This window comes from Rosa rugosa, chromosome 7 (genome assembly GCF_958449725.1).
Source record: "Rosa rugosa chromosome 7, drRosRugo1.1, whole genome shotgun sequence".
Taxonomy (NCBI): Eukaryota; Viridiplantae; Streptophyta; class Magnoliopsida; order Rosales; family Rosaceae; genus Rosa; species Rosa rugosa.
The window spans coordinates 38,720,693-38,791,983 of NC_084826.1; the positions used below are offsets into that span (position 1 = coordinate 38,720,693).

Sequence of the window (71,291 nt, forward strand, 5' to 3'; positions counted from 1 at the left end):
AATTTCTTGTCAATAAGATTTTTCCGCAAGGTGATTTAAGTGGAGGAAATGACTTTGGACATTGTTTTAATGTCGAGACCACCTAATGGGCCTTATGATTTGAGTTTGGGCCAGAGTTCTTCGTTTTGAGCCTAGAAGGTTACTAAAGTTCATTGAAGCAAAAGATCGTCGAAGCAAATTTGAAAGGAAGGCAAATTGAGTGAAGTGAAGATTTGAATTTTTAGTTTCAATGAAATTGAGTTTTGGGCCTAGGACGAAGTCGAGAATTAATTTAGGAAGTTTCCGACGAAAAACGAATAAAAGAAAAGTTACGAGCCCAAAACCGAAAGCAGTAAGCTAGGAGAGTTTCGTAATTTGTCGCAAGGGCGAAATGGGTATTTCACAGACATAAGTATAAATAGAAAGCTGGCAAGGGAAACCCTAGATTCCCATTCTCTCCCTCTCTCCTCTCTCGGTCGCATCTCTCTCTTTCTTCCCCGACCTCACTCTCTCTGCCAGCGCCGGAAACTCCATTTCCGGGTACCCGCTCTTGTCACCACAACCACCAATCGATCCAGCATCCAAATCTGACCCAAGCCTGAACCTTATCGTCGACATGCATCGCCGCCAGCCTCCGCGCGCGACAACCCAAGGCTGCGACGCCACTGTTGCTCGACCTTCATCGATTTCCAACCATCACCTCGCCACAACGACGCCACCTCCTGACTCAGCAAGCAACGAGGAGCAAAACCAAGAAGTTTCGCCACCCACCCAAGCCGGAAAACGACGTACGAGTTTCGCCGGAACACGGGGCCTTGCATGTCGTCGTTTTTCAATTTCCAGCCATGCCTGGGCTACCCGACCACCATGGATGTAGTAAGCGCCTAAATGTCTAGAATAGCCCCTTACCTAGACCTCTGATTTCGACCGGAGCCACCCAGCACCGCTGTGAGAGCCACCGGCTTACCTTTTTCGTCTGGTAAGCTATATTTCGTCCTCTCCCTTTGGATAATGCCATTAGTCCTTGTGAATCGAAAAGCCTAATTCACTGCTCTCGGATTTGGAATGTGAGGTTTGTGGAATCTGGAAAATTGAAGCTTTGGAGAAGAAATGAGCTACTGGGTCAGTTTCGAATCGAATTAAGGTAAGAATCTCGACCTGTGTTTGGATGGAATATTGGGTGAGGGTTGTTCATTGATCGTGTATTGTCTGCTAGGAATTCAGATGGTTAATGGATGTGGATTTCTGCGTTTTTGGAGTTTTGGAAGAGAGGAGCTGCTGGGCCAGTTAAGTTGATGTTGAGGAATTGTAAGAAACTCGAGACCATGTCTTGTTTGTGGATTGGTTGAGAATGGATTATTGATCTTGTTTTGTCTATTAGGGATCTGAAAGGTTGTTGGTGGTGGAACTGCAACTACGACGAAACTGGTTTCTGTTTTGGAAAAGAAGAATGGTAAGGGGACTGTGCATTCTGGGATCTATATGGTTGTGTGTTGTTTGTATTGATAGAAGTTATGGCATTACTAAGTAAACAAAATGAGATATGGTTGGCATGAATCGGCTTATTGAATAGAGGAGAATTGTCTTGAGAATTAAAAGGATGAATTTGTTATCAACGTCGAAATGTAAAATAAGAATGGAATCGGTAGTTTGGTCAAATGCATGAGAAAAGTGGTGAATAAGAATGGACCGGTTTTGGATAAGTGAATTAATATGTGGGATGTTCAATTTAAGGTCCGTGAATGAAATATTCCAAACCTATCATATCCCGAATTTATCGTATAATGAAATTATTCGGGAATGGTGGTTGCTATTTAATTGCTTAAGGTTTAAAGGCTAAATAAAATGAGGTCAAACCGGTTGACCGAAATTTTAATATGGGAAGAAGTGTGATCACCATATCTCGGATAAGCTTACAACGTTAAGTGGATTATTTGGGAATGGTAATTGTTGTTTGTTTTCTTAAAGTAGAAATGCTAAACAAATCTTGGTCAAAATGCTAAGTATAATCACCATATCCTAAATTATTCAAATGCTATATCATTTGGATTATTTGGGAATGGATAGTAGATTTTATGTTAAAGGATAATTCGATGGACCTAAAGAGAATTAAATGAATGCTTTGGTTGCTCGGTTAATTGGTTATAGTGACGTCAAGTTACTCATTGGTTTAATTTTATTATAAAGGACCCGAGCGTGTGCACTTGGATTTGGATAAAGGATCGAAAGTCGGGAATGAACCCAAATGTAGACGAGCACTCTAATTCCAGGTAGGGTGAGCTGTCCCTTCCTTGTTAGAGGCTTTTCTATATGTGGAATACGAGCACTCCAATTCCAGGTAGGGTGAGCTGTCCCTTCCTTGTTAGAGGCTTTTCTATATGTGGAATGCTCTAGTATATTAATATGTTGCCTGCAAGTACGTTTTTGGTTGTTCATTGGTCGATGCCTCATGATATCCGTGTTTCCATAACTGAAAATTGCTTATTGTGAAAACCGAGGCTAGACTTGCATGTTGAGATACTATACCCTTTGTATGTTTGTACTTGTGACCTGAAAGTGAATGGGACCTAGACGCGTAGATTCCTAGGGATCCCACGATGTCGATAACCGTGAACCTCCGGAGGGGGCCGTGCTCCTATGTTTGTCGAGGAAGAGTGAGTACAGACAGTGAACCAATCATAGGAGACTCAGGGCCAGGAAATGGACACTTTCGCTACTTGTAGTTACAAGGACTACAGAGTAGTTGGCCGGTTCTCGAAGGATGACGAACCAGGTCGGTCACCGATTTGTTTGAGTTTAGCAGGCAGGTAAGTATCTCGGAGCTCCAAATTGTGTGAAGCATACTGCATATGCTTTATAAAAGAAATAAATGTTTGTGGTTGCCTCTTTTTAAAGTATTTTTGATAAACGTGCACAATATTATGTAGTATTTTCGATTATTATTACTATCTTTCAAACCTAGCATGGTTGGGTCGGCCCCTACTGGGCATGCGAGGACGAAAGCTCACCCCTACAACAGTGTGCAGGTTTCGAGCATGCGGTCGGGGAGTGTACAGAGGAGGCACATGGCCCGGCTTGGCGCATTCTTCTTTAATTTTATCAAAAGAAGGTTTTGATCCTTTATCGGATTTTGAAGTAGCTTGTTTATTTACTTTTTATTTATTTCCTACTCGTTTACCAAAACTTTGAGAGGCCCGTAACCCTGGGGCGCGTCTCTCGCACTTGTAGTTACTTAGTGATTGGTTTTTCCAAATTGGGCTCCGATTGTAAGCCGAAAACTCATAGCCCATTTCAATTTCCGCTTTTGAAAATATGTTGTTCGGTTGCTAGAATGATTTGTCCAAGAAAGTGTTTTGTAAACCAACAATCTAAACCCAAAGGCCTTGCGATTTCGGGTTGATGAGTTATCGGGATGTTATTCGTGACATGTCGGTTTCTCATTGACTCGGGGTCGCGGCGCTGTGGGACCCCCCTCTCGGGTCACCACACCACCAAAGACCAAGAATGAAAAGAAACCTGCTTCTCCATTGTGTCTCACCGATTCACCATGTTCCTCTAGCCCTTCGGGTAAGGGCAAGGGGAAAGGGATTGAGTAAGCTGTAAGTTGGTCTTTAGCTTGCACACTAAACTCTGCTATGTTTTTGCACTAAATATTTGATCATTCTGGCGCACCACAATTGCGTGCATTGGCAAAGGGAGGTTCAAGTCAAAAGTATTTTTTGTAAGCCTAGTTGTTTGTTTAGTTTTTTGGCAAGCTCTTGAATAATTGAGCAAGATTTGTAACAGTGAATGGTACCAGGTGTTCTTATGGACCGTTCTGGCCGTTCTATCAATGGAATTTATTTGAACTAAAAATAAAAAAAAAACTTAAAAAGCTAATTACACCTCCTTAATTTTACCACCATACCCTTGAACAATTAAATATGTATCTTCAAAAGTTTTTTTTTTTCTATTTTTTTATATCTCTATCAATTCAACCACGAAAAATTTTGTGAGTAACCTGCCTACATTTTTGGTGTACCTTCAGTGACGGAAGTAGAAAATTATTCTTGGAGGGGCCGAACAAGTAGACAATTACAAAGATTTTTCTGTTAATCCAGATCATAGTAGTTTTGTTTGTTTTGCAATATGGATGGTTGTAGAAAAGACTTTTGGTTCTCAAATAAAAAATATGTATCAATTAAATCTATTAAAAGGAGTTCACCTTAGATCTTAATTAGTAATAACTACACCAAAATATTCAATACATTTTTTTTTTTGATCGGGTAGTTAGCTGTTAGCAACTCACACACCCATGCAGTGGTATCCCATCGCCAGGACACCTGCACCGACATTGCGGTGAAAGCCAGGCAAAGCCAGACTAATCCACTGCACCGCAGACGCACGAACCCAAAGGGTCTCTCAAATCTGCTGGCCACGAGATGGAGCTGAGATTCGAACGCTAGACCTGGGGGTTCCAGACATTTAATACATTTAGTTTAAGGAAATTCCAAATCAGATTATTTGAATTTACTTTTGTATTAAATGATGGGGCCATGTATAGAAATTAATTATTTTTACTTAGTTGTTTTAGGTAAATTATAAAGTTATATAGGTGATAGAAGGAAATTCTGAAAGAAAAAAAAATTGAATGTTATATTAAAGGAAGAGGTAAGAAGAGTAATTGATTTTTATTTTCTCTCTCTCTCTCTTATCATTATTTGCCTTTTTATTTGAGTTTATAAAGTCTATTAATAATTAAAAAAAACGAAAAATTCAAATATCAAATTTAGAGTTGCAATTAATTTTTTTTTTTCTTTTTCTTCAGTAAATGTTTTATTTTTAGTTACAAGGGAAAAATCCAAACCATCGATGTGTGTGTTATCTTCCGCATGATAGATTGAGGCAGTGAGCGAAGCACCACCGACAGTTAGGCGCGTGGCACACACGGTACGATCGACGTCTTCCCGCTGAATGTGGCCGGGTTTGCGTTAGGCACTTAGGCATTCAAATTGGCACCGACATTCACATGAAACTGATTTCACCATCTCTCTCCGGCCTCAGCTATCAGCAGTCTAGTCTCAGACGACCTGGAGCTCGAGCCTCGAGGTCGATCTCCCTCTTAGCTAGCTCAATTAAGCAAAGCTCAGATTCAGATCTGGGGGACCACCACCGCCACCACCACCGCATTCTAATTGTTATAAAGAGTAATGAAGCGACGCTGTCAAAGAAAGACCCACTAATCCAATTGGTTAATCTCTCTCTTTCATGGGTCAATGTTCATTTATATGGGTATGGCTGGATGCTAGCTAGTATCGGTGACCGGTTGTGCTTGTCGATTGGAACATGCATGCTTCGATCGGAACTGAGAGATATGGGGTCTGAGAAAACAGAGAGATCCATGGAAGAAGATGAAGTCATGAAACAGAGAACGATAAAAATTTCTTTACTGTAAATTATGTTTGCCACATCAATTGCACCCAAACTAAAAATATGCATGCCACGTCGTCAATGCCTGCTAACCCATTATCGTATGTTTCAAGTTAACAATCCGGTCCCGTCCCCCCCACCTACTCTCAACAACAAAAACATAAAACATGTCTTAGGCACCATCATTTCGTACTAATCAAAGGGTACATTAGGTATTTAGTACAATTATACATAGACTAACATAAACGTTATCTCCCAACCATGCTACAACAAGTGGCCCCGTCACCAACCCCCACACAAACTTCACACTTTCACTCACCAACTCCCCAAATTTTTTCTTCTTTTTTCCCCCAGTAGAGTAACTTTTTCCTAATTTTTTTTTTTTTTACTCTTCGGAAAATCACTTCAAATAGAGAAAACAATATATGTAGGCAGTTTGAGGCGCGTGGTGATGTGCCAATGATTCTGTGCAGTCAGCCTATGATTCTGTGCGTTGGCATGGAACATTTTCGCTACGACATCGCCGTCTTTTGAGTAGGTGTTGTTTGATATCTAACCCTTTGAAATGGTGGCCACTAATGCCAAAACCATTTTATGTACGTTTTTCACAAATGATATCTAACCCTTTTCTATTTTTTTCTTCTAATATTGGGTGGAAGAATTTCAAGAGGGATATTATTGAACTTATTTGGTTCGAACTACCACCGGTATTAATTGTAAATTTATTTTTTCTTTTTAAGCAATAAATATTATATTTAATGACTGAAATACAAACATACACGGATATGGACCATGTACCTAAAAAAAAATAAAAAATTAAACTTAACTAAATAATCGTATGAAGAGCCCGTTTTATATCTCTTCTAAACCAAACTAAAATAAAATAATAGAGGAAAAGAAAATCAACCTCAAATCTCAAATTTCAAAGTCTCAAGCCCAAAATCAACTCCCCGCCACATATCTGGGTAACAATGAGGAAGACATGGACTACAATTGGATCTGAAATATGTTTTTTAAAGTCCTCACTACGTTGTGTGATTGTAGAAGGAAAGAAGAAGACTAAACCTTCACAATAGTTGAAAGTATTGCGAAAACTAATCAAAAGGGAATAGCCAAGTTATTAAAAAAATGGCAGTCAAATCTCAAAAGAAAATTGGCACAATAACACCAGACTCGCAAAATATACATTTTGTTCTTTTTATCAAACAGAGGTGTAAATTAATCCATTAAATAGGTAGAGAGAGGCAAACATTACACAGTCAACCCACCCGCAATGGGCTCCTCAAAATTAAGTTACTAAGTAGAGATATTAGCAAAACTAACTAGAAGCACCCAGCCGCGCTTAGCGCCATTATTATGCAAAAGAGGACCAACAACCGCTTGAAACCACTCGCAGCCTAAGATCAAACCCATTTATGAGGCCAAATACATGAGAGAATTGAGTTTTCTTTCCAGAATTATCTATTCAACAAAATAAGTTGAGAAGTCATGCCTTTGATTGTGTTGAATTAGTGTAGGAGAAGTTCCATTGTTTGAGATTTTAGTAATTTCTGTCATTCGGAAAAAAGAAAAAGAAAAGATTTTCAAGGAAAGCAACGGATATAGAAATCTTTAGAAAAGAAAAAAAAGAAAAAAAACCGGTAGAAAAGAATAAAAAGACCCTAAACCCCATCTCCAGTTTCCACTCCTCACCTACTCCGAAATATGTATAGGTGTGGGACCCCCAGGGCATTCACCTACCGCAGCTCCAATATCCCATCGCACGAGGACCCAAAAACAAGCGCGTGAAATAAAAAAAAAGACCCCGGATTCAGCGATCTACGATTTTTATTTTTTTGAGAATAAGCGATCTACGATTCCAGTAAAAAAAGCTAGTAAAAAAAAAATGTCAGATCTAGCAGATGTCACGAGCACGTAAGTGTGGAGTGATTTAGCTATAAATAAGGGGAAAGGGTGAGGCATTCGAACTCGCTCCGCTCTCTTCTCTCATCTCCGAAACCGACTGGATATAGAGAAGTAGAAGAGAACCGATAACCAAAGAACCAGTCAAGTCCTCCCCCTCTCTACCTCCGAAAGGTACGAGCTTTCTTTCTCTCTTTCTCTCTTTTCCTTATTATGCTGCTGCGCGCTCTCTCTCTCTCTCTCTCTCTCTTCCTCTCTCGCCATTTCCCAATGCCAACGTGATCTTCTGCCTCCGTGCTTCTCCCCCCTTTCGCTCTTTCGTTTCCATTTCTCCAAGGTTTTCATCATTTTTCACTGAGATCTGTACTGGTCAGTCTACCAATTTTGAGATTCTCGCTTCGTCTCATGTATTTTTACTTGTTTGCCTCAACGAAAAATGGCCCGGCATTAGGTTTTTGTTTGCGCTGCATTTTCTGTTGCAGATCTGATTTTGGCATTAGTAGATCTGCTATTTGGCCTTTGGTTTTTGCACTAGATCTGAGTTCACTAGCTTCGGTGGAGTGTTCAAGTGACCTCCATTTCTCTCGGCTCAATTCCCTCCTTTAAACATTAGATCTACAACTTCTCTTTGAACCTCTTGTATTCTCTGTTACGAATTATGATGAAATTCAGTGCCCTAAGAATTAGATCTATTAGTGCCAAGTTTTTTCATTTGAGGTTGTATGTTTTCTGATTGGATTTTGTTAACATGTGGATATCCTAGTATTAAGTCATTGTTTTGCATGATGAATATGTCTAATCTGATTTCGTTACGATATCATAACTCTATTGCGATTTCAGATTATGATAGGATTGAATACAAATCACCGATTTGTTGAAACTTGTGCAGACTCCTCAAGTTCTAAATTTTGATTGAATGCATATTCATTTGATTATTCAAAAGCAACTTTAATTAAAATTTGAATTATAATATTTCTTGTTTTTAACTGCTTTGCATATTCATCATGACAATTTCCAGAGAGATCTATCAAAGATGCATAGTGGTTGATTAAGGAAGCTAATGTGTTTCATGTTGATCTGATTCTACAGAGAAATGGCGTCTCACATTGTTGGATACCCTCGTATGGGCCCCAAGAGAGAGCTCAAGTTTGCCTTGGAATCTTTCTGGGATCGCAAGAGCAGTGCCGAAGATTTGCAAAAGGTGTCTGCTGATCTCAGGTCTTCCATCTGGAAGCAGATGGCTGATGCTGGGATCATGCACATTCCCAGCAACACTTTCTCTTACTACGACCAGGTGCTTGACACCACTGCAATGCTTGGGGCAGTTCCACCAAGATATGGTTGGAATGGTGGTGAGATTGGATTTGACACATATTTCTCCATGGCCAGAGGAAATGCCTCAGTTCCTGCTATGGAAATGACCAAGTGGTTCGATACCAACTAGTACGTGATCTTATCCTTTTCTACACTTTTGCTTTTTTTTTTCTTCCAAATGTTATGAATTGGAATGATCAATGCTAACTCGGCCTAATGTATTGATACAGCCATTTCATTGTCCCTGAGTTGGGTCCTGACGTCAAATTCTCATATGCTTCTCACAAGGCTGTTGAGGAATACAAGGAGGCTAAAGCGGTGTGTGTTCAAGATTATTTTTTATTCATTGTTCTGCATGTGGTCAAGCGAAATTATATATTGGTTAATGTCTGATGGGCAATCTTGGGTTTTGCTTCGTAATATATGCCATGTGTGTGGTGAATATCTGAAAGGCAATCCTACTTATCAATACGCATTTCAATTATTCATCTTTCCAGAGCTGTTTGTAATTTTTCAATCTTTTGCAGCTTGGAGTGGATACAATCCCAGTCCTTGTTGGTCCAGTGACCTACTTGTTGCTGTCCAAACCAGCAAAGGGTGTTGAAAAGACATTTTCGCTTCTCTCTCTTCTAGGAAAAATCATTCCTATTTACAAGTAATAATTCCCATTGTCCTTGTATCTCAGATTCATTGGCTTTGCGTTTTTTCTGTGCAACTTATCTTGTATGTAGTGATCTAACTTTAATGACTCTTTAGGGAAGTTATATCTGAGCTTAAGGCAGCTGGAGCTTCATGGATTCAGTTTGATGAGCCCACACTTGTTATGGATCTTGATTCTCACAAGTTGCAAGCATTCACTGATGCTTACTCTCAGCTAGAATCAACTCTGTCCGGCTTGAATGTTCTTATTGAGACCTACTTTGCAGATGTACCTGCAGAGGCATACAAGACTCTCACTTCCTTGAAGGGTGTCACTGCCTATGGTTTTGATTTAGTTCGTGGTTCTAAGACCCTTGAGTTAATTAAGAGTGACTTCCCTAAAGGAAAGTGCCTCTTTGCTGGATTGGTTGATGGAAGGAACATTTGGGCTAATGATCTCTCTGCTTCCCTAAGTACATTGCAGGCTCTTGAAGGCATTGTTGGCAAAGGTATTCATGTTTTCTGCAGTTTTTGGTAAATGATGACAAGAAATTGCATTTCATTAATCATTTATCTGTTCTGTGCAGACCACCTTGTCGTCTCTACCTCCTGCTCTTGTCTTCACACTGCTGTTGATCTTATTAATGAGACTAAGCTGGACAATGAAATCAAATCGTGGCTCGCCTTTGCTGCACAGAAAATTCTTGAAGTTAATGCTTTGGCAAAGGCATTGGTTGGTCACAAGGATGAGGTATAGCCTTTTATTCTTTCACTACAACTGATCCAGATTTGTTTTGTAAGGCACAAATCATGTCTTGGTTTTATACTTGATTAAAATTGGTAGTACTGTATAAAAAAAGCGCTTGGGGGCACTACTGTGTGTGATGTCCATAAAGATAGAAAAAAGTTAAAAAGTGTAGTATGATTTGAAGAATTTTGATTCAATGGTATACCTCCTTGGATGCAACTGCCTTATGTTATATTTATAGTAGATTGCAACTTTTGCTTTTATGATTCAGTGGTTCTTTTAATTTGCTTACTCACCTTTTGTGCTGCATCATCAGTCATTTTTCTCAAGCAACGCTGCAGCTCTGGCTTCAAGGAAATCGTCCCCAAGGGTGACCAATGAGGCTGTTCAAAAGGCTGTGAGTGCTTATTGCCTTTCTTGTGCCTTTTTTGTTGTGCTAAGTTTGTTCTGTATTTGCAGTTGATTTTTATTTTATAAAATTTTTGTTACTTATTATTATTATTATTTTCTGGGTATTTTCAGGCTGCTGCTTTGAAGGGTTCTGACCACCGTCGTGCTACTAATGTAAGTGCCAGACTTGATGCTCAGCAGAAGAAGCTTAATCTTCCAGTTCTCCCAACCACCACCATTGGATCATTCCCTCAGACCATCGAACTGAGAAGGGTTCGCCGTGAATACAAGGCCAAAAAGTAAGTAAAGCTGAATGTTCTATTGTTTTCTTATACAAAATGTGAAATTGTTAAAACAATTGCTGATGTATGCTGTTTTTTCTTGTTCTTTAGGATCTCTGAGGAGGAGTATGTCAAGGCCATTAAGGAGGAAATTAGCAAAGTTGTCAAGCTTCAGGAAGAGCTTGACATTGATGTCCTTGTTCATGGGGAGCCTGAGGTGAGCTTTCATTTATTAAATTCTGTCAGGAAGGATGAAGAGAAACCTGTTCTACTATTGGATGGTGAATTTTGGCTTTTCATTCTGTATGTGAGACTGCAATTCATTATTGTTTATTCTCATGGCAGAGGAACGACATGGTTGAGTACTTTGGGGAGCAATTATCAGGGTTTGCCTTTACTGTCAATGGGTGGGTGCAATCTTATGGATCTCGATGTGTGAAGCCACCAATCATCTATGGTGATGTGAGCCGCCCAAAGCCAATGACTGTGTTCTGGTCATCTGCTGCTCAGAGCATGACTGCCCGCCCAATGAAGGGAATGCTTACAGGCCCTGTTACCATTCTCAACTGGTCCTTTGTTAGAGTTGACCAGCCCAGGTCTGAGACTACCTACCAGATTGCTTTGGCCATCAAGGATGAAGTGGAGGATCTCGAGAAAGCTGGTATCAATGTTATTCAAATTGATGAGGCTGCGTTGAGAGAAGGGTTGCCTCTCAGGAAGTCTGAGCAAGCTCACTACTTGGATTGGGCCGTGCATTCATTTAGGATCACCAACGTTGGTGTCAAGGACACTACTCAGGTCTTTTTCCCAGTTGACATGTATTTTTTTTTTTTCTAGTATATATATGCCTTGTTGTCTTAACTGCTTGTCTCTAAACAAACCACAGATTCACACTCACATGTGCTATTCCAACTTCAACGACATCATCCACTCAATCATCGACATGGATGCTGATGTGATCACCATTGAGAATTCTCGTTCTGATGAGAAGCTCCTGTCGGTCTTCCGCGAGGGAGTGAAGTATGGTGCTGGTATTGGTCCTGGTGTTTATGACATCCACTCTCCAAGAATACCATCAACTGAGGAGATTGCTGACCGGATTAACAAGATGCTTGCAGTCCTTGAGACAAATATCTTGTGGGTCAACCCAGACTGTGGGCTTAAGACTCGCAAGTACGCTGAGGTGAAGCCAGCACTCAGTGCTATGGTTGCTGCTGCCAAGCAACTCCGCACTCAGCTTGCCAGTGCTAAATGAATGCTTTGATGAACGGCGGCTTCAAAAGAATTCAAGGATTCTATGCATCTTACCTGGATTTTACCGGTCATGTTTGATTGTTTAATAACTGTGTGATGAAATATCTTAGTAGGCTTTGTCCTTTTACGGGCAATTTTTTGTTTTTGTTTTCTTCCTTGTTATATTTTGTATTTTTGAGGCTCTGCCTCCTATCAATTTCAAAAGGCATCAAGCTTGGTTTATTTCTTGAATGATAAATGAAGAAATATCAATAGCAATTTGTTACCCCTGGTTTTGTCAAAAATCCCTTTTATTGTGCGGGCACTTGCAACACTAAGGTGACCTCTGAGTACCCTTTTTTGGGTTTTGGTCCGAGTCTTTTATTGAAAAAAGTCAAAAACTAATGGTTAAAATTACTAGTGGCGAGCTGATCAGCTGTCTCAGTTTTCGGTGGGCCAATTCAGTCCCATCCATAGTGTTTCGTAAGGGGAGCTGATATTCACTCCCTTTTCGTTAAAAAATACCGATCAAGGTGATCAGTAATTGATTAGTAATTTCTAAGAGCAACTCAACAGTTTCTCTATAATTTTTGTATTATAGGAAAACAAAAGTCAAAGTTTTAACATATTTTTCTTCTTCAACTCCAACAGATTCTCTATTTTACAGCAATCTCTAAAATCTTCATATTTCTTCTTAAAATTTTAAAGATTGCTGTAAATTTAGGGAATTTTTTTTTCTCTTTCCTCACTATCCCTGAAATGGGAATAGTTATAAGGAATCTGTTGGAGCAAAAGAAGCTTATTTTTCCCGAAAATAGAGAAAAATCAAAATATAGGGAAGTTGTTGGAGTTGCTCTAACACAAAAGGTTGTGTGAATATCATCTCCTTTGTAAAATGTCATTCCGAAGTTCTTGTTTCTTTCAAGTTATTTTATTTCTTATTTTCTAGTAAGCTCTTCATATTCATCGAAGCAGCAGTGAACCATTACCAAACCCTCCTGGCTTTTTCCATATGTGCAGCATGGACGCATCTATCACTTACATATCCTCCTGGTCATCACTATCAGGATTGCCTAAAACTCATCTTGAATCAACTAGATTAGGCTTGAGGAAACCTAATCCAACCGACTACAAAGATCTTCCGTTACTTTCTTTTTTGTTTCAAACAAGAAAAATAAATCTGGGCATGCATCTTCAAAGGACACTGAAAGGTTTGGAAATTTAATCCCCACATATTCTAGCTTAACACTAACATTGCTCGTGAATCTGGTGATGGGCCCTTTCTTTCAGTAACCCACCCTAACACAGATTTCAACTTGGTAGCCGATTGGGTAATGTGGTGTTGGTGACGAAAAATTCCGTAGAGGAGTTTGACTCACCAATGAATGCGGACTAGAGCGGGAGCTGACCGGGAATGATCTAGAAGCTTCCTTCGAGCGTTGACCTGGAGTTTGACCGTCGGCTCGAGGAGAAAAGGGGGGGGGGGTACTTGCAGAAAACCCTCCGATGCCTAAGTCAGTACGTTTCTTAGTAGTGGAGTAGAGAGAATTGGAATTCGATGGTTTACCTTGACGTTGGGCGTTCCTTATATAGGCGACGATTTACTTAGAGAGCAAGCCAACATTATTCCGGGTTTTATGGCTTGCATTTACTTACATACTTATGTCGATGATTATTGCTGTAATGATTACGTAACTGCAATTGCCCTTAAAGCCGCAATAAACTCCCTACTTATCGCTGCAATTATCGTCGTACTTATAGCCGCAATGAAGACCGCATTTATAACCGTATTCATGACTGGATATTCGTCATAACTGCATGTCGGAAATATTTGACTACTCCCACATGTGGTATTGAGGCACAACCCTTCTTCTCCTACCACCTACAGGGGAAACCACGTTTAGCCTCCACGACATTCTCCTCCTTGACAGGTGTTTAGATCTCTGCTTTCTCTCCTTGGGACGTTGCTCAGGCACGACCAATTATTTCTTGGTATACTTGTTCGACTTCGAGACTACCCCTAACAAATCTGACTACCCCTAATCTCCTTGTTAGGCCATCTCTAAATTTTTAGACCTTTGGAAGGTACTATTCATTGAAATAGTGAGGTTTATAATTTTTACAACTCCAATCGTTTGAGGTCTAAATTATAGACTTTAATATATTTTATTTAAGTTTGAATCAATTGATCAATTAATCATCTAAAGGTAGGCTAGCAGCTTGTCATCCATGGTCTAAACGTTGGTCTATATTTAGACCAACTTATAGACTTTAGCTTTCCATTTGTGTTTTTTGTAATAGACCCAATCCATGATTGGAGATGGATTTTGGACATCCATGATCTGTAATTTAGACTATACACCTTCGATTGGAGATTATCTTAGAGAACTCCTTTAGAGGCCCATATGCCCTATCTCCGGCCCATAAGCTGGCCCATCCATGGAATCTAAATTCAAGCTAACAACTTTTAGACTCAGTCTAAACACTCTTCTCATAATCCCGCCTCTTGATTGCTTTCCTTCAATTAGGGTTGGGCACGGGTTGGTCCGGGCCTAAATTTTTCTGAACCACAGACCAAGTCCGATAAATCGGTCTCAGTTTGGGTTGTCATTTTTTATGTTTCAAACTGACTGTAACTCGAACCAACTACATTCGGTCTGATTTTTTGAGCTTTCGGTCCTAAAATATAGTTCTAGACCTTATGTAGCATTTCCAGTTTTCTAGCTCTTGCCTTCTGGAAATTCAACTTTTCTAGGATCTGCTTTTTGGAAAGTACAATACAAGTCAAATGCATACAAATACATATTACAATCAAATAAGTCTTGAACTTCAACTTCAAGATAAATTGTACCGGGTTACCGGTTCTAGACCTTATGAAGCTTCTAGTTTTCCAGCTCCTGCCTTCTGGAAATTCAACTTTTCTAGCATCTGCTTTTCAGAAAATACAGTACAAATAGTCAAATACTTACAAATACATATTACACTCAAATAAGTCTTGAACTTCAACTTCAAGACAAATCGTACCAAATTACCAGATGTTGCAACATTTGAAGAATACAACATTACAACTGAATTCATAATGAAAATGACATTATTACAATGCAACTAAACTCACAATGCTCACTCACAACTAAATTGAGAAGGCAAATTGCAAATTTCCAATCTCACAAGTCACAACTTAACTCATAATGCAAATTACCAGAAGTAATAAGTTCAAAAATATAACAAACTGTGCAATCGACAAACTGAGAAACAAATTACTGGATTATTGCCAAAATAAGACTTGCATTCCAATGTTCAATGCACTAATACAGGTACTGCCTACTCCATCATGCAACATTGCAACAGCAGCATCAAAAACACATTGCTCCAACAGCCTGCAAAATTGCAACATATAACACAACACATTGCAACATCAGAATTATGACACTCCTGCATCAAAATTCAAGTTGTGCAAAAAAAAATTAAAAAACGCACACTAAGTCACAAAAACACAGAATTGTGATTATAGAGGCTTAGTAATTCATACAATTTAAATGAATAAATTGTAAAACCAGTAATGAAACATTCAATGACTTTTTTTTAACTTTTTCATAGAAGTCCATAACTTCATCAGTTGGAAAGTACTTAAGTTGTGCTATGCTCTCTGAATTGATCCCATTTTGCATGCATATGAGGGCTTCAATAGTTCTTAGAGTCACTGAACTTCTATAGGATCAATTACCCTACCTCCAATACTGAAACAAGATTCAGAAGCCACAGTATTCACTTGGATTGCAAGTACGTCTTTGGCCACAACTTAAAGATTTGGGTACTTCATTCTGTTGTAACATTTTAATATTTTGTTTATTATTGAAATTAAATTTGGGTGAAGTTATTGTGTGTTTAAATTCTGAATTTATTTTGAATTTTATTTTGTAACTCATGGTGTTTTATTTTGATTTATTTTGGGTTTTAATTTTTGTAACCTATGGCATTTGGTTACTACCCTATTAATTGTAGTAATTGTAGGGAGTGTCCTAAGAGCCTATAAATAGCACCATTTGTTGCATGCTAAAACACATCAAACTTTTACTCAACTATTCACCCATCAACCTTCTTTCCAAAATCCCCCAAAAGAGTCTTCTTTGAATTTTTTGGCCAGAGAAAGGTGTTCTTTTGGTGGAGCTTTGGGTTCCTCCAATTTGTGCAGATTGGTGTGAGCCATACAACTTGTTGTTGGGCTGTTGTATCCTGGAGGGGACAAGTCAAGAGATTTCTGGTGCACCGGCATTGTTCCGCAGAGGGCTTGAATCTCCTTAAAGAGAGCGAGATACCCGCGCCTTAGCCTATTGTCAACGAGTTTCTCATATAGAAATTATAATTTTATTGTAACCTCACCAACAATTTTAAGGAGAATCAACAAGATGGAGCGTACTCAAGAGAAACCGTTCGACAATATGGGAGATCTCAATTTGAGAAAGATGAGTATAACTATTATTTTTTATCTCTTGACTTATTTCTCATATAATGCTTATGATTATAATGAACTACTCATTGTTATTCAAAGAAATATTGAGAAGTTTTGTAGATTAACTTGGAGAGAGTTCGAAAAATTCATGCGTCACAAACAAAAGGAGATTTCCTTGGAGACATTGATCACTCGCATCCGCGTTGAGGAGGAAGCAAGAGGTCAAGATGTTCTTATGCAAGATACAAACAATGACACCTCCAAGGTAAATTTAGTATCTACCAATAATAATATGCTCAATGGTCATTTTCATAAAAATTCTCATATGCAGCCAAAGAAGAAAAATATGAAAAAAATTGGTAAACCTTACCAACAGAATAAAGGCAAACCAAGCTATGTGAATAAGAACCAATATCCTTCTTCAAAAAATAAGCAACAATATACTTGTTGTTATGTTTGTGGCAAAAGTGGGCATATTGCTCGAAATTGCAATTATCAAAAACGTGACGCTGTTCCTCAAGCTCACGTCACTAAAGAACCATATGTGGCAATGATAACTGATGTAAATATGGTTCAAAGTGTTGAAGGATGGTGGGCAGATTGTGGTGCTAATAGGCACATCTGCTATGATAAAGATTGGTTCAAGAAATACACTCCTTTTAAGGAGCCCAAAACAGTTATGCTTGAAGATTCACATACTACTCATGTGCTTGGAGCTGGTGAGGTAGAACTCAAATTTACTTCTGGTAGGGTGCTAACTTTGAAAGATGTGTTGCATACACCCTCCATGAGGAAAAATTTGATGTCTAGTTATCTTCTTAATAAGGCTGGTTTTAAACAAACTATGGAATCTGACCAATATGTGATCACCAAAAAAGGTGTATTTGTGGGAAAAGGTTATGCTTGTGATGGCATGTTCAAATTGAATGTTGAGAAGAATATTAAAGCATCTACTTCAGTTTATATGCTCTCTTCTTTGAATTTTTGGCATGCACGTTTATGTCATATAAATAGTAGATATGTGGGAATCATGAGTAGCTTGGGTTTAATTCCTTCAGTGCAAAAAGATTTTGAAAAATGTGAGACTTGCAGTAAAGCAAAAATTACTAGAAGGCCTCACAAAAATGTTGAAAGGCATACTGAGCTATTGGAATTAATTCATACAGACTTGTGTGAATTTGAGGGAATTTTAACTCGTGGAGGTAACAGGTATTTTATCACTTTTATTGATGATTGTTCTAAATATGCTTATGTATATTTGTTGAAAAATAAAAGTGATGCTTTTGCTAAATTTAAAGAGTTCCTCCTTGAGGTTGAAAATCAATAGTGATAGAGGGAGAGAATATGATTCTTTTGAATTCAATTCTTTTGTTCAGTCTTTAGGAGTGATTCATGAAGTTACTCCACCTTATTCACCTGCATCTAATGGTGTGGCAGAAAGAAAAAATAGAACTTTGATTGAGTTAACAAATGCCATGTTGATTGATTCAGGTGCTCCCTCTAATCTTTGGGGAGAAGCAGTTTTAACTGCTTGTTATGTGTTGAATAGAGTGCCACATAAAAATACAAAAATTACACCTTTTGAGGTGTGGAAGGGGCATAAACCAAATTTGGGTTATCTTAGAGTTTGGGGTTGTCTAGCCTTTGTGAGGTTAACTGACCCTAAAAGACCAAAATTGGGTGCTAGAGCTACTACTTGTGTTTTTGTTGGATATGCTTTAAATAGTACAGCCTATAGATTTCTTGATGTTGAAAATCATGTTGTGATTGAATCTGGTGATGCAATTTTTCATGAAGAAAAATTTCATTTTAAATTAAAAAAATAGTGGGGGTCAAGAATCTAGAGAAAATGTTTTTATCCAACCTAGTTCTTCTTCTTCTAATTTACATATACAAGAAACTTATGACAATGAACCTAGAAGAAGTAAGAGAGCTAGAGTTGAAAAAGATTTTGGCCCTGACTATTATGTTTATAATGTTGAGGAAAATCCTATTTCTTTGCATGAAGCTTTATCATCACCAGATGCAATTTTCTGGAAAGAGGCTGTGAATGATGAAATGGAGTCTCTAATTTCTAATAATACTTGGAAATTAGTAGATTTACCAACAGGGTTTAAAACCATTGGGTGTAAATGGGTCCTTAGGAAAAAGCTCAAACCGGATGGAAGTATAGATAAATATAAAGCTAGACTTGTTGCTAAAGGTTTTAAGCAAAAAGCTGATCTAGACTTTTTTGATACTTTTTCTCCGGTTACAAGGATTTGATTGCTATTGCTGCAATTCATGATTTGATTATTCATCAAATGGATGTGAAAACAGCTTTTCTAAATGGTGATTTAGATGAAGAGATCTATATGGACCAACCAGAAGGTTTTATAGAACCTGGTCAAGAGCACAAGGTATGTAAGTTATCTAAATCCCTTTATGGTTTAAAGCAGGCTCCTAAACAGTGGCATGAAAAATTTGATTCCTGCATGATTGAAAATGGTTATAAATCAAATGAATGTGACAAGTGCATATATTATAAATCTTGGAAAAATTCACATGTTATTATTAGCCTCTATGTGGATGATCTGTTAATTTTTGGCTCAAATTTGCATGTAATTGATGAGACAAAAACTATGCTTAAGAGCAATTTTGATATGAAAGATCTTGGTGAGGCTAATGTTATTTTGGGCATGAAAATAACAAAAACATGTGATGGTATTTTTCTTGATCAGTCACATTATATTGAGAAAATTTTGAAGAAATATGATTATGTTGGCCACAAGCATGTGTCTACTCCTTTTGATTCAAGTGTTCACTTATTTCCTGTTGAAAGTGAAAATGATGTGATTAATCAAAAGGAATATGCTAGCATAATTGGCAGTTTGCGCTATGCAACTGACTGCACTAGACCTGACATTGCATATGTAGTTGGAGTACTTAGTAGGTTCACAAGTAAACCAAGTAAAGAACATTGGCATGCAATTGAGCGTGTTATGAAATATTTGCTTGGTACTAAAAAATATGGATTATTTTATAAAAAATATCCTGCTGTACTTGAAGGCTTTTGTGATGCCGATTGGAACACTCTGTCAGGTGATTCTCTCTCTACCACTGGTTATATTTTTACATTAGGTGGATGTGTTATTTGTTGGAAATCAAAGAAGCAAACAATAATCTCTAATTCAACCATGGAAGCTGAACTTATTGCTCTAGCTTCAGCAAGTGAAGAAGCAAATTGGTTGAGAGATTTATTGCATGAAATTCCCTTGTGGGAAAAACCTATACCACCTATATTGATTCATTGTGATAGCACTGCAGCTATTGGTAGAGTAAATAACCGTTATTATAACGGTAAATCCAGACCTATAAGAAGAAAGCACAGTACTGTGAGATCATATTTAAGTGATGGAATTATTAATGTGAATTATGTTAAATCATGTGATAATCTTGCAGATCCTTTAACTAAGGGCTTGACAAGAGAAAAGGTCTGGAGTACATCGAGGGGGATGGGATTGAAGCCCACATCGTCATGAGCCATATATGAGGATACCCAACCCGGTGATTAGAGATCCTAAAAACTGGGTTCAATGGGAAAAACGAATCATAAGGTGGCCGTAAGAAAAATGCACTATATTTTCTTACTCATCCCTATGATGTAAGTGCATAAATCTTGTAACGTATATGAAGGTTGAGTTTATTAAAACTCTTAATAAAATCTGTAGCTCATATGAGTGGGATGTCATAGTTACAAGAGCATCCTTGACGGATTTTACCTATATGAGTGAGAGAGTGGGGCCGCTCTCTATGAGAATTGGGCTTATTCTTGAAATACACTCATGAAAACCGGGATAAGCACAAGGCCGTAACGTGCTGGCTAATAAAGCTCATATTAACACCTGAATTATTATGTGTGAGTAGTAGTTCTTATTTTCCCTTAAGCAGTTGTAGTTCAAGTCTGAGACCACTATCAACTCTGGAGTAGGGATTGCTGTTTCACTAAGTGAAGGTTCAATTCAGAGCACACCTTCATGACGCATAATGGTTCGTCTTTGGCCGGTAACTTTGGTTTATATTTGTTTTAAAATATTAAAATGAGTGGGGGAATGTTGTAACATTTTAATATTTTGTTTATTATTGAAATTAAATTTGGGTGAAGTTATTGTGTGTTTAAATTCTGAATTTATTTTGAATTTTATTTTGTAACTCATGGTGTTTTATTTTGATTTATTTTGGGTTTTAATTTTTGTAACCTATGGCATTTGGTTACTACCCTATTAATTGTAGTAATTGTAGGGAGTGTCCTAAGAGCCTATAAATAGCACCATTTGTTGCATGCTAAAACACATCAAACTTTTACTCAACTATTCACCCATCAACCTTCTTTCCAAAATCCCCCAAAAGAGTCTTCTTTGAATTTTTTGGCCAGAGAAAGGTGTTCTTTTGGTGGAGCTTTGGGTTCCTCCAATTTGTGCAGATTGGTGTGAGCCATACAACTTGTTGTTGGGCTGTTGTATCCTGGAGGGGACAAGTCAAGAGATTTCTGGTGCACCGGCATTGTTCCGCAGAGGGCTTGAATCTCCTTAAAGAGAGCGAGATACCCGCGCCTCAGCCTATTGTCAACGAGTTTCTCATATAGAAATTATAATTTTATTGTAACCTCACCAACACATTCCATTCAGCCTCCACTACAGCAAAATGTTGAACTTCAAAACCTTTCGGGGGCTTCTCAATTAGGTCAAGCAAGTATCTGTCCACTTCATGTGCCACAACCACTTCATTAGAATCCTCTAATTCTCTTTCCTAATCATCTAGCATGTCTGCCATCTTGCCACTCACTTTCCTTATACTAGAGTTGCTGCTTCCACTGGTAACGCAACTTTATCCACTGGTTAGAACATTTTTGCTCTTTTGAGTACCATTTGAAGATGCATAGAGGTCTGTTAGTGCCACAATCAACTTCTTCACTTCATCAGACTTCTTGTTAACCACGCACTTTCATGTATGTAATTGTATTTAAAATATTAGAACTAAGCTAATCCTCAAGCTAATTATAATGTAATTAATTCATTTTTATTTATTTTGTAGAAAATAAACGGATTTATGAAAATCGAGACAAAATGATGCAAAATAGAACAAATTAGAATTTCTGATAAAATGATGAATTTTCGGCTCGATCAACTGTGGTCAATGCCAATAAAGAAAAGAAAAGGAGAGTAGGGAAAAAATAAATGAAGCAAAGAAATGTTTAATTACAAAACATGGTGTGCACGTGAGCAGTAGGAAAGCCAAAGGAAGAGATGGGATGAAATCAGCTGTCCCCAATACACTATCCATATTCTGTCCCCATGCATTCTTTGGTCTATACAAATTAAGAAAATATTTTCTTAATCTTTTGTTCCATTGTTTATTCTTTATGGACCAATGAATGCATGGGGATAGAATGAGGATAGTGTAATTGGGGACAGCTGATTTCATCATGGAAGAGATAGCAAAGCATAATTGCCTCCACCATCCATCATCTGACAAGCGACACTCTTGCAGCCATTCCTATCATCTTCTCGTCCACACTCATTTTTTTTTTCCTCCTACACATGAGATAGCAGCCCTATTTATTCAATCACTTCATTTCTTGTTCTTCTCTTTGGACTGCCACCATCCTATCACCGATTTCTCTATCTTCTCGGCAGCAGGCACCACTACACCATTCTCTATATTTTTCATTTTTAATTTTTCTTTCTCTTTTCTCTCACTCATCTAAACTAAATCTTCGTCAATTTCTTAAGGGATTTCAAGGAGCATCAATATTTGAGCTTGGGGGAAAATGAGAAGTTATAGATCAAAATTTGTCATAATTACTCAATAGCAACTTGTGACTTGACTTATCACTTCTATTCACCTTTACCTCTTTAATTGATGTATATTGTTGTTGATTTGATTATGGGCAGTGAGTAGTCTATTTATTATGAAACTAAGGTTTGAGCCTTGACATGGATTTATGTAATAAATATTGTTAATGCCAATTTCGGCATGAATGATTCAACGAGAATTCGTTGAAATCCAACATGTAAAGTGGTAGGGTTGCTTTCTTGAAGTGGACCTATTTTCTCCTTCGATTATTTTGATTATATGTGGCCTTGGTCGTCCACCTCTTGTGACTGAAGGTATGGCCTCATGCTTCTTTCGCCTGATGTTGGCGGTCTAAACTCCCTTGTTGGGTGAAAATGATAGTTTGGCCTTGGGCTTCCTTCGTTTGATGTTGGGTTTTCGAGCTCCCTTGTTGGGTGAAAGTGATAGTTTGGCATTGGGCTTCTTTCGCCTGATGTTGGGCCTCCATGCTCCCTTGTTGGGTGAAACTGATAGTTTCGCCTTGGGCTTCCTTCACCTGATGTTGGGTGTGCAAGCTCCTTTGTTGGGTGAAACTGATAGTCTCGTCTCGGGCTTCCTTCACTTGATGTTGGGCCTCCACGCTCCTTTGTTGGGTGTAACTGATAGTCTCGCCTAGGGCTTCCTTCACCTAATGTTGGGCGTCCACCACCTCCAGTTGGAAGAGCTTCATGACATAGGTATTTTGGCATAGTGTTGAGAGAGAAGAGAGAGCTGAAGTCCCCTTTATGCTTGTGAGGGAATGTAGGAGAAAGAGTAGTTGAGGTGGAAAGGAAAGGTATGGGCTCTTCCCTAAAATTGGAGTGTCAACCCCTACTTTCGGCTTACTGACACTCGAAGGGATGGGTTTGATATGGTTGGTGAAGGGTTAGTGGATAGGTGTCATCACATAAAACACCATTTGTCCTCGAATCACTATTTGACATGACATGAGAGCTATACTTAGTGTTGAAGCTTGACACGTGGAAAGGTTGGTGAGAGTTGGTCCTTGATTTATACTACCATGTCTCCTTGCAAAAACTATGTCTAAGTGTGAGCCTGAAAGTTGAGGCTTTAGGCTTGGAAGTTTTGGCCATGATCCTTAGAGGTCGAGGCTTCTAAGGTTTGGGGTCGAATTCTTGGCCTTGGGGGATGAGGCTCTTGATATGCTCTGACCTTACCATCAAAGATGACAAGTCAATAACATGGTGACTGTCCAAGACCTAAGAGGTGGAGGTCCAAGGTTAATGACTTGGCATACCATGGTTAGGCATCTTACTAGTCATGGTTATTTTATGTCTAAGGATTTCTTTTCTTTCTGGATGAAAGGTTTAAGTGCGTTGAAAGGTCAGAGTCCTACGTGGAATGAGTTGAAAAGTCAAAATTATTTGTCGAACCAAATTATGACATCAACAAATATATTTTGATTAAATGGTTTTCAATTTCATGTATGACATATGTTCTAATATAATATTTGGTTTAGATACATGATTCTGAGCTTGATTAACTCTTGATTGTATAGATAAGCATATCTAGAATAAATTAGGGAGCCTAATCTCATTTCTAATTTATGGCCAGGACACTAGGAGTTCATACGTAGATATTCAGAACATGGTTAGTTACAATAGGAATTTCAATTGTCATATTGGCTACCTTGGGAACCTTGATTCTAGAACTCTTCACATTTTGGTGCAATTAGAGGCCCTAACAAGGCTCTAGATTGTCCTAATTGAGTTTCTACGGCCCTTGGTCCAGAGTAGGAATACCATGTAAGGAATCTAATGACCCATGAACTTTGAAAAGTCTTAGGTACAGTTCTTGATGCTATTATGAATTGAATGACTATTGGAGGAAAATATTTGTACATTGAATTTGGCTAGAAGGATACTCAAGTGACCTAATTTTCATTTCTTGAATTTTTTCGTATTTATTTTCTAGCATTTTTTTTTAATTGTAATTTTAATCTTTCATTGTTAGTTTATTTTTCAAAATCAAATCAATTTTCGTAAACCACCATTATCATTCATACCACTTGGTTGTGAGCTTCCACATTTACTTGTGGTTTTCTTGATCCATTTTCGGCTTGGTTTGGCAAAACCCGCCTTGGATTTCACCTTGAAATTTGAAGTGGGCCTGCAGGGCCTACATTAGTGGAAATCCTACCAAAAACTTGGCAGAATCTATCCTAAAAGTGGACTACCCAACCCTACAATTCAACTCAATACTTCTAATATTATCAACAACCACTCAAACTCCAAAGAGCCTACATGCTCTCCTCAAAGATTCAGACTTCCTCCAAGTAATGTAAAAGAAAATTGAAACTCAAATTTGTATGATCATATTGTCATTACAACTGAAAGTCAGTAATCAGAGCAATCTAGACAAGGACTGAAATAAAGTATAAGTAGTATTGGAAGTGGTGGACACTATGCCTCAACTCCTATGCATGCTTGACCTCAACTAATCTGTAGACTCGGCACGAGAAACCGAAAAGCCCAGAGAAAAGCATTTAGAAAAACCATTAGAGTTAGTGGACGAAAATAAATAATTTCAAGCAAATAAAATAAAATTTAATGCTTTCCCAAAATTTATGTTCTCTTCAAAGCAAGGCATGCAATATGGTTTCATAAAATACTCTTAACCAGCCTCTGGTACTCATATCGCAAAACATATGGTAAACCATCCTATTTAAAATACCAACATCTCAAAAACCGTTTCAAATACTCACATGATAAAATATCTGAAAACATTTTGATATCTCAAAACTCATTTCAAATTATCACTTAATAAAATAGGCGATGACTGGAGGCTACTGCTGACTAGTCATCTCACACTATCTGAAGGGAGTAGTTGATGGACTCGAATTGAGTTCTCAAAATTAACCTTGTTGACAATTTTTAGTATAAAGCAAGTAGGGATCATTCTATCCGAGTATTGAGGGTGCTCTTGTCATTTAAACGTCAAAGAACGAATTATTAATTACAAGTATACAATATGTATGAAAATTACAAAGTTAAAGGGGATTTATAAGAGTTTGTATTTCTATTTTAATCAAACTAACTGCAATGATCGATCAAACCATGAATCAAGGAGATGAGATGAATGGATAAGATGTATAATGTAGTCAACAACCATTACCACGAAAACAGAATATCGAATACAAATCACGAATCAAACATGTAATTGGAAGAAATCAATCAAGAACAAAGATGAATGCATACAAAGTTCATTTTACTTTCCTTTGTTAAATTAACTAGATGAACGCACCATAGTTAACTCTATTAAACATGCAATGCTAGTGAGTGATCAATTCCCCAACAACACACAATTAACGCAATAAACACTTAGAAAGTTTGATTGATTTAAGAAGAACACACAAGTCAGAAAGCTAATCAAGCATGCAAATCTCTTTACCAAAGGAATTATAGGTTTTCCACTTAGCAATTAAGATGTAGAACACTAGCAATCTTAATTTGGATTCAAACATGCAATTCGGAAACTAAGTTTGCCATCAAAGAAATCGAAAACATGAAAGGTGGGATTGAAGAACAAAATCAACAAACATCCAAGACATATAGTGAAATCCCAATTTATTATCTAAAAATCCTAAATCGTTTTCATGCTTCAAGGTTTATGAAAACTAAACATCAATACATGCTCTTTATTCTAACAAATTTTCGAAACATCCATCCAGAACAAAAACATAGAATGCTATAGAATTTATTTTTAGAGTTACAAGAACATAAAACCAAAATTACAAGAGTGAGGGTCATGGTTACACTTTTAAAGAAGCTTCAAGGATGCAAGAAGATATTCAAAGGTGGTGCAGGATGATGAGGCTCACGGAAAGGATGGTGAATAGAGGATGGAGCTTGTTTCACGGCTTCAAGTCTTGAACAATGGAGAGGTGCCGAAACTTTTAGAGTAAAGGGGAGGTATTTTGAATTTGATTCTAGGTTTTGAAGATCATTTTCACGTCTCATCCTCCCTTCTATATATAGTGCACGGCAAAGGCTAGAGTTTAGGATTTTCTCTGATTCTTCTACATCATTCGACCAATCAAAATATTGCATGAGAAGTAGAAGTCCAATCCTCCTCTTGATTATCGAAATCTTCCATGTACCTAGCCTTATTTTTGGCCAACTTGAATGTAGAATGTAATCAGGAAACCTAATTCAATAATTATTCTCTTTTATTTTCTTTTCCTGATTGCACACGAAGTAGATTTTCCTTGAAGCTCTCCGTTTATGACTCATTGCCAAAATATTATTGTCTTCTTTTTATTTTCACGACAAAAAGGAATTATTTTGGGATAATTGTTCCTTTGAGACGTTAAGAGCATTCTAGAAGATCACATGGAAGTCACATGCTTCAATCTTTGGGCCAGGCTTCTCCACTTGGATGTTTCAAAGCCCATCTATGTGTATGATGCCAACTTTTGGCCTTCTAGAACATTCTTGAGTCATCTTGAAGCCACAGCATCTCCTATCCTTCCCAGGTATCCTAATATCATCAAGACTCCTAGTGCCAATAGGTTTCCTAGTCCAATTAGGACTCTTCATTTCTGAGATGTTCTGGAGCCTTCCTGAGCTCTCCTTGTTCAATAGGAACTCCTAGTCATGTTAGGTTTCATTTTCCTGGCAGGAATGGGTTTCCTTGTCTAACTGGGATACTGTCATTTCTCATTGCTGATCATTATTTTCACGAGCTCATTCCTATTTCAACTGGGATTCCTTCTCCTAGTAGGATTGGAAAAGAATCATTTCTCTATTTCTTGTTCATTTATGTGCCTCATTTCTTCCTTGCCTTCATTTCTTTCATTTCTAGCTCTTGATAACTCATTTCCTGTGTTTGAAGCTCAAATGTACCTAATTACAACAAACTAAGTTAGAAATGATTATGTTAAGGAAATAACTAAGTAAAATGTAGAGATAATTGCGCTAAAAATGTAGGCAATATTGCTCTCATCAAATTACCCCACACTTAGCTTTTGCTAGTCCCTTAACAAGATCAAAACAACAAAAACAAAGACTCAAAACACACGAAAATAACTAAGTAAAGAAATCCTAAAATGATATTACAAGACAAATTCAAGCAAAATACAGGACTCCAACGTTTTACAAACAAAAAGACTCTAACGCCCTTCAACATATTGTCTCAGAAATCTCATACTTTCAAGGCACAGAGAATGACACTTAGCTAAGAATCACATCCTTAAGATATTCGAAAGTTAATTACAAAATATAATTCAAATATAAGCATGTAAGACTTGAGAGTAACAATGGTGATGGTTGGAGCTCAACATGCATCAAACAAGTAATAATTCAAACCTCACATGGATACAACACTCTTTCTTCTCTCTAAATTCAAGGCTCATGTTTAAAAACTTCTTATTCACTCAAATATATGTGAGAGATGATATATGTTAATGTCTAAGCTTTAGCGGTAACTAAACCTTGGTTAACGCTGGTCCGATGGGCGGACCGCTACTTATGACATTCTCAGAGCTTCCGCTACCTGTCAAGTAAAATACAGAGGGCGTCAGAGGGAGACCGCGTTGGGCGGTCTTCTCTTCTCCGATGTCTAAGTTAGTCAATGTATTTATGTTGACAAAGTAACAGTAGGTAAGTAGTAAATACGTAATTAATGAGGAGAGAGGAGAGAACCTTTTATAGGTGAGGAGGGAGTTGATCTTCTCTATTTCTGGTGGCTTTCTCCAGGTACCTCACACAGAATGCTATACCGCCTGGGGTACCGATCCAACTCCTATATCCTGAACCAAGAACACAGCGTTAGAGGGGTAAACCGTACCGGACGGTTTACGCCTCTCCGATGCCTGAGTGAGAAACTAATATACAAGTAGATCAAGTAAATAGTGGATAAAGGAGTTATTACCCGTAAAAGGTAGTTGTGCTAATGTCTTTATACTCGAGCATGGGAAAGGAGTCTCCTCTATCTTCGATGTGGGACACAGGTTGTTCTTCTGATGCCATATCAGTTCTCTTGTTGTGTAATTAGATGGGCTGTGCTGGCCTTGCCCCGGCCTCTGGGTGCCCGGGGTGACATCCCATATGAGCCCCGCCATGGTGGATCATGGACCCGGCCCATGGCATAGTACATGGAAGTACCGATGGGCTCTAGCCGATAGTGCCAAACCTAGTGAAGACTTTCCTAGTATGTACAAGTCCCCCAAGTTCCCGTTCAAGATGTTTCTTGGGTGGGGACTTAATATTTTTAGTCACAAGGTTTGGCACTAGTGTGCCTGTAAGGAGTCCCCCAAGTTCGCATGCAAGGGATGTCTTGAGCGGGTTATACTGCAGGTAGCTAATCTACAGTGCTCCCGATTTACCCCTCCGGTACCCGATGGGGTTGAATGGAAGGCATGACCTCCGGTACCCGATGGGGTTGAAGGGAAGGCGTGGCCTCCGGTACCCGATGGGGTTGAAGGAGGCTCGGGCCTCTAATACCCGATGGGGTTGAAGGAGGGCTTGGACATCTAATACTCGATGGGGTTGAATGAGGGCTTGGCCTCCGGTACCCGATGGGGTTGAAGGGAAGGCGTGGCCTTCGGTATCCGATGGGGTTGAAGGAGGCTCGGGCCTTTAATACCCGATGGGGTTGAAGGAGGGCTTGGACCTCTAATACCCGATGGGGTATACCTGGTCGTGGGCCGCTGGTACCCGATAGGGTTGGTCGTGCATGTCAGCCACGTGGGGTTTATAGTGCTGTGCAATAAATGCCCGTCCCATCGACTGACGGTTTCAAGGAGTGGAGAGGCGCGTGGGACACATGTAACCATCCTACAGTCGAAGGCCCTTCGCCTTCAACGGACGCGATGGATTGGAGATTGAATTTAAGAGGGAACTGGACAGTTTCGCTTCACATTCGCGAAAATTTTCAAGAGAAAGAGAGAGAGAGAGAGAGAGAGAGACCCTGTGGATTTGCAGAGACGAAGCGAGGAAGAGAGATCTAGGGAAGAAGTGGTGTTCTTGCCCCTTGGTCGATCGATTGTTTGCTGAAGAAAAAGTTCAGAGCTCCCTTACCTTGTTTGAGCGATTTTTGTTTTTGTTTTTCTTCTCCTTTTGGTTCTGCCATTGATGTGCTCTGTTGTGAATTTGTGTGTAATGAAAAAGGAATAGGAATAATGCTAGTGTAGTTTGTGTATGGATAGTATCTGGAGACAGCATTGGGTATGCGCTTATGATTTCGAGTATAATGGATTTTGCACCTTTCTGTGGTTTTCTGGGTTTTGCTTGATTTTCTGGGTTGTTTGAGTTTCTAGGTTGTTTGAGTTTCTGGGTTTTGGAAGTGGGGAGTGATCCGCGCTTTAACCAAGTCATAGATCTAGTCAGGCTAACCCTCGTGTTTCTGATTCCAGATAGCGAATTGAGGCTCAGGTTGACATAGTTCTAGGATGGAATCAGAAACCAAGGCTGGGGATGCGGGATCGTCATATCTATCTTCCGCGAGACAAGCGGAAGCATATATTGACCGGTACCTGGCTCGTAGTAGTACTCGTCCGGAGCTAGCAGAGAACACCAGATCATCGACTGGGGTGTTCTCAGAAAGTAGCGAGGAAACCGACGGGGTTGAGAGCGAGGACGATCCTGGGGAGCAAGTAGTCACGGTGGCTATTCCAGAGGGCATCCCAAAGCCTAGGTATACATTAGTGGACGGGACCGTATGCGACGAGCCCGGTAGAAGTATGACCATGAAGGAGATCAATATGATGAGGTCGAAGTGGGGAATACCGATCGAGGTAGACCTTAGGCCTCTGAAAGCTGGGGAGATGGCCGCGAACCCTCCTCCGGGGTGGGTGGCGCTGCACGAGAACCAGTTCAACCAAGGGCTATCGCTAGCGCTGCCCCGGTGCCTACAGTATCTCCTGCGGCTGCTGAACCTGTCACCGGGGCAGTTGACCCCGAACGCCTGGCAAATTTTTTTGAGTATGATGGCTATGTGGGACTTGTGCCAGCAAGGGTGGCCAACCATCAACGAATTCAGAGCCGTGTACCGGGTCCTCTATTCAAGGAAACAGTCCTGTCTAGGTACCGTGACGTTTTCCGCCCGGGACTATGAGCCCCTAGTTACCGATATGCGTACCTCAATGAGCAAGAGGTGGAGAAATAAAGTGTTTCTCGCTGGGGGGCATTGGCAGATTAGGAATAAGAACTGGTACTTAACGGGTACCTTTCAGGCCATCGGGGATCAGTCCTACTCACTGTCCGAGGTCGAGAGAAAACGGATAGCCCGGGTATACGCTGTATGGAGTGAAGAAGAGAAAAGTTCTTATAGGTTTATCCGGTACTCCATACTAAATAGGCTAGGCCTAGGGAGGCTCCCCGGTGAGGCTGATTTCCTGTACATATACCCGTGGTGTTTTTTTTTTTTTTGGGGGACTGACTTCCAAATTGTTTGCAGTAAAAGTGCCGAAGAGGAAACCCCGGAAAGGCAAGGAAGACGACAAGATGAACGACAACGCGCTGATGGATATGCTCATGAGCCAAGGAGAAGATGCCCTGCATAGTGATGTCGATCTCTCGTCGAAGGCTACGGGACGCTCGATTGATGAAATGCTCCTTGAGATCGATGACGACGGGTACGGGCACCCTGATCCTAAGGCCCCCGTTACTCAAAGTGACCAGCCTCTTGCCGGGGAGATTGTCACTATTGCTGATACCAGAAGAGTAAAGATGCCGGTGTCTGGCTCTGTATCTTCTCTGTCTGCCGGGTCAGCTGGGAGCGAGGAAGCTTTGCTGCTTGGTGAGAAGAAGAGGCAACATAGGCACCGCCATTGAAGCGGGAGCAAGGAGGACGTTACCTATACTGACAGGGACGTTAGGGGGGTAGAGCATAAGAGGCAAAAGAAAAATCCTCCGGGACCGGAAGCGTCGCCGTCGCTCGGGCTCTTGTCCCTGACCATTCCAATAGTCCCCAAGGAGCCCATCAAGCAATTGTTGAGCGAGTACGGGGTCGCTGATGAGAAGTTCGTGCGCTCCATGATCGCCGACTTGAAGGATATAGATCTCGATCGGGTACGGGCAAAGGGCAATACCCCGCAAGAGAATCGTCGCCTTGCCCGAGAGTCAATGATTCGGGTACGAGACCGTACTTTACCCTTGTTTTACAACTTTGTACCTTTCTATGTGCTAACGTGGTGTTTGCAGGCACTTTTCAATGTGTACGCGATTGATGCCAGCGAGGAAGATACGCACTTGAAGGAGGAGGTTAGCAGTCTCTCAGGGCAGGTGAAGTATCTTCATGGGGAGAAGGCCAAGGTGGAGAAGGAGCGGGACTCCTTGAAGAAGAAGATCGTATCCTTGACTGCGATGGTTACCGAACTGGAAGCGGCGAAGCAACGAATCACGGAGCTTGAAGGCGAAAAAAAGCAAAAGCTAGGACATGATGCTCCTCGAGCTACTTGTAATAGTACCGAAGACGCTGCGTGTTTCATGGGTGTCGAGAGACGACTCCATCCATGTCCTGGATGTAAAAGGTTGCGGGACCTACCTCTTCTACGATCTCATAAGGGCCTGTCTAGGATGGATCCAGCCCCCGGGGTTCTGGGTAAACTTGCTTCATGACCCAGTCCCCCATTTTAAGTGTCCGAGACTGTACCTTGGCATCGTAATAACGAGCTATCCTCCGCTTGTTTGCCAAGTTATGCATGTGCGCCACATCCCTTCGTTCCTCGAGTAAATCAGCATCGAGCTGTAGGCCCTCTGAGTTGGTACCCGCGTCGAAGTATTCGATCTTGGGGCTTTGGATTTGCGTTTCAATGGGGAGAACCGCCTCAGACCCAAAAGCCATGCAGAAAGGGGTCTCTCCGGTAGCCTCAGTCGCCGTGGTCCTGATAGCCCACAGTACCTCCGGGAGCTTAGCGGCCCAAAGACCCTTGGCTTCATCGAGCTTCTTCTTCAATATCTTCTTGATTATCTTGTTGACAGCCTCGACTTGACCGTTGGTCTGGGGGTGAGCCGGGGATGCATAGAGGATTCTAGTGCCCAGGTTCTCGGTGTAAGCCCTTAGTTCATCGTTGTCAAACTGGGTGCCATTGTCTGTGACTATGGTGTTCGGGACTCAAACCTGCAGTAAATATTCTTCCACAAGAAGTTTTTCACTTCCTCCGTGGTTATAGCGACAAGAGGTTCAGCTTCTACCCACTTTGTTTGGTAGTCAACGGCTACGATGGCGTATTTGAATTGTCCCACTGCTGTGGGAAGCTTACCAATCAGGTCCAGGCCCCATTGGCAGAATGGCCATGGTGCAAGGAGTATGGAGAGAGCAATGGGCGGTGCCCTTGGGATGTTTGCATACATTTGGCATTTGTGGCAAGAACTAGATATTGTTTGGGCTAAGGCCGACATGGTTGGCCAGAAATATCCTGCTCTCAGGGTCTTGTGTGCAAGAGACCGGGCCCCTGCGTGGTTACCGCATACACCAGCGTGTATATCCTTCATTATCTTATGGCCGTCCTTTGGTGTCACACACTTGAGGTTTGGGAAGCAATGGCCTCTTTTGTATAATTTTCCATTCATGATCGTGTATCGAGCTGACCATAACTGGAGTCTCATGGCCTCGACTTTATCGTCCGGGGCTAGACCGTCGACCATGTACTTCAAGATTGGGTCCATCTAGGAGGCGGTGTGATCCACCGTGAATATTTCTGACACCGTTTTAGAAGTGCTAGGCTTTTCTAGCATTTCGACCTTGGTGGCCCCGTAGGTAGGAATTGGAGAAGTTGCCGCAATCTTAGCAAGGGTGTCTGCCTTGTCATTCTCTGCTCTCGGTATTTGGGTGAAAATGTAGGAGGTAAATCTCTGAACCAGTGCCCGGGCTAGGGCCTGGTAAGAGGACATGTGGGGCTCCTTTGCCTCGAATTACCGCTGACCTGGTTCACGATTAACTGGGAATCACTGAAGATACTAAGGTGCTGGACACCTAGTTCCCGGGCGATCTGTAGACCCGCTATGAGTGCCTCGTATTCTGCGGCATTGTTGGATGCCTTGAAGGCAAATTTGAGGGCGTACTGGTAGACTTGATCGTCAGGGCTAATTAGCAGGATATCAGCGCCACTTGTCCTTTTGTTAGATGCGCCATCAACATACAATCGCCAAGCGCTTGGTGGAGGTGGATCCGGGGCTGGTGGCTCAGGTGATCCCGGGGGTGGGTTATGAGAGGGAATCGACTCAGAAATAAAATCTGCCGCTGCCTGGCCCTTAATAGCTGTCCGGGGCTGGTACTTGATGTCGAACTCTCTCAATTCGATGGCCCACTTAATTAATCTGCCCGATGTCTTTGGCTTCTGCAAAACCTGCCTCAATGGGTGATTAGTGAAAACGGTGATCGAGTGTGCCTGGAAGTAATGTCTAAGCTTCCGGGCCGATACCAGGAGGGCCAATGCTATTTTTTCAATGTCCGGGTATCTGGATTCTGCACCAGTGTAACCTTTTCCAGTGTAGTACACCGGGTACTCGCAATCGGAATCCTTCATAATCAGAGCGGAGGTCACAACTGTCGAAGATGCCGCAAGATATATGTAGAGCATTTCTCCAGGAATAGGTTTGTAAAGTAGAGGTACCTCTGCCAAGTATGCCTTTAGTCCAAGAAAAGCAGCTTCGTGCTCAGCGGTCCAAGCTATTACCTCGACGTGCTGGGTTTTCAGTAGCGTGAAGAAAGGAGTACATTTGTCCGTTAGTCTGGAGATGAATCTTGACAGGGCGGCTACCTTACCTGTAAGGGACTGGACCTCGTTCCGGTAGGTTGGGGATATCATGTCTAATATAGCTTGCACCTTTTCTGGGTTCGTCTCAATACCCCTGTGGCTAATGATGTACCCGAGGAACTTTCCTACCTCAACCTCGAAGATGCACTTCTGTGGGTTAAGACCCATACCGTTGCGTAATATGATAGCGAAGACAATTGATAAGTTGGTTACGTGGTCCTCTGAGGTTAAGCTTTTTACCAGCATATCGTCCACGTATACCTCCATGATAGTACCGATGACTTCTATAAACATGGAGTTGACAAGTCGTTGATAAGTGGCACCTGCATTCTTCAATCCGAAGGGCATGACCTGGTAGCAATAGAGACCTTTGTCTGTGGTAAAGGCAGTGTGCTCCTCGTCTGCCGGGTTCATTCGAATTTGGTTGTACCCACTAAACGGGTCCATGAAACTGAGTAACCGGTACCCAGTAGTGGAGTCGATTAGTTGGTCAATTCGCGGGAGCGGGAAGCTATCCTTAGGGCATGCCCAGTTGAGATTTGTGTAGTCCACACACATGCGCCATGATCCCAGAGATTTCTTTGGTACCATGACCACGTTGGCTAACCACCGGGGGTAGGTCACTTCCATGACAAAGTTGATGGCCATCAACTTCTTTACTTCAACCTGAATAGCCCTGTACTTATCATGTGTAAAGGCTCTGCGCTTCTGTCTTACTGGTGCCGAGAAAGGAACGATGCTAAGGCTGTGCATTGCTATATCGGTTGGTATACCGGGCATGTCTTCGTATGACTAGGCGAAAGCGGATGCATTAGAGCGGAGGAACGAGATTAGGTCTTCCCTGATAGCCGGAGCCAACTTGGTACCTATTCTGACAATCCTGTCCGGGAACTGCTCGGATAAAACGACCTATTCGACGTCTTCCACGGCACCCGGCCGTTCTTCATCAGAGTCGGTATCGTCTCGGGGATCTTCATACTTGTCTGTGAGGGGGTCGGTGGCAACGGGCAACATTTCTGACTTGCCCTTGCCCCGAGATACTGTCAGAGAATAGCACTGTCTTGCCGCAGCCTGATCACCCCGAATGGTTGCTATTCCAACTGGGGTCGGCACTTTCATCATGAGCATGTGGCCTGCAATGAAAGTCTTCAAGCGCCAGAGTGCCGGTCGACCCAGGAATGCATTATAGGATGAGGCACAGTCGACCACAATGAACTCTGTCTTGATGGTTGAACAATTTGGACTCTCTCCCACCGTGATTGATAAGTAATCTGATCCCAGTGGTTGGACTATATCTCCTGAAAAACTGATGAGGGGTTCATTATCCTGTGACAGGTTGGCCTTTCCCCTGTTCAGGGCTTTGTAGGCATCTCGGAACAGTACACTAACGGAGGCTCCGGTATCCACGAGTACCCGGGAGACTATATAATGGTCAATTTGAAGCGTGATCAGGAAGGGATCATCATGAGGCATTTTGAGGTCGACCTCTTCTTCCTGCAAGAAAGTGATCGACTTCCACCCAGTGTCGCTGTCCTGCTGCGGGGCCTTGTGGAAATTGAAAACTTCCAGGTGCCCGAAACTGGAATTCCGTTTCCTTCTCTGGGGAGGTAGCTCCTTCGGGCCCCCACTATGGATCGTGAAGATCTGGCTGTACACTTCTATAGCCCCTACTTCTTTAGCAGGTAGGTACCGCTGAAGCTTGCCTTTCTGAATAAGCGACTCGATCTTATTTTTTAAAGCCACGCAGAGGTTGGTATTGTGCCCGGCATCCTCATGATATGTACAGAACCTTCCGGTATCCTGCTGGGTAAGTTTACTCTTCAGGAACTTCCTCGGTGGTGGTCCAGGTATCTCATCGTTGTTCTCATTCCAAATAGTTTCATATGAAGCGTTTAGGATAGTGAACACCTCATACCGGGGCGGTGGTGGTGTTCACGGGGCCTGCTGTGCCCTTTCTTCCCGGTGAGGCTGAGTGGTCACGTAACCGCTGGACCTGGACGAGGACTCCTTGCTTCTCTTGCTCGAGGTATGGGGTGATCGGTCTTGATTATGGACCCACTCCCTTTTTCGTGGCTCATCCCTGACCGCCGGGGCCGGGGTGGAAACCCTTAGCTCTGGTCTGGGGTTGTCCCCATATGTTTCGAATTCAGCTTGGGCGTGTCTGATGGCCATAGCCATCAGCTTGTCATAGCTAGCCAGGGGGTTATGGTTAATCCCGTAGAGAAATTCTCCGCGCCTTAAGCCCCTCCTGAAAGCCAGCTCAGCCAGTTCCTTGTTAAGGTCCCGGCACTTAGTGGTAGCCGCCTGCCATCGGTTAACAAAAGACTTCAAAGTTTCATTCTCCCCTTGTTGGACCTTTAGCAGGCCCTTTGGGGTATGTATCCCATCAGTACGTAAGATAAATCGAGCTACAAACTTGTCCGCTAGCTCCTTGAAATTCCCTACAGAACCGGCCGGCAGTTCGTAGAACCAACTTAAAGCTTCCCCTGACAAGGTCTCCTGGAACATATTACAACACACCTCATCCGTGTATCCCTTGGTGCTTGTTTGTGATCGGAAAGCCTGTAGGTGCTGGTACGGGTCCCCAACTCCCGTATAATCAATCTTCAGTGGCTTTGATATGTTCGTTCGAATGGCGCCTCTAACTTGTTGGGTGAAAGGACCCGGATGGTCCTTGTAAGTGGTCAGGGGCCTCCAGGTGTCTCTATTCTCAGTGGCCTCTAGCCTTGCCTGCAGGGCATGCAAAGAGTTGCTCATTTGCAAGAGCAACGCCGTGTTTGGATCAGTTACCAGTGGGTCATTTTGAGCTGGCTGTGGCAATGGAGGTGGTGGCAAATGCCTTAGAGTTTCAGGGTATAAGTCTACCGGTATGTGGATCATCCAGTGACCACTTCTCGTGGACGGGGTTGGAGCGAGGCCGGTGCCTCCCGTTACCGCGGCAACATTTACGTCTGTTGCTACTTGGGATGCTCTAGCCAGGGCTTGGGTGAGTGCTTCATTGTGCTGGTGCCTCCTGTCCAGCGCTCGGGCCAGCGCTATATTCTCATCTTCCAGCTCCTGCAGTCTCTGTTGCGAAAGGAGGTTTGCTTCCTTATCGATTTTTTGTTGTTCCCGATCGATCCTGGCTTGTTCCCGGAAGGCTGCGATTTCTGCTCGCATAGACTCCAACTCCGATATCGGGGCCACTTGATCCGGGGCCTGCTGGTGTTGGGTGATAGGTGGATTGCCCGCTCTCTGTGGGTCCAAGAATCCGAGACCATGCGCTTCTCTTCCGACACTTGGCGTTTCTGCTGATGAAGTACTCGGAGAGAATATCAGTGCCCGGGCGACACTTCTACCCTCTCCTGCCGCTTCTTCCGGCTCGGTCATGATTCAGGCCCCTATCTGGCACGCCAATGTTTCTGGTGGCTTTCTCCGGGTACCTCACACAGAACGCTATACCGCCTGGGGTACCGATCCAACTCCTATATCCTGAACCAAGAACACAGCATTAGAGAGGTAAACCGTACCGGACGGTTTACGCCTCTCCGATGCCTGAGTGAGAAACTAATATACAAGTAGATCAAGTAAATAGTGGATAAATGAGTTATTACCCGTAGAAGGTAGTTGTGCTAATATCTTTATACTCGAGCATGGGAAAGGAGTCTCCTCTATCTTCGATGTGGGACACAGGTTGTTCTTCTGATGCCATATCAGTTTTCTTGTTTTGTAATTAGATGGGCTGTGCTGGCCTTGCCCCGGCCCCTCCTAGGTGCCCGGGGTGACATCCCATATGAGCCCCGTCATGGTGGGTCATGGACCCTGCCCATGGCATAGTACATGGAAGTACCGATGGGCTCCAGCCGATAGTACCAAACCTAGTGAAGACTTCCCTAGTATGTACATTCTCCATGTTTTCGATGTGGGACTGATATGCTTCAGTCCCCAGCTTCTGGAGCTTCTGATGCTGTCTTGGCGTGGCGCGTGGCGGCGCATCAGCGGTGATCTGGGGGTAAGTTGGGGCTCAGGCGGTAGCCTGCTTGGCTGTGTTCCTGTAGGTCACTCCTTTGGTGGGAGTTGGTACCGCTGGCGGTAGCATGAGCGTGGCTTATTATAGCTAATTATGCTTGCAAATGCCTATGTAAGTACAATATATATTTTCAACAAAAAGTTCACATATAAAGAAATGAAAGTACACATATATAATAATTTTTTTTCAAAAGATCTCATGAAGGATATCAAGAACATGCACAAATGAACCCAAACCATAAGTTCAACAATTATGACTCATCTCCACAGATTAAAGGCTATCACATTTTAAGGATAGAAAAGGTCTTATAAAAGGGTTGTAATGGGGCCAAAGATTAAGATTAATAGAAATGAATGGATAAGGAAATCTCAAAGTATCCTAAAAACATAGTAGAGCCCTTAATGATGTAGATAGACTTCTTCGAATTTCACCAAGCTTGTGACGCCAAGTCCTCCATATGGGCTTTATAAAGGGCCAAATGTCAGTATGTTGGGCCTTTGCTTCATTCTAAACTTCCTTTAAACATTTGTGAATTGGACAAAGACCAAAATTTTCTTCAATGGGCCTTCACTTCAAATCAAACTCCAAATCCACAAAGTATAGGGGACTTAAATCCATAAAACATAAACATTTTTTTTCCTTTTTTTTTTTTTTTTTCAAAATGCCGTACACTTTATTTTTCTTTAAGATTTCATTTTTTTTTTCACGGAAATACATACACAAATACATATGGACAAGTCTACCCCCATACTTGAGCTTCCACCTCTTCTCCATCTTCAATCTTGACGCCAAAACTCCAAGCAAAGTCTCAAAAATTTGCTCCACTAAGTCTTTAGAACAAAATGTAGGATTGTAACTATACTTAGGTTAAGGGTTAAGGATTTTGGGTGATGAAAGAAAAGGCTTCACAATACAGGCTCAAAAGGGGTTTATCTAGGGGGTAGTGCACACGTGTGTACACAAATTAGGACACAGACTTATTTAGCAATGGTGGTAATATCCTAAGGTGCCTTTATCCTTTCCAACATCAGAGATATATATTGATAAAAGTTTTGACAAGTATAAGAGTGAATTTTAGCATTCTCTAGTCCATTAAAGTGCTATGGCATGTAACCAATCAAATGAAAGATAATGAGATCAACTAAGCATCACTAAGGAATTTAAGAATAAATTTTTCATTTATCACTCAACAAAGAAAGAGCACGTGGCTCAAATTCCCACAAGGGTTATTATGAATCAAAACTCGTTTTCCACATGTTCATATTCTATACCAAAATTAATGTTGCACCATATCTACTACACATTCATATGCTTTTCATAAATCATGATTAACTGAAGAATGTCATCAAACATTATCTCAGTCTTATGATAATCTTTTAGCTATAATTTCAGAGATATAGAATCATCCTAGACAGTTGAAAGGGCAACCTAAGACTCAAAAAAACAAAACAAAATTAAAACAAAGTTAACACAGAAAACATTTTGGACTTGGGCTTTTTCTCTTCTTCTTTCAGTAACTCCTTTGAGACATGACCAGGTGAAGAAAGGAACGATTTTGGCGGGGCTCAAGGCCCACTTGAATGCACTTCTCGTATCCAAACTAGACCTTAAACATCACATCCTACTCAAATGAGCCTAGTTTGAAGAAGATATTAACCCAAAAACAATTTTGACTCAAAGAAAATAAAACCTAAAATGAAAATACAATCTGAAATTTTTTGTTAAAAATTTTTCAACACTTTTTGATTTTTTATTTGTTTTTCTTTTTATGAGCACAAAAACTAACTACTAAAACACACAAAAGCATTAATCCCTTCCCCCCACACTTAAATCATACATTGTCCTCAATGTAAAGCAAGTTAAAGTATGCAATGAACAATTTTCATGTGAATGGAATGATTAACGCAAAACAAAACAATTACAATAAAAAAAATCAAAATAAAGGAGATGGAGTTTAAGAGAGAAAATCTGTGTTGATGGTCTCTTCTACAACTATTTTTCTGAATTTGGTTGCCTCCCAAGCAGCGCTTGAGTTTAACGTCTTTCAGCCAGACGGAGTTTCCTTCTTAATCCATAGGAGGTGGTGCCACATGGAGGTCCTCCTCCTCCACTGTTGTCTCCTTAAACGCCTCATAGTATGGCTTCAAACGATGGCCATTTACCTTAAGCTCGTTGCCAGTCATTTCACTCTGAATCTGTCTAGCACCGTGAGGAAAAACATTAGTAAAAATAAAGGGACCAATCCAACGAGATTTAAGTTTACTAGGAAAGAATTTAAGTCGAGAGTGAAACAATAGGACTTTTTATCCCACAACAAAGGTCTTCCCACGAATCATTTTATCATGATAAGCCTTAGTCTTTTCTTTGTAAATCCTTGAACTCTCATAAGCATCATTCCTCAACTCTTCCAACTCATTCATTTGGAGCTTTCTCAACACTCCAGCGTCACTCATGGACATTTCAATGTCTTCAAGGCCCACCAGGCTCTATGCTCAAGTTTCACTGGCAAATGACATGCCTTACCATACACAATCCTGAAAGGAGACATCCCTATTGGTGTTTTGAAGGCAGTTCTGTAGGCCCACAATGCATCATCCATGCATTTGCTCCAATCCTTCCTGTTAATGCTTGGATCCGTGGGGATCTAATTAACGATAAGTAAAAGAGAGAGAGAGAGTTGACACGAGATGTATAGTGGTTCGCCTCCGCATGAGCGGGAGACTACGTCCACTTGAATGTTGTACTAGTGTGTTGAGTCTTGCGGCCTAACAAGATTACAAGAGATGTAATGGGATGGATGTTTAAGTGAGAGGAGGCATTCCTTTTATAGGTGAAGGAGTGCTCTTCCTTTACATGGTTTTCGATGTGGGACAAGCAAAGATAACTATTCTAGTATAGAAATGCCTAGTTGTGAGGGCATGTTGGCGAGGCCGGAAAGGTGGCTTCCCGGCGACGGATTTGCCACTTCCGGATACCGTGGCGTAGCTTGAACATAGGGCTACACGATGCATGTCTCGGTTGGGCCTCACCATGGCTTGTGGGTGTCCCAAAGAGGGTGTTAATTATGCTTGGTGATGTAGGGAACTAGCTTGCTAGTGTAGGTATAAACAAGTCCCCGAAGTCCCCGAGTAAGAGTAGCTTCTTGGTTGGGGAGTTCAAATCATGAAGTCATCAAGCATAAGTAATATTCGAGAGGCGCACGGCCCCTACAAGTCCCCGAGCTCCGCAAGCAAGAAGGGACTCGCTATCCTGTATCACAAAAGACAAAAATTCGTATATGTAGTTACATCGGAGGTGCACTAATGTATGAAGTGCATGAGATAATGGGGCGTCGTCCTGCCGCATGGCGGTAGGTCGCAGACCATAGACTCGTGGAGCCCGGAGGCTAGATCATATGTAAGAAGACATGAAAAAGTGTGGTGCCCGGAGGCTAGACCACATGTGTGAAGCATTGTGAACCGAGAGCGTAGCTAAAGCATGTTGGATAAGTGGAGCGAGTTAGGTGTTCGAGCGAGTTGGGTGTAGGCGCTGTGCGGGGCGTAGCCCAAGCGAGTCGCGGCCATGCTTTGATACCCAAGCGAGTCGTAACCGTTTCGCAAGCGTTTATCCGAGCATGTTTAATTGAGCTAAAAGTGTCACAAGGTTCTAGATGAATGTCACATGAAAGTGAATTTAAGCATGTATGTGTGTAGCGTGTACTTGTAGGAAAGTTACTAATAACATGCGTAAAAGTAGGAAAAGCATGGCATTGGCATGGTAGTAGCTCGGAAAAGATAAGACATTGTTACTTATCTTGTGCCAATTTGGAGGCTGGCGGAGTTTGGCCTAGCGTGGCGGTCTATTGCTTGTGGCGGATAAAGTATTCCGATAATGTACGTCAACTCGTAGTTGAGATTGAATGCTCCATAGAAATAATTGAATTTCCTTATAACAAAATAGGTGATTAGTTCATGAGTATGTAGAATCAATACTAGTATTTTGCATATGTACTTTGACAAAATTGTAAGCAAAGTATATGCGAAGTTGTAGTTGATGGCAAAATGACATACTTAATTATGTGCTCTAATATGCATGTCAATTTATCCATGAAATTACGAATTTCAAAGTAACAATGAAAATAAGTCATCATGTGTAGTAGGCGTTGGAGCCCTTATAGACATTATCTATTATCTAAAGGGCGTGGACTGTTCATTCGCGTCTCAACTGTTCATTCGAGCTCCAATTGAATGACGCTTTTGCCCTTCTCTTCTTCTTCTAATTACGGGTTGCCATGCTTCTATACGTTTCCAGACGTCTCTATATGAGGCAACCGACCTCATACTTTTCCGGAAATCTCTATCAAAATCGAAATCCAATCTGATAATCCACCGACATCAGCGATTAAATATGATTCATCCTTTTCGGGCAGCCTCTATCCAAATCGAGCTTCATATTCAACGGACCTTGGCCGGGGAATTGAAATCAAGAACAGTAAGAATTGGGTAATATTTCATATACGATTTGCCATCTTGCCATCTTGAATTGTGGGTTTGATGTAGTATTTCGAATTTTGATCGCAAGTCGCTGGGATAGGAAGAAGAAGAAGAAGAGACGTCCAAGATTTTGGTCGACTTTCGGAGCAAAGTTTGGGTTTGTTTCGGAAAAGGTTGCTGCTAGAATTTTGATCGAGTTTGGGAGGAAGCTTTCAATAGGTATGTGTTTGATTTGGGTTATTTTTCAGTTGTCCGGAATTGTGGTCTTAAGTGAGTTTTTTGTAGTTGAATTTTGTGTATTTCTTCTGTTTTTCTACAGCCGTGTTCTTCGGGAAGCATCTGTTTACACCGACCTCCACTGTTACACCCAAATACCCAAATCGTTGATCCCAATCGTGACACTACCAATTCTTCGGTGTCGTCTACAGCCGTGTAAGCAATACTGACAGAGTTTAGTTCGTTGCTTTTGATCTATGAATTTGGATTTGATTTCTTTCTTTCTTTCTTTCTTTCTGCTCATTATCTCCTCTATTTTCAGGTGAGATGGTTGGATTCTATTCAATCTTGAGCATCAGAGCGCAAATCATCTATTCCATAAAAGGTAATCATGAATCATTTGTTCCTCCCTTTTCGCTGGGCAACTGTTTTATTTTTATTTTTGAGCGTGAAAAATGTTATTTGGTGTGAGCTTGAGAAATTTGTGACTCTCTCTTTCTGTGTTATTAGAACCAGTGAGAGCTTAATTGTTTTTTGTAGCTTAATTGTTCTGTGTTATTAGAACTAGTGAGGCTAGAGATGTGATGCTTAGGAAGACAAAGGTGGATCAGCATTTTGATTCATTTCATAATCCTTCAGATTGTGAGTGGGTGTGCTCAAGCTCAATGGTAGAATAATACCCCCTTTATTAACGTTCACATAAAGCAAGCAATGGTCACCCATAAGTTAAAGATATTGAGAAATAGCGTTCCACCAGTCAATGTGCTGTAGGTTCAAATTTTGTTAAAAGCCAGATAGAGCATTTTTATATTGAAGTGTATGATATTGGACGCCCAAAAGGGTTGAAAGAAGGCTATTTGTGTTATGAGATTTTTGTACTTGCAATTCAATTTGAAAACATTTTCATATCAGAGAAAAAAAAAAAAAAAAAAGATCGAAGCTTTCACATGACTGATGATTTGCCATTTTTTCATATATTTCATCTCCCATATTGACTGCACAAAAAGATTAAAGATAATGGATATAATATTAGAAACTGTTACAGATTCTATAAATTTGAAATAAATATACTAAGAATATACAAATGATAATTGTTATAACATCTCCTTATGGTCTTGATGCTGCTCTTATTTGTATGCAGGTCTGCTGTAGGAAATCATATTGTCAAGAAAAATTGTTTTTGTAGCCTGAAGTATGTTGTGGTGGTATTAGGAAGACTGAGGTGAAGATTGCGGATTCTGCAGATATTGAATCAAATTCACTGTTCACTGCAGGTAAAATTTTTCAGCAGTTCATTTTTCTATTTATGGGGCTGTGATGGTTCATGGTTGCTACATATTCCTTTACTTCTCGATCATTTGACTTTGGACTTGGTTTGGTTTATCGTTCTCTTTACAATGTTTGTTTTATTCATTGGCTTATATGTTTGTTCGTTTCTACATTTCCAATCTGTAACCCGAACTTCTGTCGGCTTTGAACAAAGATTACATATACAATGCATCTTAACCATGGTCCAACAATTAGCACTCATTCAAAGCTTAAGATTTTATAAGTAATTGGTCGATAAAGTGAGAATTTTGAAATTACTTTTATTTTGCAGATTTTTCAACATATGATAGTGTTTATAAAGTCAGATTTCTATATGCAGCTGTACCGGTACATTCAAGAATCGGCAAGAATCATCAAGTTTTTCATCAAGATGAGGTGAACATTGTGCCTAATCAGATTCAAGTTTTAATGTAAGGGTAGATATGGTGTATGATGCCTGTCTAAATATATCCTAGATTGCTTATTAATCTTTTATAGTTACAAGTTGATCATGGAAATTCTTATGTACAGTTCTTATAGCAAATTAGTTTTGCAGTACATAGATATGATCACTGAACACTGTAATTTTATTAACATAATACAGGTTTTCTAGCTTGACGTCAAATGCATCTGTATGCTGAGAGTTGGAATGTTTTTGCAAGGTCTGATGGCTGAATTTGTTGGTTGTTAGAAATCAGAACAAGCTTCAGGTTTGTATAACATTAAATCCATAGGAGTTTCAATACGACCATAGTTTGAAAACACATTATCTAGATTGATTTGGCTTATCTTTCAATATAGTTAAACAGTAAATGAAGCTACTTCTTCATTTAGTAATTTGGTGTCCATATACATACGTAACTGTTAATGAGTATTTGACATGACCTTTGAAAACACATTGTTTAGATTTTTTCAACTTATTTTTCAAGAATCATCTATAGATATCTAGGTAAAAGAATTTAATAAATTCTGCTAGAGATCGAGGTGTTGCATTTTACTATAGTAAACTTATGCCAAACACTACAGGTAATGGATGTGAATGACATGTCATTGCCTCTATTTCACTTGCTTATTTTCTGGATGGAAATTGCTGGCATGCTGGTCTTTTTTTTTTAAGTATTGAAGAAAGTAGAAGAAAAATATAGAATGAATGCACTCATCCTCCAATTCCCAATTTTTCACAAATACTGAACTGGATCCATGAAGTGCAATAATCAATTTATTAATTGCTCACCAGGAAACAAAGGACCATTGACACTGACATTCTGTCAAAACACTGATCCAAATATTTGTATTCAAAACCCAACTGAGATCAGAAACTCTATTTTCAAATCATGCAATATGCGACGTCTCCAACTTTTTAAATCTTTAAAGTTACTTTAGATTTCTTAAAAGAAGAAGATAATAGATGCATAACTTTCCAAGCAAACTTAATTTCTTTATTTACTGGCACAGTGTTGGTAATACCATCACAAATCATAAAACTCTCTTCCATTGATTTTGCACATCTGCTTGAGAGAAGATAATTTTTAACAGTGTATTGCCAGTAAAATAAAGAAAGAAACGTACTGACTTCTCATGTTACTATTGCAGATCTGAATGTTTTGGTGACCCATCTACTGTGGTGGTGGCTACGAGTTGACCATAGTACGAGTGGTAAGGTATGAAATTTCAATATGTTCTAATCCTATAACTGAAAAGGTGAAAAATTTTAACAGACCCGTTTTCAATCTGCATCTCCTCTTTTAATTTGAATCTAATGTGATGCTTATTGGTCTAAAGTTTTGTCATCTAGGCAACAACCAAGGTAGAACTGAAAAATTGAGGGTTAGAGAAGCTGGTGAGTTGCAATGACCTGCGCCAAATGAGACAAAGCTCAGAAGTCAACAAGTAAGTACTGTTGTATTTAAAACTCAATGTCATTTAAATGAGTTAAGGTGATGAATGAGTGACTTAATTTGATTTAATGTTGTAGGGGCCAGGTAATGTGAAAGCTAATGCAGCGGATTATGAGAGTGTTGAAGCTGATCAACGGAACCTGCTATATAAAGCTAATGAATTAAATCAACAAAATGTGCAATCTAAAACTGCAGTAGTTGAACACAAACAACAGGTAATTAGTTAGGGTTGCTTGATTTAAGGGGTTACTTGGTTTTGTTTTAATAGGAGGTCAATGAAGGGATTTAATGGTTATATGTCTACTTTTCTTTTAGTATTTGCTGGATTGAAAGTATGATTTCTTAGGGTTGCTTCGTTTGGCTCTTGATAAAGCTCATTTCAGTTGTTTAATGCTTATATATGGATGACCTTTAAAATGGTTCATTCATTATTTGATTAATTATTTGTTAGGTCTGCTTGGTTGTTTCTGAGATTAAGTATATAGTTTCAGCTGATGGATTTGGTCCCTTACTTGATTTTTCGTTGCAAGATGGAATATGAAATGCTAATACTACATATAGAATGACCTAAAAATATCCTCTGTTTCTCTTTCACATGGTTGACAAAATTGACTAGACTCCGGACTTTTCTATTTGATTCCCAATTAGAAATGGACTTTTTCTTGAGTTTTTTGCAGACATGAATTTTCTGTTACTATAGCTTATTGGATTTTGGTAATGAAAATAAAATCTTTGGGCGATTCCAATGGACATTGTATCTTTTCTGGATTCTTATATAAATATTAGCTCATGATTCAGGGAATGAAGTTATTTTTGAAAGAAGTTGAGGGAATACACAAACAAAAGAATTTCAAGAAGAGACTTTCTGGCTAATTATATTGTTTCATCTATCATACAGGGTGGAGTGGAGAAACTTGGCCAATGCTGCCTTGAAGATATCCGAGATTACAAGCATGGTGGAAAAAACAACTGAAGTTAGGAGAATGAAGGAGGAATTGCAAAGATACACTTTAATTCAGTTTAGAAAAACCAAACCCCCGCAGCATCGCGCGGGAAGGATTTTCTAGTACCCATATAAACAATGAACCATAACGATGAAATTGGGTTTGGACCAACAATAGTTGCTATTTTGAATGAGACATTATAATGCCGAGAAGCATATATAAGCATAGCATTAGTTAACGTGGTCATTTGATAAAACTATTTAATCAAAAATGACCATATTATATATGTATGCTATAGCCACCTATTCTATATGGAGTTAGTGTGCATGTGCGGCAGCTGGCATAAGGTTTGTGCACAAATGAATAAGTAGCAAGGTAAGATGTACATGTAGTGATGTATAGCGGAGCTAGCATATATAAAGTAGCAAAGATTATCATGCCTATATGAGGTCATTGGGGTCATAAGGACTGCAAACATCCAAGCCTGCATGGTTATGAACTTTTGATGGGTGGTATGAATGACGCATGTAGCATGACTATCAATATGCAATTAATAAGCATGCACTATACTTTGCATATATGAGAGATGTGTTTAAAGCATGGCAGTTTTCAAAGCAGCTTTTGCCAGTAAACATATATATTATATGCTTGGTCACGGACGTGTTGCATACATCAAAGCAGAAATATAATAGCAAACATATATATTATATGCTTGGTCATGATAATGTCTCCTCCTCTGGTTTTCAAAGCAGCTTTTGCCAGTAAACATATATATTATATGCTTGGTGAAGGACGTGTTGCATACATCAAACATATATATATAATATTATATATGCCTTTGGACGATTATAGTATGCATATATACAGGCCTGATCCCCTGCTCAATGAAAGTCAATGCTCATTTGGTCACTCACAGTCCGATTGAAAATCGGACGGTTGACGGATAAGCACTCATTTAGTCACTTACTTGTCAACCGTCCGATTTTCAATCGGACGGTGAGTGACCAAATGAGCATTGACTTTCATTGAGCAGGGGATCAGGACTCTGCATATATATATATATATATATATATATATATGCTTTAGCTTTGCAGCACCGAGAGAAAACTCATCTGTTTTGCAGCTTTGAGAAAGAAGATTTTCTGGTTTTCTAGCTCCAGGCGCTGATCAACGTTTAGGTGAGGAGATTTTAGTATGCAGCAAACAACGTTCTGGCGGTTCGCAGAGCTTTGCCTAGTGGAGCTGCAGTTTTGTGGAGGCCTGGCTCTTGGTGGTGCAGTGCAGCAGACTATCCTGCGGTGAAGCTTTGACTGGCGGTAATGGCCGGCGGAGGAGCTCTTCAGCCGAGACGCTCAATGAACTTAGCCGGTGGTGGAGAGCGGTGATGCTCGGCGGAGCTTTGCCAGTGGTGATGCTCGGCGGTGACGTTCCGCCGGTGAATCTCGGCGGTGTACAGCCCGGCGGTGTCCGCTTGGCGGAGGAAGCCCAGCGGCGATGGTTGGCGAAGGAGCAGTGTGGCTAGCGGAAGTTTTGCTCGGCGGAGGCCTGGCTAGCGGAAGAGTTCAGCGGAGGGAGAGCTACGGAGCTGGTTCGCAGTGACGGACCGGAGCGGATGAATGCAGCGGGGGCGGAGATGGCTAGAAGAGGGAGAAACAGTCGGGTCCGGCGGATCTGCAAAGCAGAGTGGAGACTCGACGGACCTGGAGTTCAGCGGGGAATGGGCGCTGCCGCTGACGGAGTTCGGCGGAAAAATTTTGGAGCTGCCGCCGACAGAGCTAGGCGGAGGAAGGTTAGGCCAGCGGTGAAACTATCTGGCGGAGCTTGCTAGCGCGGTGTACCGGCATGCTGGCTGTGGTGACCAGCGGCGGTGCCTAACGGTGTACAGTCCGCTCGACGGAGGCTTGCTGGAGTTTATTGGCCAGCGTTGATTTTAGTCAGCGGAGGTTGGTCTAGGATTGCCGGCGGAGGATTAACCGCTGGTTGTGGTCAGCGGAGGTTAATGATTGAAGGTGGGCTGGGTATCCAGAGGAGATCTCTGGGTGTCCAGAGTAATTTGGCGGCCAGATTTTTTTTTTTTTTTGCTGGCGTTGACCAAGCCTTGATGGGCGTTGACCAAGCATTGACCGACCCCAATTTGATGTTGAACGAGCGTTGACTCGACACTTTCGGGTCAAAGTTCGTGGTAGGTGACGAAGCCTTTGTGTTGGCGCCAATGTTAATGCTTGGATCCGTGGGGATCTAATTGACGATAAGTAAAAGAGAGAGAGAGAGTTGACACGAAATGTATAGTGGTTCGCCTCCGCATGAGCGGGAGACTACGTCCACTTGAATGTTGTACTAGTGTGTTGAGCCTTGCGGCCTAACAAGATTACAAGAGATGTAATGGGATGGATGTTTAAGTGAGAGGAGGCATTCCTTTTATAGGTGAAGGAGTGCTCTTCCTTTACATGGTTTTCGATGTGGGACAAGCAAAGATAACTATTCTAGTATAGAAATGCCTAGTTGTGAGGGCATGTTGGCGAGGCCGGAAAGGTGGCTTCCCGGCGACTGATTTGCCACTTCCGGATACCGTGGCGTAGCTTGAACATAGGGCTACATGATGCATGTCTCGGTTGGGCCTCACCATGGCTTGTGGGTGTCCCAAAGAGGGTGTTAATTATGCTTGGTGATGTAGGGAACTAGCTTGCTAGTGTAGGTATAAACACTTCCTATTAGAGCTCACGGTCTTCTTCAATATCTGTTTGATCTGACAGTTAGAAACTTTTGCTTATCCACTTGTCTGAGGATGATAAGGCGTTGAAACCTTATGTGTAACGTTGTACTTCTTGAACAAGGCTGCAATTGTTTTATTGCAGAAATGTGTCCCTCCATCACTAATTATTGCTCAACGCATTCCAAATCTTGCAAAAATGTTAGTCTTTATAAACTTTGAAACAACTTGAGAATCATTAGTCCGGGTGGCTTTTGCTTCCACCCATTTCGACACATAATCAACAACAAGCAAAATATACAGAAAACCGTAAGATGAAGGAAATGGCCCCATAAAATCAATTCCCCAAACATCAAAGATTTTGACAATTAAGATATTGGTTAAGGGCATTTGATTTCTAGGTCTTAAGTTTCCAGTTCTTTGACACCTATCGCAAGTCATACAAAAAGCATGTGCATCTTTAAACAAACTAGGCCAATAGAAACCAGACTCTAACACCTTTAATGCAGTTTTCTTAGATCCAAAATGACCCCACAGTTTTTAGCATGGCAAAAAGACAAGATATTATTAAATTCAGATTCATTCACACAACGTCTAACTATGCCATCATTACAAAATTTCCACAAGTAAGGATCATCCCAAACATATTGTCTAGCAGTTTTTCTAAATTTAGCATGCAAATGACTAGGGATTTTATTTGTAACTAAGAAGTCAACAATATCTGCGTACCAATGGCTACTTACCTCTATTATGAAGAGTTGTTTATCCGGGTGGGTAGGTGTTAACGTTAGAACCGAAGGCTCTAGTTAGCTTTAGAGAGAGAGAGAGAGAGAGAGAGAGAGAGAGAGAGAGAGAGAGAGAGAGAGAGAGAGAGAGAGAGAGAGAGAGAGAGAGAGAGAGAGAGAGAGAGAGAGAGAGAGAGAGAGACACGAGAAGTATAGTGGTTCGTCTCCCGCCTTAGCGGGAGACTACGTCCACTTAAATGTTTAACTATGTGTGTTCGGCCTTGCGGCCCAAGAGTATATTACATGAGGATGTAATGGGATGTTGGGTGAATGGGAAGGAGTCCCCTTTTGTAGAGAAGGGAGGCTCCTTCCTTTACATGTTTTCCAATGTGGGATGCTAAAGTCATATTCTAGTGCATAAAGCTTATTATGGAGGCAACTTGGCAAGGCCGGGAAGGTGGCTTCCCGGCGAGGTATTGGTCCCTTCCGACTACCATGGCGTAGCTTGGACATCGGGCTACAGGATGCATGTCGCGGTTGGGTCCCACCATGGCTTGTGGGTCCCCCAAAGAGGGTGTTACATATGCTTGGTGACATAGTAAATCCTCCATAATAGTGGAGGTATGTACAGTAGGCGTCCTGATCATGTATGATCCGACTCCAGTGATCTGCCACCACATTCTCGCTTCCCTTTTTGTCCTTGATTTCCACATCAAGCTCTTGTAGAAGAAGGATCCAATGTATGAGCCTTGTGTTTGGACCCAAAATGAACATTTTGGCCTGACAAGGCGTGTCTTGGAGAAATTGAGCCAATGTCAGTGGCTCAAGCTATATATTGTCGACAAGATCGAAATATATATTTAGAGGCTAAATAAAGCCTACTATGGAAGCATGGAAACATGAAAAGTCAACTTTAGCACATTTTCCTACTTCGGCTAGGAGAAACCGAGCTAAACAAGGAAGGAGGGGCGGCAGACTGACCAAATGAACTTGAAATGAGCTGAAACTCTGCAGATCCATTCTAGACAGCCCAAGGATAATTTCTTATGAAGAGTGCCAGAGATTTTTTTGAGTGGAAGGCCTTCAAACAATCAGTCCAATTTTCTACAGAAGCAAAACTGGAAAACTGGACCTGTAAGAGGTCCAGCAGCATTTCCAGCCCAACCTCATGGAATAAAGCTCTGAAAATTTGTCAGGATGATCTACACTCATAGTGGAACATTGTTTATGAAGAAGTCGAAAGCTCATTCTGAAGTCTTGTTGGAGAAATAATTGAAGGAATAAAGGGACAGAAACTGACCTAAAACCAGCTCAATATTCACATGTTCATGTTTCCTACCCACATGAAGAAAGCTAGATGCTTTTCTCTTTTTCCTTGGATATATTTTTCTTCTACAATCTCTTTAATAGATCATCACCACTTCCATGTTGCTGCACCTTCATGCTTTGCTTTCATTTCATCTTTTCTCTATCTTTTCCATATTTTACAAGTGAACTTAGATCTACTTTCATTATTTTTCTTCCACTCATCATTTCACTCTTCTTTTTCTTCCCTATATAAACACCTTCTCCTCTCATTCTAACAGACACATTCACATTCAACAACAACATCTCTAAGATGATCTAAGTTCTCTCTAGAGCAAACCTCTCTAAGAGCAACTCCTCTCCCTCTCTTTCTCTTTCTCTTACCGGTGATCACACTCCTAGTCCTAGTCTTCTCAGAAGCCGACTTTCAGTGCCACCAAACCCTCTGTCAACGTGCTTCGGTCCTAGTCTCCTCGGGAGCCGACGGTAGTGCCGCGACCACAACGGTTACAGAACCAGCCAAGCAAGGGTAACGCCCTAGCAACCCAGCCAAGCTAAAGTCACGCTTTAGCAAGATCTCAACATTTCCCGGTGATTTCACTCTGCTTAATCTGCAACATCGAGTATCGATTGTGATTTTCAAGAAGCTCAGCAAAATTCCTCGCCACGAGGCACAAAGAATCCCACGAAAGGTTGGTGCTCTCCTCGTCCACAATTGCTTGAAAGAAGTCAGGTCAAGGGACACCCCCGACGACCGCACCCGAACGGTGCTGGCACGCCCGCGCAAGAAAAGAGACTGTTGACCAGCTGCAGCAAAATTGGAGCCAAACACCTTGGTTTGGCTTCCTTCTTCGAAAGTAGGTACTTTAAAGCTGCATGATCAGAGAAAATAGTCACTTAAGTTCCAAGTAAATAAGATCTAAATTTCTCTAAAGCAAAAACAACAGCTAAAAGTTCTTTTTCTGTAGTGGAATAATTCAATTGTGCATCATTTAAAGTCTGGAAAGCATAGTAAATGGTGTGAGGTTTCTTGTCCTTGCGTTGACCAAGGACGGCTCCAACTGCATAGTCAGAGGAAGCACACATTATCTCAAATGGAAGGGACCAATCTGGTGATCGCATGATAGGGGTTGTAGTCAACAACTCCTTGAGCTTTTCAAAAGCTTGCTTGCATTCCTCATCCCACATCCTTTTGCAACAGTTTGCACAAGGGTCTTGAGATTTGAGAAAAGTCCTTAATAAAGCGCCTGAGAATCCTGCATGACTAAGAAAAGAACGAACCTCTCTCACAGAAGTGGGAGGGGGTAAGTATCTAACAGAATCTACTTTAGCTTTATCTACTTCAATTCCCCTAGCCTAAAACTATACCTTGAGTTACCATAAAATGACATTTCTCCATGTTAATGTAAGTGACGGAAGGGTCTAATTAACGATAAGTAAAAAGAGAGAGAGAGAGACACACACACACAAGAAGTATAGTGGTTCGTCTCCCGCCTTAGCGGGAGACTACGTTCACTTGAATGTTTAACTATGTGTGTTTGGGCCTTGCGGCCCAAAGGGATTACAAAAGATGTAATGGGGTGGAGTTTAAGTAGGAGGAGGCATTCCTTTTATAGGTGAAGGAAGCCATCTCCTTTACATTTTCTTAGATGTGGGATGTAATAATCACTATTCTAGTCTAGAAAACCATGTTGTGAGGGTAACTTGGCAAGGCCGGGAAGGTGGCTTCCCGGCGACGTATTTGCCACTTCCGGATACCGTAGCGTAGCTTGAACATAGGGCTACGGGATGCATGTCTCGGTTGGGCCTTATCATGGCTTGTGGGTGTCCCAAAGAGGGTGTTGTTTATGCTTGGTGAGGTAGCAAACTAGCCTTGCTAGTAGAGGTATCTACAAGTCCCCGAAGTCCCCGAGTAAGAGGAGCTTCTTGGTTGGGGAGTTATAATCGTGAAGTCATCAAGCATAAACAATGTCCGAGAGGTGCCTAGCCCCTACAAGTCTCCGAACTCCTTAAGCAAGAAGGGACTCGTCTAACCTGCATAATGAGACGAAAAACGCGCATATGTAGAATGCTTTGTTGTATTGGTTACCGCTCGTATTAATGGAAAGCGAAAAGAATTCGATTTGTTGCAAGCGACAAATGGTAGAAGAATTCAATATTCCATTAATATGTATGAACATGTAAAATATTGGTAGTTGTATATATGGATCTTATGGCCATATAACACGCACAATAGATAGTGGCAAGTGTAATGGGTGTCCAAAGAAAATTGTGGGAGTAGTCCCGGTGACATAGTATGAAGCGTTTGTGAACTTGGGGCTTAAGTAAAGCATGTTGGACATGATCGAGCAAGTTGGATGTAGTCGAGCAAGTTGGGTTTGGTTGAGTGTGTAGGCGCTGTGCGAGCATGCGGGGCGTGGCCCAAGCGCAAGTCGTGGCCATACTCGATACCCAAGCGAGTCGTAACCCGAGCAAGTCGTTTATCCGAGTATGTTTAATTAAGTCGTAAGTGTCACAGGCTTCTAGATGAATGTCACATGAAAGTGAATTTAAGCATGTATGTGTGTAGCATGTACTTATAGTAAAGTTGCTACTAACATTTTGTAGGCATGCTTAAGGGTCATGGAGACATGTATAGTCATGGCAAAGGCTCTAATTGCAAGAGCGTAAGAGATAAGATATAGTGACTTATCTTATGCCGATTTGGAGCGAGTTGGAGTTGGAATTGATGTAAGTACCCAAATCATGTTGGAGTTGTCCAAGCATGACGCTGCTTGTGATCGGCGAATGACCGCAACTAGTTTGTTTTGGTCCTGAATGCTGTGGGCAAGGCACGGGATTGCAACTCATGCTGGGATCCCCATTCCGCTGGGATTGCAGCCCGCTGGGATCCTCATTCCGCTGGGATTGCAGCTCTGCTGGGATTGAAGCGGATGCTGGGATCCTCATACTTCGCCGGGATTGAACTCCGCTTGGATCCTCACTCCGCTGGGATTGGACTCCGCTGGGATTGAACTTCGCTGGGGTTGAACTCCGCTGGGATTGAAGCTCCACTGGGATCCTCATTCCGCTGAGAATGAACTTCGCTGGGGTTGAACTCCGCTGGGATTGAAGCTCCACTGGGATCCTCATTCCGTTGAGAATGAAGCTTCGTTGGGATTGCAACTGATGCTGGGATCCTCATACTCCGCTGGGATTGAAGCTCCGCTGGGATCCTCATTCCGCTGAGATTGAAGCTCCGCTGGGATTGCAACTGATGCTAGGATCCTCATACTCCGCTGGGATTGAACTCCGCTGTGGTTGAACTCCGCTGGGATTGAAGCTCCGCTGGGATCCTCATTCCGCTGAGATTGAAGCTCCGCTGGGATTGCAACTGATGCTGGGATCCTCATACTCCGCTGGGATGGGATTGAAGCTCCGCTGGGATCCTCATTCCGCTGAGATTGAAGCTCCTCTGGGATTGGAACTGATGCTGGGATCCTCATACTCCGCTGGGATTGCAACTGATGCTGGGATCCTCATACTCTGCTGGGATTGAACTCCGCTGGGGTTGAACTCCTCTGGGATTGAAGCTCCGTTGGGATCCTCATTCCGCTGAGATGGAACACTACAAAAAAAAATTGCAATCGCCACGGCGCCCTGCCGTAGCTAAAAGTTGTTTTGCCGTGCTCTGCTACAGCAAAGCTTCTGACGCCGTTGGTGGCGTCGCCAATATCTTTAGCCAAGGCAAAATGCCGTCGCTTTGCAACACTTACTCTGCGACGGTTTCATGCTACCCCTAATGCCGTCGCCATTACAAAATATACTACGGCAAATTTCCGTCGCAGCATAATTAATATTAAGATAATTATACTACTTCCTGCCAAAATTTGTTTCCTACCAAATTTGTTTCCCGCCAATTTTTTTTTGCTGCCAAACTAATTTGCTTCCCGCCAATTTTTCAATAGCAAATTTTGCTACGGTCTCGTTGCCGTAGCTTCGATGTGGTGTTACATAGAAATATATTCTTGGCTACGGCAATTCACCGATGCTTGTAGCCAACCTGTTTTTTTTTTTTTTTTTTAAGAAAACTTTGTATTTTTGCAATATCCAAAAATGGGATAAAAATATAAATACACAACACATATATTGTTCATTAACTCATCTATTTCATTGCAATGTAATTAAGTTGTTGCACTATCAGTATAGGTAATTAGAAGAAGTACAAATTAAGTTATGCCCAAAACCAAGTACCTAATGAAGACAACCAAGAGTAACACTTAACAAAAATATGCAATAACATATTGAAACTCAGTCTATTGCTCTATCACTGCTTGAATCTGGATTCCCTTCTTCTCCTACAGACTCCCTCCGAATTTCATGGTCACTAGTTGCATCCGGAACCTAAGACATCAAAAAAAAAAAAATTGATATATCATGTATGGCTTTGCATATCACCTTTTTCAATGTTACACCATAACCCAATTCCAATAATTAATATCGCAGGTTGCACCATGAGCATGAATTATTAAGAATACTAACAGTAAATAAGCATTCCACCATGAGCATTCAGCAAAGCCACATCATTTTTTCCAAAACAAAGAAGAAAAGAAGACAGCAACTAATTAAATGAAAAACCAAACTCTGAACACCCCCAATCACTTGCACACAACATGTGGCACCTAAAGAAAAAAGGTCACAGAATTATATGTAAACAAATGATGGGATCTGAGCAGCTTCAATGTAAAAATTCTACCTCTCTCTTCTCTGCCTCTTGTTTCCTTCCATCTCTCTCTTCTTCTTCTTCTCCGAGAAGTTCAAAAGATAACTAAAAGTTATATCAATCATGAAGGAGAGAAATATCAAAGATAAGAACTCACTTAGTCACTGCTGGCCATTGTACTTGTACCCAAACTCATTGTCTCTGCATCAATCTGGCAACTTATCTAACAAACCAAATTAAACCAAAGATACAGGTCAGAGAAGACTCACTTGGTTTGAACCCTTTATATATATTCCAAATCTTCCAGACCTGAAAATTAAAAAAAAAAACTAAATCTTCAATTCAAGGACTCAAACTTTAATTGGAAATCTGCATAAGCATGCCTTACGTACCTTTGTATTTCTCAAAGTCTTCCTCTTTCTGTTTCGATCATGACAATTGCATCTGAATGGACCCCTACAAATGCAGAAGAACAAAATCATGAAATTAATCCATCATTTTCTCCCATTTATAGCAAATCAGCTGCATATTAAACCAAAGTACCAAACAGTATAAAGTAAAAACTCAACCAAAATGTCTTTACAGTTCATTTGCTCTACTTATGTTCCACTAGCAATGGTACCCGCGCTTTGCCGCGGGATTTGTTGTTTCAATTTTCCAAATTTACAAAACCTCAAGCAAATCAAATATTCTATATGAATTATGAACAAATAGCAAAACAAAGCAAGTAGTATCACAATCACCTTCCACAATCCATTTGATCAAACTTGCATAACAGTTCAAGTTGAAAACAAAACCTCAAGCCTTTATCCGCGATTAGCCAAATTTAGATAATCTCAACCAAATCAAACACTCAACATAGACAAATACTGAACTCCCACAACTCAATTCCTGAAGACCCATTTGATCAACTATTAAACCATGAATAAAATCACATCAAAAATTAACTAACTTCAACAGTTAGTTGACAGACAAATACTATAGTTTCACTGTTATAATGCTACTCCTCTACACACGATAAAGCACAGAGAATGTCATAGTCGGTTTGAGATCGTCCCTCAAACTGATTCATGACTAACAAAGCAAGAATGAACATTCTCTGGGCCCAGATTCTCCTGTATTAGATTTATGCGAAAGTATGAAACAAAAACACATTCCCGGCCATTTTTATTAGGAAAACCTGAATTCCAGAATGGGATGTAGTAGCAAACCATCACAATTACATAGAATCCAATAAACACGTAAAGATTAAATTACACGTAAACCTGAAGAACCATAATATAGCATCTGATTGTAATGCTTACAACAGTCCGCCACTTGGTTGGACTGCTTACTACAGTCCGCCACTTGGTTGGACTTGCAGATTATTGATTAAAGGGAAATGAGAGGCTAATTGTCTATGAACATTCATCCCAAGGAATTCCGAGCAAGCTTTGTTCAACTGGAAACAGGAAGGTATGAAGCCGCTTGAATTTACTAAAACACTGACCATTTCCTTGATCTTACATGAAGGGTTGAATACCTACCATGTTTAGCCAACCAAAGTCTGCAACTTCACTGAAAATTTTGAGATCGGTACAATTAATTTTTTCGGCTACAACTGCGTAGGTATTAAACCTACCAAAACCAAAAGGAATGCTCGATCTTCTATTTTCAAGTGGCTCACACCTTACTATTTTAGCATCCGAAATCCCAGTGGTTGTCATGTTAGTATATCATTCTTCGGAATAGTCACCATTTGTGTGCACATTGGTAAAGGTTTTGGTTTGTGGCTTTTTGTCATCTATTTGCTTTCTTTCTAGTTTTTATTTAATGAAAGAAGCAGAAAGAAGAACATGAAGAAGAGCAGAAGAAAAACAGATTTGAAAGCTTTAGCATGCAAAACCCAGTGGTTGGCATGTTCTTAGAATATCATTCTATGGTGTTCAGATGCAAAAAACAGACATATAAAACTTGTGTTTGAGACAAACTCTCCAACCTGGGCAAATAACAAAAGTCACCATTTGTGTGCAGATTGATAAAGGTTTTGGATAATGGGTTATGCATACCTCTATTTTTCTCTGCAAACAATATGTTAAGTATCCAGCCAGCTAACAATTTTGTTTAGTAACCTTCCTGTAATTACAGTTCGCAGATGGTTAAAAAGTGTTCTTTCAATCACAAATAGTTCCTCACAATTGAAGAAAACTGAAATGGGGAAAGGAGTACACCAAAACATGAAATGAAATCAAACGTGCAAGAACTACAAAAGGCACAGAAAAATTGGATAGGTCTATTATAATAATATGCACAGAATAATAACCAAAGCTAAACATCGCCAAAAATCGAAATGTGGTAGAGAGACAGATAAGTATGAGCACAGTATCAATTTCAATATCAAAATCCTACCCAAAACCAATTCAAACAATTCATATTGATAAAAATCCAAACTTTAACAAAAATTACGGAAAATGTAAAACTCAGTTCCATATTTGTAGATTAAGCTTGAAAGATATAATCTTTGGGTTCAGTAACCATTTCTATATAAGTTCTGGGAAGCAAAAACCCCCCAAACCCAGTACCATACAAAAATCAAAACAATAAAAAAAATGTTCATAAAAAAAAAAAATCAAACAAACCTTGAAGAATGGTTGGAGGGAAATTGATGATGAAGGTCAGTCGCCTTGAGATATGTTCCCAAATTACAGAGAAAGACGATAACCATATCTTCATTCCTCACCATGACCTCCAGATTCACATTAAATGATGCCAAAAACCTAAAGCACAGACTACACAACAAAACCAAATTCCACACATGAACAACTGAATCAAATAAGAATCAATTAACAAAAGAAAAACACAACAAAAACTTCTACCTGCACAAATTAACACAACTAATATAGATTAAGGAGAAGTGTTGTATGTATATACCTCAGTCAATTTGTTTCTGCAAAGCCCAATCCAATTTGAAACTCTCCTTGATGAATGAACGGTCAAAATGGTGCTAAAGAACAAAGTTTGAAGATTGGGAAATCGATAAACCGCAAATTCGAAGACCTGAAAAAAAAATTATGATTTCAACCACAAATCCACAAAAAAATAACAATCCAAAAGCTTCAGTCGATTAGAAAAAACTGGAAGAAAAAAATTTGAAAGCAATTACTCTTGCTAGCCCCTGTTCTTCGCCTGCCTCAGGCCAGTCCAGTGACGAAGATTAAAAGGGAAGACCAAATGATAGATGATTACCTTTCATGGGTAGATCGATGATTGCATGGAGCTGTGATGCTGAAGATCGAATAGATGTTTCTAGACCTCCGATCTTCGCTCTTCACTTAATGAACACAACAGATTACACAGATTTAAAAGAAGAAAAAGAAAGATGAGAAGAAGGTCCTTACCATAAGATTTCTACAGAACCTACAATCAATTTCAAGGATGACAAACTCTGAACAAATCCCAGTGGGTTGTCATGTTCTATTTGACTCACACCTCGCTACAAGCATGATGAGGGCCACAGAACACACCCTTACAAACACAAAAGGAGATAATTAAAAGAGCTACAGAGCAACCCAAATGACGCAAACACTCATCCTAGGAATGACCCAGGTCATTCCTCAACTACAAAGTGAAGTTTGTCACATTTGTAATAATCAAAATCATTCCAATTTCAACACAAAGTAGTCAAAACAAAGAGAAAAGGTAAAATGTATAGTACCCATCCGCGGTGGGTGTATACTCCGGCAATCTTCTTCTCGCAATGAACGGCCCAGCAAGACCCGTCTAATATCCCACACCCAGATTTCTCCAGATGCTCCAGCAGAAACTTCACCATCGGAGCAGATCCAAACTCGATTAAGACTGATGCTCCAGCCGAAACTTCACCGTCGGAGCAGATCGAAAATCGATTTCTCCATATGCTCCAGTAGAAACTTCACCTTCGGAGCAGATCCAAACTCGATTAGGACTGATGCTCCAGCAGAAACTTCACCGTCGGAGCAGATCGAAAATCGATTTCTCCAGATGCTCCAGCAGAAACTTCACCATCGGAGCAGATCCAAAATCGATAGTGGGGGATCTGCATGGATTTTGGATCTACTACCTTGTTCATGATTGAGAGATCGAGAGATACAGGAAGGAGAAGGATTACGAGAGAGAGAGAGAGAGAGAGATCCAAACAGGAATTAGCGTTTTGATTTTGATTTTAACACCCAAATATTAAATATTATATCTGAAAAATAAGTTGAAAAGTAAATAAAGGCTACGGCAATTGTAGCGAAGCAAGAATGAGGAAAAATCTTGCTACGCCATCCTTTAATGCCGTGGCAATTGAAGCTTTTTTATGCTACGGCTCTCCTTTGCTGTCGCAAACTAATTTTAATTTTGCGACGCCTTGTTTCCCGTAGCAAATTATGACCAACGGCGACGGCATTTTTGCGCCGACGCTAACTGGGGTGGCCATTGCAATTTTTTTTTTTGTAGTGGAAGCTCCGCTAGGATTGCAACTGATGCTGGGATCCTCATACTCCGCTGGGATTGAACTCCGCTGGGATTGAAGGTCCGCTGGGATCCTCATTCCGCTGGGATTGCAGCTCTAAGGTCAAAGTTCGTGGTAGGTGACGAAGCCTTTGTGTTGGCTTCCCACAGACGGCGCCAATGTTAATGTAAGTGACTGAATGGTCTAATTAACGATAAGTAAAGAGAGAGAGAGAGAGAGACACACACACACACACACACAAGAAGTATAGTGGTTCGTCTCCCGCCTTAGAGGGAGACTACGTCCACTTGAATGTTTAACTATGTGTGTTTGGGCCTTGCGGCCCAAAGGGATTACAAAAGATGTAATTGGGTGGAGTTTAAGTGGGAGGAGGCATTCCTTTTATAGGTGAAGGAAGCCATCTCCTATACATTTTCTTAGATTTGGGATGTAATAATCACTATTCTAGTCTAGAAAACCATGTTGTGAGGGTAACTTGGCAAGGCCGGGAAGGTGGCTTCCTGGCGACGTATTTGCCACTTCCGGATACCGTAGCATAGCTTGAACATAGGTCTACGGGATGCATGTCTCGGTTGGGCCTTACCATGGCTTGTGGGTGTCCCAAAGAGGGTGTTGCTTATGCTTGGTGAGGTAGCAAACTAGCGTTGCTAGTAGAGGTATCTACACTCCCAATTTTAACAAGCTTAGTTTCAATGCATCTTTCCAAAATCAATCTAAGATTATGAAGAAAATTTTCGAAATCTTTTCCAAAAACAGAAAAAACATCCATAAACACTTCAATAATCTTTTCAATATTATCAGAAAATACGGAAAACATGCATCTTTGGAACGTACCTGGGGTGTTCTGAAGTCCAAATGGCATTCTACGATATGCAAAAGTGCCAAAAGAGCAAGTGAAGGTGATCTTCTCTTGATCCTCTTGAGCTATACAAATTTGATTATATCCAAAATAATCATCAAGAAAACAATAAAAAGAATGACCAGCTAACCTCTCAAGCATTTGATCAATAAAGAGCAATAGGAAGTGCTCTTTCCTTGTGGTGGCGTTGAGCTTTCTGTAGTTTAAGCAAACTCAGTGTCCAGTCACAATTCTATGTGGCAGAAGCTCATTCTCCTCATTCTTTACAACCGTGATTCCACTCTTCTTAGGTACGACTTGCACAGGTGAAACCCATCTACTGTCGGAAATTGGGTGGATGACCCCACAGTCCAAGAGTTTTATCACCTCCTTCTTGACTACTTCCATCATTGGAGGGTTGAGGTGACTTTGGGCCTCTATTGAGGGTTTAGTCCCCTCCTTAAGAAGTATTCTATGGACATACCTTGTAGGGATGATTCCCTTGATATCTGCTAAAGTCCAACCAATAGCAGTCTTATGCTTCCTCAAAACATCCACCAACTTACCTTCTTGCTCATTCGTGAGCTTTGAAGACACAATAATTGGTAATATCTTGTTATCTCCCAAAAAGGCATACTTCAAGTGATCCAGAAGCAGTTTAAGTTCAAGTGTAGGTGTCTGAATCACTAAAGGTACAGATTTGTTAGTAGAAAACTGAATGGACAAAGGTTTAGGGACTTTACCTACTATTGGTGGCGTTGACTCAAGGTATGCCACAGTTTCAAAGATTTTGTTAATGTCTAAGATTTAGCAGTGGCTAAACCTTTGTTAACGCTGGTCCGGTGGGCGGACCGCTACTTGTGATGTGATCAATACTTCCGCTACCTGTCAAGTAAAATACAAAGGGCGTTAAAGGGAGACCGCGCTGGGTGGTCTTCTCTTCTCCGATGACTAAGTTAGTCAATGTATTTATGTTGACAGAAGAACAGTAGGTAAGTAGTAAATGTGTAATTAATGAGTTCAGAGGAGAGAACCTTTTATAGGTGAGGAAGAGGATGATCTCTTCCATGTTTTCGATGTGGGACTGACATGCTTTAGTTCCCAGCTTCTGGAGCTTCTGATGCTATCTTGGCGCGGCGCGTTGGCGGTGGTCTGAGGGTGAGCCGGGGCTCAGGCGATAGCCTATCTGGCAATGTTTCCGTAGGTCAAACCTTTGATGGCCTTTGGTACCGCTGGCGGTAGCATGAGCGTGGCTCATTATGGCTAATTATACTTGGCAAATGCTCATGTAAGTACAAGTCCCCCAAGTCCCCAGTCAAGGAGGGCAATCTTGGTTGGGGCGTTGCCTAGCGGTTTGAAGCGTTACTTCCGCTGGACTTGCAAAAGCATAATTAGCGTCAGTGCGTTGTCAACCATGGACTTAACAAGCAAACGCTTTATACCCTTTCGGGTGGGCCCCTGCTAGGCCCCCCAGGGAGTCCCCCACTCCCAGGCTAAGATAGATCTCTGTTTGGTCGGTGTATTGTTTGTTGAGGGGAGCTGTACTGAGCAGAGGGTGTTGGGTAGCGAGCCCACTCTTTGATACCCTAGTGGCGGGGGTCAACGTGCCTGATCAGGGCCGTCGTAGACTGTTGACGTGTCCCCTTGTCCCGGAGGGACGTAGCTTGACTGTAACGCCGCGTGGCGGTCGTCGTGAGAATGAGGCATTGCCTCGGGTATCGTCGTTGGCTGAAATCCCTCTGCTGATAGTAAGCGGCCAGATGTGTCGCGGGGACCTGCCTGGTTATAGGTCCGTGAGCGGTGTGGCGCTTAGCGAAGACTGTTGCTTTCAAGATGAAAGGGGAGAAGTCCCGCTAGCGGTGTTGCGCTTAGCGGAGACTGTGTCGCTTGCAGGATGAAGGGAGAAGTCCTGCTAGCGGTGTTACGCGTAGCAGAGAGTGTCTCGCTTGCAAGATGAAGGGGAGAAGTCCCGCTAGCGGTGTTGTGCTTAGCGGAGAGTGTCTCACTTGCAAGATGAGGGGGAAAAGTCCCGCTAGCGGTGTTGCGCTTAGCGGGGACTGTCTCTCTTGCAAGATGAAGGGGAGAAGTCTCGCTAGCGGTGTTGCGCTTAGCGGAGACTGTCTTGCTTGCAGGATGAAAGGAGAAGTCCCGCTAGCGGTGTTGCGCTTAGCGGAGACTGTCTTTCTTGCAGGATGAAGGGAGAAGTCCCGCTAGCGGTGTTGCGCTTAGCGGAGACTGTCTCGCTTGCAGGATGAAGGGAGAAGTCCCGCTAGCTGTGTTGCGCTTAGCGGAGACTGTCTCGCTTGCAAGATGAAGGGGAGAAGTCCCGCTAGCGGTGTTGCACTTAACAGAGACTGTCTGACGTGACGGTTGGGTATACCTGCTTTGTAGACGGTTACTTCGGATAGACGCTTCATGTGACGGCGCCCGACACGTGGCGAACATGTATTGGCTAAGCGTGTGGAATAACGTCCCCGCAGCACGCTCGCGTCTTCGCCATTAATGCGAGTAATTATTGACTTTGTAACTGAGGCGTCGCCTTGGTTAATCCGGAAAGTAAGTACGATCGTGGGGCACGTGTACGGTTGTCGTGCGATGTCGTTTTTCAGCGGACGGCCTAGATTGGTTTGATGTTGACATAAAAGAGAGGGACACTGAGTGGTTCAACATTTTGCACTTTGAACCAATATCGTCGTCTTCAAGCTTCGCCTTGAGATCCGAGAAGAAGGTTCTGCAATTTGCGTGAAGTTACCGATCTTTGGAGGACGGAGACCTCTTGAAGCGAAGTCGAGCATTATCAAGCACACCTGAGTTCCCATCTCTGAGGTTGGTAGTTTGAATCTCGTCCCGGTTTAATTGGGTTTTCTCTATCAGTTTCTGTTTTTTGGTATTTGGAGTGATTTCGTCCTTCCCCGGTGTGCTCTGAGGGTGTAGAATGATGTTTAGGGATGGGTTTAGGTGTTTGACAGAAGGTTGAGGTTTCTTGTTAGATGGTCGAATCTGGGTTTTGAGTGTATATGCGCTGTGTTCTTGTTTTGGTACTTTCTGGGTTTTGTGGGTATGGTTGTTCTTGATGTTCTTAGCTAAAATCTGACATAGGGATAGTTTAGATCTTGTTGGAACTGACTGGTTTGGGTTTTAGAGTTTACGATGGCTAGCGTCGTAGAGATCTCGAGCAGTGAGGATTCCGGGTCTGACGTGTCGCTGAACGCTACGGATAAGATTTTTATTGATTCGTTGCGTCCGTCTGTTCCTGCAAGAACCTCACTGCCGGAACCGCTAGACATCGAACCTTTACAAACCATACCCTGGGACGTAGTCATGGCTCGAGGTGGGCGACCAGAGAGTTCTAGGGCAAGGGAGGATGATGCCACCCGCAATCATCGCGAGGAGAGGCTAGCGAGCAATAGCGCCGCTAGTGGTTCCGCCGATGGGGCGAGGCTGGCGGGGAGGAGATTGAGTAGGCATGGGTCCTCTGCGACGGTACTCCAGTTGACGAGGCGGGATGACCAATGACTGCTGCCGCCGTGACTTGGTTGAAGCGGGTGTTTCGGCTTCCAGGCGTAGTGAAGCTGCGCCCGCCGACGAGGGATGAAAGGGCGTCATTTTTGCAAGCGGGGCATGCCACCGTGCACGAGGCTATCTTCCGCCAAGGGGTCACCTTTCCACTACTGCCCAATCTTTAGATCCTGGTGTGCGAATTTGACCTCGCTTTTGGGCAAATTTGCCCTAATATGTGGCGGTTGCTGATGGCACTCAACTCGCTATGGCGCCTGTCCGGTTGTGAGGGTCCAACCGTGGCGGAGGTGCTACACTTCTACGAATTGGTATACGTGAAGCGCCATGGCTGTAGCGGACAGGTAAATCTCACTCGCCGCCAGGGGGCATTCAAGTTGATAGGGAATTTGAAGGATTCGATGTCTCCCTGGGGGGCGACCTTCTGTGTTGCGACCTAGGGGTGGGAGTATAACGTAGGAGCAAACGATGGGGCGCCAACGTTTAGGATAAAGTCGGAGTTTCAACCAATATATCCGCAGTTGTTGCTAGCCTCCGCTGACAAAAGTTGGCTGAAAATGTTTGTGTGATATGCTTGTATTTTGTATCTTTTTTTTCTGATCATTGGTTCTTTGTGCAGCGGGCTTGCTCTTCAACCAAACGCGTGAGGAACAATGGCGCGTGGCGAGGATTAAGGGTTGTTGGCAGAACCGCAATCTTCTCGACCTCCGCCTGCTCACTGGTTGGGAGCTATTGGTCGACCTACAGTTGACGCGCGCCCTTGGTAAGTAACTCCTGCCGACTTGTGCCTTTGCCCAATTTGTCCCAGGCTGACTATCGCTGTGTTTGTTTTAGATACACCGCCGGGTAACAAAGCGAGTCGGGACGCATTCGACAAAGCCATGGACCGCGTATAAATCAATAATTTTTTTGAGAGCATGTATGTCGCTGGGCTGGCAGCGCACAAATTGTCGTTGATCCACAGACACTGGCGGTGAGCTAGTCAAAGACTCCAGTGGTGCTACCGATGCTTCATCACTCGCACCTTGCTCCCGCTGGCCAGACCGTGGCGGAGGCAGAGATGTGCGCCGAGCGTGGAGCTCCTGGCGGGAGCCAGGCACAAGCTACGCCCAAGGTGGTGAAGGAGAGAGTGCTCGCCAACCGGCATGGGTCCCAGAGGGAGCGGGTGGTTCCGAGGAAGGAACCCGTTACCATTGCGGGGTTGGAGCCGCAAGTAACTTCGAGGCCTGTCGCCGCTGGTGCCACACGGGCGGTGCTTCAGAGGAAGCGGCGACAGAACGACAATGATGAGGAGGATGAGGCAGACGACGCGGTGACCATCGGGGCTCGCCAATAGAAGAAGGCTAAGTAGGCCTCGCAGGTAGTGACTGCGGTTGTCGCTGCCGAGGTGCAGTAGGGCAGCCTGGATGGGACCGTTCTCTGCCTATGCGGAGTTTCTGACTGATCCCGAGCGGGAGTTTCTATTCCATCTCTGCGAGCGGCTCAGGTTCGGCGGACTGGATGGGACCGTTCGCTCGACAACCATTCAGCAGTCGCCATTCAGCTCGGCGTTTGGACATCTGTCCGTCGGGCTGCATGAGCTGTTCCTCGCCTCATCAAACCAACCTCAGGTTGAGATAGCTGGGGGAGGAGATCAAAGGTCTCCAGAGGGAGCTAGGGAAGGCCAAAGACAAGTTGGCGGATGTTGAGCGGCGCCTGACCAAGGCAGAATACGATGTTATGGATGCTCGGGCAAGCTGAATGTCGCCATTGAGTGGGACCTTGAGTGGAACGACCATGTATCCAAGCTGGAGTAAGACATAGCTCTGCTGAAGGACCAACTAGCGGCGAAGGCTTAGAAAGTTGAGATCCTTCAGTAGGACTCTGCCGCCAAATCCGCCGAGGTGACAAAGTTGGAGGGCGAGGTTGCCCGGCTGGAAGCTGAGAGGAGCCGCTCGGAGGCGGCCGCCGTGGAGTTGTTCAAGTAGTCTGCGGCGTACAAGCAAGCAATGATGGAGGCGGCGAAGGCTTGTGCCGCAGCTAACTTGGAATTGCTGAACAAGAAAGGCGCGATTGACTGGGTCAAAGCGTCTTAGTCTGCCAGCACGTCCAACCAGCCGCTGGTGCCAGTGGGTGGGTCTGCCACTGATCAACCTGAGGGTGCACGGTCTGGCAGCTGCGAGAGTGACCATGGTCCGGCGGATGATGGTCAGCGGACTCCTGTGCCTGCCCATTCTGATGTCTCTCGGGCCAACTTTATGGCGGCGCACAGGCACCATTGTGACGCCGAGTCCTACCGCTCCCGGGTCTGACCAGATGAGCCGCATAGGCCCCCAGCAGCGACTGGTGCACAATGAAGAAGCCGCCACCGCTCCCAACAATCCCTGAAGATCACCTGAGCCCTGTGGTCCGGCTCCTGTTGCTTTTTTGTAATGCCGCTAAGGCTTCTTGCTTTTGTAATTTGACAATATTTTTGGGCGGGTAGTCCCGACCCTACATATATATGAAGTATGGCTATTTGTTTCTGAATTTTTGCCAAGTATGTTTGTTGCTTGATAGCGTGATTGCTTTGTTTGAATGTTGATGGACCGCTAGAGTTTTGACGTTGCTTTTGTTAATCAATGAAACATTAAAGGAATTAAAATTGTTCCAAGTGCACGATGTAGCGGACGTGGCCCGCCAAATATTGTTGGCGTTGCCAGTTAACTCTTGTGCTTGGACTTGGTGACAATGGTTTGAATAATTCCTTGTTTCATTGATAGCTGACAGATCAGCGTTTACAAAAGCGGGGTTGTACCCGTTGGGTAGCTCCCCTTAGCTAAATATTGAACAAAAATTTAGCTAAGTCAAGATGCTCTTGGGTAGCGGCATGACTATTTGTAATAATACCGAAGGTGTTCGATATTCCAAGGGTGGGTCGTTGTGACGCCATCTTTGTCCATTAAGTAGAAGGTGCCAGGGCTAACGACTTCCACAATTTTGTATGGTCCTTCCCAAGTTGGGCGGAGTGCCGTTGGCAGTGGAATGACTTCCTTAATTACCCAGTCCCCCAGTTGGAGGTTCCGGGCTTTGACTCTGGCATTGTAGAAACGCGATACCTATTGCTTGTTTTGCAAGTTGTGCAAATGGGCCTTGTGGCGTTTCTCTTCGAGGAGGTCCTTGTTGAGGTTGACGCCTTCGCCGTTGGTCTCGGAGCAGTAGCCCTCTACCCTAGCGGTAGGTTGGGTGACCTCAATGGGTAGGATGGCCTTAGTGCCGAACATCATACAGAATGGTGTTTCACCAATGACGGAAGTTGGGGTAGTCCTGATGGCCCACAGAACTTCAGGGAGTTTCTCCGCCCATAAACCCTTGGGGTCATCGAGTTTCTTTTTTAGCAGCTTCTTGATTATCTTGTTTGCTGCTTCGACTTGGCCGTTGGTTTGGGGGTGAGCGACAGATGCAAAACTCATCTTGGTGCCCAGGTTAGCGGTGAAAGATATGAGTTCCTTGTTGTTGAACTGTGTGCCGTTGTCTGTGATGATTGTGTGGGGTACGCCGTAGCAGCAATAGATGTTCTTCCAGAGGAAGTGAGTTACTTTGGCGGTAGTTATTGCCGTCAGTGGTTCTGCCTCTATCCATTTGCTGTTGTAGTCGATGGCGACAATGATGTACTTGAACTGACCCTTGGCAGTTGGGAATTTTCCGAGCAAGTCTAGGCCCCACATGGAGTGAATCCATGGGCCAATGATGATTGACAAGGGTTCCGCCGGGGCATGGGGCAGTTCAGCATATTGTTGACATTTGTGGCAAGACCTGGAAACCTTCCTGGCTTCGTCGCCGAGCGTGGGCCAGAAGTAGCCCTGTCGCATTGTGCGGTTGGCCAGAGATCTGGCGCCGGAGTGGTTTCCACATTCTCCTGCGTGTATTATTGCCAGAACAGCCCTTCCCTCCTCCGGGGTGAGACACCGGAGGTTAGGATGGGTGAAACTGACAGGACCCGCCCCGGATTTCACCATGAAATCCGAAGTGACCCTGCGGGGCCCACCTTAGAAGAAATTCTACCAAAAATTTGGCGGAACTTCCCCTAAAATGGGCTACCCAAACCTGTAGAAAACATTTACACTTCTCAATCAATTCATCCTTATACTCCTGGAGCCACCCTGCTCCCCAAATCAACATCAGCCTCCAATTCAAAAAACACACATCTCAACTCGAATAGCATAAATCCCATAGGTAATCAGAGCAATTCTAACAGAAAGGTATAAGAGGAAAACCTAATTCAAAGGCAGATGCGGAAGCCATGCTGTTGACTATGCCTCAACTCCGTGTACGCCCGACCTCAACCAATTCGCCTGCAAACTGGGCATTTGAAACCGAATGGCCCAGGGGAAAGTACATAAAATACGTTAGCGTGAGTGGACAAAAATAAACAATTTTTAAACCAAATGGATTTTATACTTTCCCACATTTATTTCCTTAAAAACTCTCGATGCATGCAACGATTTAGAAAACAAATCACGAGAAGCTCCGCTCAAGAAAAAAAAACCGACTAGCCCCCGCTAGTCACAAACAACTGAGAGGAAAGATCGAAACTCCGATACTCAATAGGATAAGACCAGCTCCGCTGGTTACACGGAAATCAGACTAGGGGCCGCTAGTCGAGAAATGATAGGATATGGGGAAGAGATATCACCATACGGGAAATGGAGCCTCCCAGGCTCTACCTACCCTCAACTGCCACTCACACATAGATTGTGCGAGGAGGAGAACTAATAACCTCAACTGCCACCCACGTGAGGAGGAGAATAAATCACCTCTACTGCCACTCACCAACACAAAGTAGGTGAGGAGGAGAACAAGCTACCTCAACTGCCACTCACCAACACAAAGTCAGTGAGGAGGAGACCTAATCACATAACCCGCGTATGGTGAGGAAAAATCATCGAAAACCAGTAAATCCATGTAGCTTCCCCACATTTCTCATGAGATAGAAACCATGTATTCAACGACGTGACCCCGCACGCCAAGATTACTCTCAATCTCAAAATGGATAAGTGAGAAATAGGAATAAATCGACGGCGTGTCCCACACGCCCAAATATTCTCAAATCCGTAACCAAAACCGGAAATTAGTATAAGCAAATCTCAATTCCAAAAATCTCTCAAAAACTCCAAGAAACAAACCAAATCCAAAAAGAATCATTAATTAGGCATTCCCAATGCCAAAACCGAAGGTCAATAAATAAATGAGAAATCCAACTCCATCGAAAACTCATCTCGAAAATCTTCCAGGAGCTTAACTCGGTGATTAGGGATATACTTAATTCCGGAAATTTACCTCGGAAATAAGGAATTCATCAAATAATATTATAAATCAAAACCATGATATAATTCGAAATCAATTTCCGAAAATTAATTCATTTCCTCAAAAAGTAATATGAATAATCACTAGAGCATTATTTTAAGAAAATAAATGCATGCATCGATATTTAAAACAAAAGTCCACTCACAGTACTATTCCGACGATCATGCATTCGTGTTCCGTCATCGAGCAATAGCTCGGTACGTCGTCCTGTACACAATTATATTCCGTGAATAATTCTTCAATAATTTACTACAATTCCTAAAATCAATTCCTCATAATTTCACCTCCCAATTTTCCTCGGATTTAGCCCAAATTATACCACTAATACCAATTCGTTAATTTAAAGGTTCCAAGGCAGAACCGAGAGGTATCCGACGGTCGGACTCTTGTAATTCGATAATCGAAACCCTAAACTTCAAAAATTTATAATTAATTCCAAGTTTCTCCAAAAATCACCAAACTTCACATACAAGCTCTACAACATTTATAGAATTTAATGGGCTAAAAACTAGAATTAAAACACTGCCCTACACACCTCCACGCGCCACCCACAGTGGCGGCGCGTGGGGCTCACGCGCCGGCGGCCGCCACCTCCGATGGCCACCAGAAATCAACAGTACCTGCAAAACCACAGACCCAACAACATTCTCAACTACAACTTCTCTCAATTTTACCTTTAAACGTCCGGATTAAGCCCGTGAAGAAAACCCAGAAATGGGTTTCAGATCCCCTCTTCGATTCGACCTCTACACCGGAAATTGCAGCAAGAGGGGTTGGGGAAAACGTTCACCAGCTCGAGGAGTCCCTGCTGTCCACTTTTGGCGGTCGTAGGTGGTCGGAAACGATGGAATCGCCGGAAGGATCGAAATTGGACCCGGAAGGAACTTCACGTCGATTTGAGCTTTTCCGGCCAAATCGTTGCAAATCAA

At 42.0% G+C, this 71,291-nt stretch overlaps 1 protein-coding gene and 4 long non-coding RNA genes across 27 annotated transcripts; 4 read left to right on the forward strand and 1 right to left on the reverse strand.

Annotated features, from left to right (window-relative positions):
* The first annotated feature begins 441 nt into the window (after positions 1-441).
* LOC133723347 (uncharacterized) lies at positions 442-3,240 on the forward strand. 5 transcript variants are annotated; one of them, XR_009852940.1, is made up of 5 exons: positions 442-1,123; positions 1,196-1,287; positions 1,361-1,432; positions 2,167-2,249; positions 2,999-3,240. It is a non-coding gene; the product is annotated as an uncharacterized LOC133723347 (long non-coding RNA). The 5 variants fall into 5 exon arrangements; XR_009852942.1 differs by lacking the exon at positions 2,999-3,240 and adding an exon at positions 2,318-2,972; XR_009852941.1 differs by lacking the exon at positions 2,167-2,249.
* A 4,065-nt stretch (positions 3,241-7,305) lies between these two features.
* On the forward strand, positions 7,306-12,138 carry LOC133720232 (5-methyltetrahydropteroyltriglutamate--homocysteine methyltransferase). The gene is made up of 11 exons (XM_062146443.1): positions 7,306-7,464; positions 8,380-8,733; positions 8,835-8,922; positions 9,132-9,259; positions 9,361-9,752; positions 9,831-9,994; positions 10,308-10,388; positions 10,514-10,680; positions 10,774-10,879; positions 11,008-11,460; positions 11,549-12,138. Exons 2-11 carry the CDS (start codon positions 8,384-8,386, stop codon positions 11,915-11,917), a joined length of 2,298 nt encoding a protein of 765 aa, XP_062002427.1. The 5' UTR covers positions 7,306-7,464; positions 8,380-8,383; the 3' UTR covers positions 11,918-12,138.
* A 30,081-nt stretch (positions 12,139-42,219) lies between these two features.
* Positions 42,220-44,950, forward strand: LOC133722132 (uncharacterized). Of its 13 annotated transcripts, none has more exons than XR_009852485.1 (7): positions 42,220-42,399; positions 42,490-42,620; positions 42,721-42,833; positions 42,940-43,002; positions 43,759-43,891; positions 44,218-44,356; positions 44,588-44,602. It is a non-coding gene; the product is annotated as an uncharacterized LOC133722132 (long non-coding RNA). The 13 variants fall into 13 exon arrangements; XR_009852493.1 differs by having other exon boundaries at positions 44,266-44,356; XR_009852486.1 differs by lacking the exon at positions 44,588-44,602 and adding an exon at positions 44,539-44,553.
* Positions 44,951-45,536: 586 nt separating this feature from the next.
* On the forward strand, positions 45,537-46,886 carry LOC133722133 (uncharacterized). 3 transcript variants are annotated; one of them, XR_009852499.1, is made up of 4 exons: positions 45,537-45,581; positions 45,721-45,815; positions 45,901-46,038; positions 46,722-46,886. It is a non-coding gene; the product is annotated as an uncharacterized LOC133722133 (long non-coding RNA). The 3 variants fall into 3 exon arrangements; XR_009852498.1 differs by having other exon boundaries at positions 45,543-45,586; XR_009852497.1 differs by having other exon boundaries at positions 45,552-45,586; positions 45,708-45,815.
* An 8,749-nt stretch (positions 46,887-55,635) lies between these two features.
* Positions 55,636-60,136, reverse strand: LOC133721019 (uncharacterized). 5 transcript variants are annotated; one of them, XR_009852045.1, is made up of 9 exons: positions 59,904-60,136; positions 59,587-59,713; positions 59,435-59,514; positions 59,120-59,245; positions 58,828-58,977; positions 58,258-58,324; positions 56,602-56,665; positions 56,243-56,518; positions 55,636-55,890 (listed from the first exon to the last, which is right to left on the reverse strand). It is a non-coding gene; the product is annotated as an uncharacterized LOC133721019 (long non-coding RNA). The 5 variants fall into 5 exon arrangements; XR_009852046.1 differs by having other exon boundaries at positions 59,435-59,519; XR_009852042.1 differs by having other exon boundaries at positions 59,435-59,713.
* Between the last annotated feature and the right edge of the window lie 11,155 nt (positions 60,137-71,291).

What these genes read in the sequence shown, in the direction of transcription:
- LOC133720232 (XM_062146443.1), top strand. Translation starts at nt 8,384, where the DNA reads ATGGCGTCTCACATTGTTGGATACCCTCGTATGGGCCCCAAGAGAGAG. An exon ending in AATACAAGGAGGCTAAAGCG is followed by an intron (nt 8,923 to 9,131) that starts GTGTGTGTTCAA and finishes AATCTTTTGCAG; the next exon opens with CTTGGAGTGGATACAATCCC. An exon ending in TGAAGGCATTGTTGGCAAAG is followed by an intron (nt 9,753 to 9,830) that starts GTATTCATGTTT and finishes TGTTCTGTGCAG; the next exon opens with ACCACCTTGTCGTCTCTACC.